Genomic DNA, 59,849 nt, shown 5'->3' with positions numbered 1-59,849 from the left:
TCGAAGAGGCTTTCAATCCTCACTTGACCAGCTGAGGAGGCGGTCCAGCCGAATTTAAGAAAAAAAAAATTGCACGGCTGTATATTAGGACGATAAAATGAATAGAAACAGATCGTCCTGCCATTAAATGTCAAATTTTCACTGAGGAGTGTACTCACTTTTGTTGCCCGCTGTTTCGATATTAACAGCAGGATGAGTTATGGTGTGGGAACGGTGCTCACCGATATGTAAGATGGACACTGGCTACTTTTTTTAATGTGGCAAAGTGCATCTGTAGAAGATTCTGTCAGTGAAATGCGTGGTGAAGAAAGGACACATTTACAGGACGACGTCACTACGGAGCCGCAGACGAGTGCCTTATGGGGACGATGAACACACAAAAGAATATTTCCTGGTCATGGCCTACGTATTTCTTCGACATAATTTGGTATTTTGTGGCCACATATTAAACCTTTTATACACACAAGAAATCTAGATTGTGGCCACAATGGAGCCCCCAGACCGTATATTTCCGCTTTTGTTGTTTTTAAAGAAAAGATCTTTCTTTTCTTTGCCGTCCTCCCGGTGTAATTACGTGTTTTTCTTGAGAATCTCATTAACTGCTGAAACGCTCCTGTGAGGACCTCGCGCCATTGTACATTTTTAATGAATCCACAACAATCACAGCTCACAAGTACAACATTCATTCTCCTGCTTATCTCTTTGAAGTGTTAATCGACAAGGGCAGGCATAATTCACCCCATAAAATCATAAAACATGTTATTGCCATCTTTTACAGCACTCCGAAAAGTACAATCGTATTTCAACACATATTTAAATGATTCTGAGCAGATTACATCGACCAAAATCTACTTTAAGTTAAAAAAAAAAAAAAAAAGTTTTGGAAGCTTAGCTTTAAAGCAGACGTGTAGATCTGACGTTAGAAATGAACGATTCGATTCGCTTCGATTCAATGGAATTACCATTCGATTCAATATGGTATGGGAGAATTTGAGAAGAGATGGCTCTCATAAAAGTCGATTCAATACATATCTTAATATATTTTAAAGTGGAAAGATCGATCTCTTATGGTGCAATTCCATGCGCAGACCATTTAAATCATAATCGGTTTTCCGATTCAGTTTTTTTTTTTCAATTCATCCCGAGAGACATGTCTGAAAAAAAGTTTTGGAAGCTTAGCTTTAAAGCAGACGAGTAGATCTGACTTTAGAAATGGAACGATTCGATTCGCTTCGATTCAATGGAAATACTATTCGATTCAATATGGTATGGGAGAATTTCAGAAGAGATGGCTCTCATAAATGTCGATTCAATAGATATCTTAATATATTTTAAAGTGGAAAGATCGATCTCTTATGGTGCAATTCCATGCGCAGACCATTTAAATCATAATCGGTTTTCCGATTCAGTTTATTTTTTTTTAAATTCATCCCGAGAGACATGTCTTACATTGTAGGGTGTTGCATCTAGGCAAGTGGGTACTACTTGCCAAACTGTGGAGCCCACAGAGTGGTGTGAAAAGAAACGATTTTCACTGCTGAAGGCAGCACTTCATACATTTGTTAGTTCATGTGTGGCGCATGCAGCAGACACACTGCCAAACAAAAATGCAAATGACAGAGACAATGGAATTGCTTGGCTTGAAAATTGCAGATGTTCACCCAGCCTATCTTCCGAGTCATAGGCGCAGAAGCTCAGTGTGACATTTCTGTTTCGAAGATGTTTTGACCATTTGGGATGGGTCTTAATTTCTCTTGGATAAAAATAGGCAGGAAGTTAAGTGGAAAGAGTTCAACTCACATCCACACGCAAATGAACCAAATTCCACTCCTGACTGGGCCACGCCCCCAACAGGTAGACATCCAAAACACGTGCAAACAGTCCGTACTATAATTCCACTTTATGAAACCAGTTTCCTTCATGATGTATTTTGTTGTGTTTTGAATGTGGTGGTTTTTTGGGGGTGACTCTGAACGGATTACTGGCCTTACAATTCATTTCAATGGGATCCCTTTGATTTGACTGTGAGTAAATGAAGAGCTTGATCAGGGAATGAATTCAAACGCTCTGTAATATTTTCTGAATGTTATATTCATTGTCCATTATACCGCGTTACTCACAATAGCTGCTCCGCTACAATGATAGTTGAATAACGTTTGCCCTGGACAGAAGCTTTTGTCTGACGTGCCGTTGTCCCGACTCCCCCAGAACCGTCTCGCTTCCACTTTGACAAGCCCGAGAATTACATCAGCATGTATCACCAAGAGGGCAGCGACACGCTCTACGTGGGCGGCCAGGCTGTCATCTACGTCCTCACTTTCAGCAACAGAGGCGTACGTGACGTGCAGGTATTTGTGGATTTATTTATGATTAATTCACTTTGACTCAGACAGGTCATCGCTCCACAATGTTGTGCTTACATTCTGGGGAGATAACCGCGATTTTGCGGTTCATCCTTTGCATCCGTAAGACGTGTATGAAGGATATCGAATACATACTCAAAAGGCTTTGATATCAAACAATTGTGAGCCACTCCAAGTATTGATGAAAATAGAGTGCTTTACTAACTCAGGAGCTCTCCCAATAGATTCCGGCGCCGTCAGACCAGACAGCCATCGACACCTGCAAGGCTAAGGCGGCGCCCCTCGAGGTAGAAGCGCTCTCTCGAGTCTGACTGTCCAACCAGCCTTCAAAGTGCATCTTCATCATCTGCAATCATCTTCACCACCATCATCATCATCACCACCTTTGTCGGTCCGAGCTTTGTGACACGTTTTACTCGCATGCTTTAATCACTGCCAAGATGGAAATCGATCAAGCTCGCAAATGATGTCATCAGTTGCTGGAATCCAGCGAACCCTGCCAAGGGGGATGTTGATATCAGTTTTTTTTTTTTTTGGGGGGGGGGGTTACTGATGGGGAGGGGGGGATTTTTGGGCAACTCACTGTCTTACAGAATTTTCAAGAAACAAATAGGGCAATCGATTAGGGCATTTACATGGAAAACATGTCTACTTACAAAATTTTCTAGACGCACAGAATCGAAGCTACAATAGTGGCTGCGGTTGCGTTATGCATCCACCAGATGGAGCTACCCTAAAGCAATTATACAATACAATACAGCTTTATTCATATCGAAGTTTCACAACCGCTGCAGCTGTAACAAAGCGCTTGACAGAAGATTTAAAATTCTACATCTAATTAATCAGAATATTGATCCATGTATAAGGCGCATCGGATTATAAGGCGCACGGTCGGCTTTTGAGAAAATGGAATGCTTTTAGGTGCGCCTTATCGTGCGAAATATATGGATGGATGATTGAATGGAACATAATCACAGCATAGTGATCCAATCCAGCCATCCCTCTGTGGATCTCGTCTCATGTTTGCACCCTCGCCTCTCTTCAGGCTCGTACTTCAGCCGTGGTTTCCTCGTCTCACTTTTGTCATCTGTTTACCTCGCAGCTGGAGTGCGACAACTTCATCACGGTCATTGAGAAAGTCAACGACACCTTCATCGTGTGCGGGACAAATGCTGGCAGTCCTCGCTGCTGGATGCTGGTGAGCGGTACACCAAACATGAATGCGAGCTAAACGTCCTGACCCACTTTTTGTGGTTGAAAAAAAAATGCACAATACATTTCCAAGTACGGCATCTTTTATGCCTTTTTGTGACTCTTCTGGTCTCTTTGTATTTTGGTTGCAACCTGATCAAACAAGGCGTGGTTATTTTAAATTAGGTTTTAAAGCCAGGGTAGGGGTTTCAGGTTAGGGTTGAAAAATACGTTTCATCGCCTTGGTTCATATTTCTAATAAGGGTCGATGTTTTAAATTAGGGTTTGAAGCCTGGGTTGATGTTGGGAGTTCGATTTTCAGGGTAAGAGTAAGGCTTAGGTGAAAGGCCGGCTTGAGGTGTCAAATAAGCAGGAGTGTTTCAGCTGAGTGTTTCAGACCTGAAGTAGGGCTTCAAGTGAGGGTATCAAAATATATTTTCGGTTACGGTATCAAAATATATTTTGGGTTACGGTTTCAAAATATATTTTCAAGTTACTTTTCCAAAATAGTGTTTCAAGCTTGATTTAGGGCTTGATGTTCAGGTTTCAGATTCGGAAACGTTGTCCTAATCTGATCATGTGATCATTAACCCATTCATGCACAAATCATGATAATCCGATAAACTGTCCACTATCGTACTGTAACCACTGTCCCTGAAAGGGTTAAAGCCGGCGTTCATGTTTCAAGTCTGGGTTGTGGTTTGAGTTTCGGGTTTGAATTCTACGATCCGGTCCTGAGTGTCAAACGTGTCTACGTGCAGGTTAACGACACAGTGCTGACCGACATCCAGGGTGTTGGGCAGATTGCTTCGCCCGCCGACATCTCCCCGCCGTACCCCTCGCAAAAGTCCATCAGCCTGCCCGCAGGTAAACCAGCGCGTGTGCGCCGGAGCAGCACCAAACGCCATCGGCAGCACAGTCACCCCGCGCGGCCTCGTGTAAAAATGTTGACATTCATCCACTGGAGCCAATAAAGCGCAGCTGTTCTTCGTCAGTCTCACCAAGTCAACACATTTTCGTTACTCGGTGCCCCAGGCGGATCATTTTCCACACATTAACTGAACAATGTTATGGAACAAGATTGAAACGATCTTTTTCCAGAGTATACCGTGAAGGTTTCTTTGTATACAACAGCGCAGAACGGTTTTAATTTAGCTATGTTTCGTCAAACTGCTTACGAAGGCAACAGCAGCTTGCGGCAACATGGCAGGTCAATTCGAAATATAGTGGACAAAATCCTGTTAGGAAAAGAAAGATACATTTAGACGGAGATTTTGTTTCGATGACATCGTTCGCCATGCTATTAATTCGGAACCAATCCAGGGTGGAGTTTTTTGGAGTTACAACATATTCCGCATACTTTTGGAACCCAGACGGCCACACGTTCAGTGTCGAAGAATGACACAGGCATTAACAATGACGCTGTGTGTTGTGTCACACCACTTCAATGACAAATAAAGTTCCTACTAGCGCACAGATGTTGGCTGAGTATTGTTGACGTAAAATTTGGGTTGACAAAGCCGGAGTTCCATTTCGCACCGCTGCCCTCGTTCCCTGCCGCCAGTCCCGAGATCCCACCGGCGTGAATATTTTAAGAGTAGCCAGAAGCTAGCGAGGCTAACCGCTATTCTCGTCCACCGACGCCTTATTTTTGTTCTTATGTATGTCGCCTCGTTGGCTGGACGTTTCGCAGCTCCACGGAGCGTTATAATCCGGTGACGTTAGCAGACGGACAAGTCCAAAGTTCTGGCCGATTGGAAAATGAGATGCTAAAAACAGATGAGAAGCAATTAGTTGATTTCGCGCCTTAACTTCAAGCGTGGAATGTTGAGGCAGAGTAGTAAAATCGATTTTGTTGATGATGTAACGATCGGCTGATTTAGATGTTACGGAGGTGAAAAAAAATGTCGTTATTCAGCAACATCAAGGGGACTGAACAACGAAGTGGCCCTCATGGAAGACATAAATCCGACTTGAGAGCCAGCGTGTGGACTGCGCGTCGGCGTGACCGCTTTGGAGCGCCTCATTTTCGCAGTGAGCGAAACACCCGTGATAATACGGCGGGATACATTCCAGAAACAGTCGCAATCATTTTTCTTGATCGTAGCAGTCGTATTTGATTGACAGTTGACAGGTCCGTGGGGCGAGTGAATTTTTGACGCATTCAGAGGACACACCCACAGCATTCCAGAGCTAAGACAAGAACTTTACTTTTCATGATTTTGAAACGTCATTTGACAACCATATATATCGTTTTTAAATGATCCAAATTTACCAGGGTTGGTAACAAGACTCTTGTCTGTCCTGTTTTTTTTACTCTGCAGGGATCTGAATGAGTTGATGTGGTAACCTTCGCTCTTAGACAACCTTTTCGGTCAAATTCAGTTCAATGTAACCTCTCGACATGAAAATGTATGAGATTTTTGTTGAATGACATCATCCAGTGCTTGCCACATACCGCAGAGCAGAGGTTGAGTTAATTAGGTCTTAATTATTCCATGTTTAACGACGATCGCTATGGAAACGAACCTGAAAAGGAGACTGACGTGTGTTGGTGGCTTTCAGCCTCCTGCTCCGTTTCGCCGCCACTTCATCTTTATTGCGTTGAGCCCTCGGGGCTCCTGCCTTGGCTCTGTGTTTAATGTTTTCTCCTCTGCATTCACGTCTTTCACTCAGTCATCCATCAGGCTCCATTTTGGCCTTTGCTTACCCGCTGCTGTCGATTCTCCTCAGATGGGAGTCTGTATTCAGCCATGTCGGCGGTGGGCGGTCACGTCGGCTCCATCCGCCGCACCTTTGGGCCCCAGAAGCTCCTAAAGACGGAGAACGTTTGGCTGCTGAGTTAAGTAGGAGGATTTGGCACGGAAACAAAGCGAATGTGGAAATCATGATGTTTAGGTTTCGGGTGGCGATGTTATCTCACATTGTGAGTCGCACAAAAAGAAAGTGATAATGTCGGCGTTGGGTTCTAGAGTTGGGGTTTCAAAATGCTATTCCAAGATTCTGCTAATGTTAGTTTTGAGATTTTAAAAAGGGTCAGGGTTTAAGACGGCATTTGGGTCTGAAACAAAGGTGACAGTTGCAAAGCACGGTTGGGATTTCAAGTTCAGGTTGAAGGCCTTGGAAAGAGTTTCAATGCCAGTGTTATGTTTTCGAACTGGTTTTAAAACCCAAACAGTTTCTGTTTTGGTTTCGGTCGGCGTCTCATGTTGACATCTCGCCACTCAGACCCTCAGTTTGCTGGAGCCGCCATCATCCCGTCTACCCTCAAGTATAAGGAGGAGATCTATTTCTTCTTCAGCGAGATCAACAAGACCGCCCGAGTGGACGAGGAGCCATACCGGGCCCGCATCGGCCGTATCTGCACGGTAAGGACACACAGATCCCAGCGCCCAATCAGACCCTCCGTCGCATGAGTCCTTTGGAATATTCTGGAATGAGGTTGTCAAAGCTTTTGGATCAAGAGGAAAAAAATGTTTCAAGGATCCCCCCCTCATGAGCCAAACTATCATGTATATTTCTACATGTCATAGGTCAGAATCTTTCAGAACCCAAGGTCAGACCAAAGACACAATTTGCCGAAGTAACAATTGCGATCTTATGAGACGAAATTCGTCACGAAAGTCATCATTTAGTGAACCCCGCACATTCCATAGGTGGACGAGGGCGGGATCAAGAACCTGCTGGCCGACTCGTGGACCACCTTCATGAAGGCGCGGGTCATGTGCGGTGCCGGAAACACTCAGCAGCAGTACAACAGCATGAAGCAGGCAGTGGTTCTGACCGCAGAGGACAAACGGGCCGGTGTCATGTATGGCCTCTTTTCCAACGCCTGGTGAGCTGCAATGCCAACTGACTCTCTGGCATGTTTGATCGTCTGTCAATCAGTCACTCTGTACCAGAACCGTAGAACCGTAATCCGTTCCGCCAATATAACTTGTGGGCCTTCATTTCCAGGGGCAGAACTGTGATCTGCGCCTACTCCATTGAAGACATCGACCAGGCCTTCTCCACGTCCAAGCTGAAAGGCTACAGCAACTCCTTCATTGGAAATCGACCCGGGATGGTAAGGACATGCGGTTGAACTACTCGCCCGGGGTCCAGTTCTCCTTCCGTTCCAGCTGGTCGTCATTCAGTCCTTTTTCTCGCAGTGCGGTAATCAGAATTGCTTGGCGGGAGGTTAAGGATTTATGCTTTTAAACCAAGGCTCGTGTTTCAAGTGACAGATTCATTGGGATTAAAGCCTGGGTTAGGATCAAATTATGGTTTACAATACAGTGGACCAGGGCGATTCATGGGGATCGAGACCAGGCCCAAGTACCAATAGCAAAAACCCAGCAAAGAATTTTTCCCATTATAATTGCAGTGACATGTTTTTCAATTCCAAACATTCTTGAAGAATCATTTTTTGAAATTCCGTGAATAGGGGAATCCCCAGTGACAAACCCTTGACGAACCGGGTGCCACCGTGTACTGAATATACAGTAAACGATTGAGTAGATAGTCGTTCTGATGAGGGCTATACATAATTGGCATCCTTCCACTCCGACCGGTTCTGAATCCGTCACTTCTCCTCACAGTGCGGTCGAAAGAATTCCTCGGCAGGAAATGACCTCAAAAACCTGGGCGTGATCCGATACCACCCGGAAATCGAGGACGTGATCCGGCCGGTGGGCGTCGCCCCGCTGGACCTGCCGACGGACGACCAAATCACACATACTGTTGCGGACATCGTCCTGGCTGTCAACGACGAGCACTACAGTGTCCTTTATCTCGGAACAGGTAAACTCGCTATTCTGCTAGTTGTTGACTTTTGGGAGAATAATAGTCTTCTCACACTGGTCCAAGTGTGAGCCAGTCAAAATGAGATCAGATTCTTTCATCTTTGACTGGAAAAGCAGCCACGGTGATCTGGCAAAACTGATCGTTGACGCTGATATTGAACTGCCATTTTTCGACAAAAAGCCAGTCAATTCTTGTCCCTGGAATGTGAATAAGGCAGCGCGAAGCCAAATGGAGACAAACTAAGCCCCGGGTCAAACACCAGCAACCAACTGCCAGTGCTACCAGCTGGGTGTGAAAGGTTATGTAGTAGCTGGCACTGATTCAAGATTGCTTTTTTTTGTTTGCAACAAGGAACAAAACAATCCCACTCAGGTTCGCGTACTGAAAACACCCATCCGTTTTCCAATACGCTTATCGTCACGAGGGTCGCAGGGCGTGCTGGAGCCCTGAACAGGTTGCCAGACAATCACAGGACACACATAGACGAATAACCATTCGTGCTCACAATCACACCCAGGGGACAATTGAGAGTGTTCCATTAGCCTGCCGTGCTTATTTTTATGGGAGGAAACCGGAGTACCCGGAGAAAACCCACATAAGCACGGGGAGAACATGCAAAAACTCCACACAGGAAAGTCAGAGCCGGAATCGAACCCTGCTCCTCTGCACCGTGAGGCCGACATGCTAACCAGTTGCCCACCGTGCCGCCCCATATTTACAACAACACAGACTAAATGTGGGAAGAACAGCCCAATTCTTTGAATTAATAAGTCATCTTTGCCCATGACATTGTTCATAAAGCTTCCACATATCAGTTGCGACCATGAGCGGTGAGATATTTGATTTCGATGCAATCAAACACGCACGCCGCCCAGCTGCCATCGCTCTGAGAAGGTCCTCCGAAAATTGCCGAGGGCCTGAGGGAGATCACCATGGCAACCATCATAAGTCTTGCGTGTGCACGACTCTCTCGCTGCGCTCGTGTTCACAGGAGATGTCACATCTATCGGCTTAGAGTCTCTGCAAACAAATTCACGGGGCCGTCAGTCCAACATGAGCGACTCGGTTGAAGCTAAAAATAGCAAAAGAGAAAACAATTGAGAGAGAGATGCGCAACGGCCTCTCACTGTCAGCGAAATGAAGTGCGGCAGCAACAGGAGGGGCACGGCCTGATGGCCGGAAAAAGAAAATAGAGCACAATGACGTCTGAAGAAGGATGAGAGCGCTGCCATCTCGACTCTCGGCATGGATGACATCGCTTGTGCCTTTTCACAGAGGCTCGCGAACAATTGCGTATACGAGGACGACTAGGCGGCAAATAAGAAATTGAACCAAAGCGGCAAGCAGCCACACCGTCAGAAACATGATCACAGTGGGAGACCATTTGTGTCCCTCAAGATTCAATCAACACTGATGGGGCTGATCCTTGGACTCCAAGGCAACTGCTTCTACCTTTTCCATGTCAAAAAACATCACGGTTGTACTTTCCACTCACAAAGCGTGAAGCCTCGTGCAAATCTTCATCTCGACTACCCTTTGGAGAGCTTCTTGACATCAATAGCCACGCACACAAAGAAAATGAAACAAAATCATTAGCACGGCTCCACATTATAGCCGGAAAAGGGAGAAGAATTCCACAGAATCGGCTCTCAACGGAAAAACTGGGAAGATTCTGAACCATATAAAAATGACTGATGCAGTCCAATTAATTTTGTCGCTAATTTTGGACATACTATCCAAGACTCGAATCACCACCAAAGCCCCCATCGCCCTGCTGTTGACATTTTTCAAGGCGCGTGAAGACGTTTGATGTGACCCAGGAACGTTTTTTGTTTTTTTTTGTAAGCACTTACGCCAAACACAGCTGATTCTTGCCGACTATGCGATTTCCGTCTTTATTAGTAGTCAAAATGCTCCCATGGCGCTCACCTAAATGAGCGGCCCGCATTTACAGGGTTATTAGTCATCCTAGCCAAGTTTCCCCCTCTTCTCCGGTCCGCTCTGCTCATGACGTTGGCTAGAAACTAGCATTAGCGGTTAGCCATAGTTTTGCTGATGAGTCTACCACCCTAAAGACAAGACATGATACCTTCACAGGTTTAAATTCCCAGTATAAGTCACACATAAAAAGGACCAAGCAGCTTTAAAGACGACTTATTATGAAGTAGTGACTTTGGGTATACAAATACTGATGTGTCTGAAACGCTTGTCCAAGCTAAACCCAAACACAACTTTTTGGCCTTTTCTCCAAAGTGTGCAAGCTTTCCAATAAAGATTGTTGTTGGACAAAAACGAATGTGTCCACTCAGCAGCTGAAGTTCTGCACTGTCACCCGTTTTCAACCTGCAGTGCCGCCTGCCTGCCTGCCTGCCCGCTGCTGCTGCTGCTGCCATGTTGGTGCTGATCCACTTTCTTGATAGCAGAGCTGGAAATAGACCATCTCATAGAATAAACCGGATGAAATGCGTCACGTTATCTTAGACAAAGGAGTTTTTTTTTGTTTTTTTTTTAAGTTTGAGGACAAGAAGTTCGGGCCGCAAAATAAGAACCGTGCTGGCGATGTGATGAAAGGCCTCATTGCACTACACAAATATTCCCTCTGGGATTATTTGTCAGACCGCTACAAATCTCCAAGACGAAAATCCATTGATATATATAAAAAAAAAAAAAAAAAACATCACCACTAATCTTTTTTTCTCGTCATCAGTGCCATCAGAAACTGGGTCACTTTCTGTCTCTGTGCTGGCATTTCAGGCAGGTTGAAGCCAAATCGGGTTCATCACAGATTTCCATTGCGGAGGTTTTACAGTAAACAAGCAAGTCCGAATTTAACCTTTTCATGCACGCTGCAACCTGATAACACGATAAAGTGTCCACTGCAGTGGCCGTTGTCCCTGAAAGGGTTAAGCTATAGAATTCGGTAAATTGTTGTTGTCGTTGCTTACACAGAGCAGAGAGAATAGATGCTATGTGCTATTCTTACATGGTTTGGTCGAACATTTAGGTGTGAACATATCAATTATCTTTTGACTTTTCTTTTGATTGGCGTGAGTGTTTGACAATGAACTTCAATTCACACTGACCAATACTGCCACAGCATTGATTTGGAGAACTGTGCGAGCGAAGGAGTCTTCTTTCTGTTTCCTTGAAGTGATGTTATATGACTTCTTCACAGCAAGAGAGTGAGGAGGAGGTGTGAAGGCAGGGGCGTCAAACTCATTTCTGTCGCGGGCCACGTTATAATGACCGATTGCCTTGGAGGGGCTGAAACTATATAAAGAAGTCAAGAAAAACGTTGTGGTTAAGTAACTCTAATGAGGGGTTTGGTAACAAGAAAATGCTGACAATATGTCACTGATTTATTACATGTGAAAATGTGAAATGTTGGTACAGATTTTAGCAAGCATCATGGAAGTTGTCATCTTTGATTTGCTTTCGCGGGCCACTTAAAATGATGTGGCGGACCACATATGGCCCCCAGGCCTTGTGTTTGACACCTTTGTGTTATGACATATTTTTAAAAGTACATATTAATAAATTTAGATGTGGTTTTATATATTTAAGGCTGTTTGAGCTGACAAACCATATAAGGAAAGACAAGTTCCTAATACGGTCTCTCAATATTCCACATTTTTACCAGCGATTTACACGTTTCATTGCCCAACCTGAAAAGATAAACTGACATTCCAATATGAGAAGCTCAGTTTCTTCCTTTTTTTGGTGTGGTTTCTTCATTTTGACCCAGCAGCCCTCCTACGAATGGAAGCGGTCCAAAGAATTCTGATTCTGTCCGCGCTTTGTCTTTGCCAACAGAACAAGGAAAAGTGCTTAAAGTTCTTCACAGCAGCGATGGGGTGTTTATCATCTCCCAGTATTCCATGTTTCGCAATGAGGGGCCTGTCCTCAACATGGCCATCAACCCCCAAAAGGTACGCAGAACACCACGGCGCTCTCATGTCTTGTGAATCAATAATTTATGCTCTGAATCGAGATGGATGAGGCCACTTGGTATTCCATTCTAGATTTCACAGAGCAACCATTAAAAACCAGGCGAAAAATTGAGCCGGGATGCCCGTCTGAAAACAAGGCGGCTCTTATCTTGATTGGAAAGCCAATTCAATCCCCAAAGCGATCGAATGCCGGTTGTAAAAGGAAGCTGCATATTTGCCGTAGGGTCACTTGTACGTTGCCACGGCGATGGAGGTCCAACGGCTGCCGCTGGCCGACTGCGGTCGCTATGGCGACACGTGCCGCGAGTGCATCCTCTCCCGGGACCCGTATTGCGGCTGGGACAAGGCAAGGAGGAGGTGCATCGCCATCCCGCCAGGATATAACGTCACGTCGGGGTATGTTAGGACAAGAGTATCACTCTATAACGAGTCGCAATGGTTGAATGGAATCTTCGCAAGAAGACACGTTCAGGTGCTGCCGCGCTTATGGTCAAGAAATGTTTTTTTTCCGACAGATTTTCGCTAGAGTTATGACTTGTTTTTAGCAAAGGCTGGGCAATTTGGCCTTCAAATAAAATCCTCCCCCAAATCAATTTCCAATTTGAAGTGACTCAAATCACTTCACATCCGTGCTCACACTCACACCTACGGACAATTTAGAGTGTTCCACTAACCTACCATGCATGTTTTTAGAAAGTGGGAGGAAACCGGAGCACCCAGAGAAAACCCACGCAGTCACGTGGAGAACATGCAAACACCACACAGGAAGGCCACAGCCGAAAATCGAACCCTCCAACTCTGCGCTTTGAGGCCGACACGCTAACCGGTCGACCACCGAGCCGCCCATCAGCATCTTGAATTAATTCATGAATATTTTAATGGCCAAACTGTTCAACAGAAAACAATGAGCAAACTGGATGGCTCGGCTAAACTGAAATAAATCAATAAAGCGGATGCATTTCCCAGCCCGAGAGCTTGCGTAACTCCATCAAAAACAGAAGATTGTGTCGGGGGTTGCTTCGGGAATATGAGTTCCAGAACTTTGTGGGACGGGTTGCTCAGTCCCTGTACATCCAGTGCCGGAGTTCTATTCGCATTGCCGGCGGAAAGTCAGGTTAGTCCGCATTGAGAATCGGACTCCTCCAAATTTTTAAACGTTCACTAAATGTCGAGTAGAATTCATCCAAATCAAATGAAGCTTTGACTCCACCAGTATTCCTCAACCCTATCGCGACCGTTTCTTCTGCTCTCCTTCTTCGAGTCCATATTTAAAATGTCCATGCAGCACTTTACGAGGGTTTTCCTGTTATGAAAGACAGCGATAAGCAAATTTTGGACGCAGTTGTATCATTTGCATGCTTTATTGGACTTCTAAAGTACACTTGCAGGCTCCTAATTGCTTGGCGAGAGTCTTTAAGAGCAATCTGTCCTCTGTGTCTTCTCTCCTAACAGGATGCTCATTCAGAATCTGGACCAATCCAACTCGTCGGTTTGCGGGGAGGCTGCTGGTGAGCCCTTGATCTGCCCTCAAATGCTCTCTGTATCTTAATTAAACCAGCGGTCCAAAGATGACTATCACTTAATTGAGCCGAGTGCGCAAAAAACCTGCAGGCGGGATCATTTCTTCCATGAAAGCCAACGTTCGAGTCCGCAATGCAACTATAACCTCCAAATGGTGGTGACAAGCATCGCCCTGCTCATATCCTAAGTTTCACGTCTATAAAGGAGACTCTTACAGTAACGACGCCGACTGTCGCTTCTCGTAAATCAGTTTTTAATCTTACTTCAAGTTTGTTGTGTTATTCTTATTTCACCGTTTTACAACAACATTTTATTGACGGCTTCCGGTCCTCCTGTTGTAAATTCGTGCAGTGCAGCCTCCGTGACTGGTGCAGTCTTTGGATTTATGCAGCCGAGACACTTTAATTGCTTTACAGGCTTTTTTTTTTTTCTTCTTCCTCAACTCAATGACTTTATTACGCCTGAAAAGCCTGTTCGGAGCAGGCTCAGCAATTAATGAGCTGCCCTTACAAATAGGACACCATTGTTTGAGCTGAAGGGAAAAATATTGCTTCTGTTTTCAGGTGATAAGTACGAACGATTTTAAAAAAAGCATTGAGTTGGCGGCGCGTAGGCGTTCAGCTGTCAGTCATATGAAATGTGTAGGTGGAGCTACCATTTATAAAGTATCAACGACATACTCTGCATTTGTTGGGATAGTTTAACCCTTTTCAGGGACAGCGGTTACTACCGTGGACGGCTTATCATGTTACCGGTTTGCAGGGTGCATGAAAGGGTTAAAACAACTCAACTGAAATGTATTTATAGAGCGTGTTCAAACAGCCATCAATGACCAGGTGTCTTAAGAACACGAGTGTGACATGTCAAAATATTCCAAGGACCTGGATTTACAGCACTTTTATGCCCTTTTGATTTTGAACACCGACATTTTCAAGATGGTGTGATTTTGAAAGATGCTTTATTTGTATTTATTTATTTATTTGTTTATGGGTGCGTAAGCAAACCTCACGAAGCAAGTACCATAGAGGGAGCTTTGAAGATTATTAGATTTGGATTCATGGATTACATTTTTGATTTAAAAAAAAAAAAAAAAAAAAAATCGGTAAAAAAGAAAAATGGCAACACGATCATGTGAAATGTTAAATTTACAAACTAAAAGCTGCTCATGCGTTCAATTGACATACAGTCATGAAAATAGAGACATTGGTTTGGGAATAATATCAAATTTTATCTATCTATCTATCTATAGATAGATAGATAGATAGATGACTTTATTTTTGACCTGATTAATCCCAAACCACGACTCGCTGAAAATTTAGTGGACACTCCATTTGAGTTGCTCAAACAGATTGATTTTTGAAAGGTCAAAACTCGAAACATTCTTATTCTCCCACCTCTGGTAATTTCACACTTCATGACTCATAGGTTAATCCATCGCAAGAAGTGAGCACAGTAGACCTTTTTCTCCAACTGTTCTCCAACAGCCCTCAAGCTGCGTCGCACCTCCCCCAGGCAAGTGTCGGTGCCGTCCAACACCTCCATCTTCCTGCCCTGCCCGGTGCGTTCCTTCCACGCCACCTACCGCTGGGAAAAGGACAACTGTGTCAAGAACTACCCTTGCCTCTTCTCCGGCGACTTCTGCGTCTTGGGGCCGGCAGTGGACACGCCCCTGAGGGAAGGCGTCTTCCGCTGCATGGCCACCGAGGACGGGTTCAAGGTGGAGGTCATCTCGTTCAAGGTGGTCAGCCACGGCCGGCTGTTGGCCGCCTCGCTGGCCTCGACCATGGGGCCGTCGCTGCTGCTCGCCATGGCCGCCCTTTGGCTTCATTAACCGCAGCTAGCGCTAACCACGTATCCTTAAATGACTCCCAGTTAGAGGATATGCGGGAGGTTTGGTTCACAAAGTATACCGGCGTGAGGTATCGCTTCAGATTGTGGTTCTCAAACCGGGGAATAATTTGCAATAAATTACGGCATATTGTATTTCAGGACGTACATCCATGTGGAAATCAATGTGTCACTAAAACAAACAACTAATTACTCCTCCTTACCATCGCTTTGGCCAAATAAAAGATAATAATATAATCCAATACTTTTTTTTTTCCAGACTACAGGGACCTTTTCTAGAATGAAATGAATAGTATTCCTGAAGTAAAAATTGTATCTTTTTTGAAATTCGCTTGTCAAAATATGTCTTACTGGAAATTTTCACACAGACAAAATGTCTCTCTTCTTGCAAAGATCGAAACATTTCTTTCTTGAAAATCTAAATTTATTCTCGTACTAATGCAACATTTTTTTTTTTAATCTGAATTTGTTTTTATATGATTCTAACTCATGTATGGATAACTTTTTACAATTCATATGACATGAACCAATAAATATGATTAGGATTATGCGGGGTCCTTGGGGAAAACTTGTGTCCCAGGACATCAAAACGTTTGGGAATCCCTGTCTTCAAAGCTTTTGGCCACATTGGAATCAGTACCAAAAAATAAAAAATGCAATCATTGGAATTTTTCTTCCATCTCCAAACTACCGTGAATGTCCCCCATAACAGTTCAGGCTAGCTAAGGTAGACCCGTGCTGTTCGTAGAGGAACGGCGGACAGAACCCTGCCGAAGGAAGTTCAAGTTACTTTTAAGACATGTAACACACACACACACACACACACACACACACACACGCACACACACACACACACACACACACACACACACACACACACAAAAGTAAAATGCGATTGACGCACCCTCCTAAAAATATTTATAATTGCCCATACATATTAATTGTTTAAACTGTAAATCTTAAAGCATTACCCTTAAAAAAAAAAAAAAAAAAAAAAGATGTGACGAAGACTCTCCGGTAACAACCCAGACTAAACTTAGCTCCTGCACAACATACAAAGATCTTCTCAGTCGAGATGTATCACCTCGGTGGATTCGTTTGAAAATAATGACGACTTTGAAATGATCTGAAAGTGATTTGCGATTATAGTTTAGGATAATATTTACGGTTAAAGCAATTAATATCCGCCGGTTATCAACCTTTTTGATTTTTTTATTTTTATTTTTTCACTACGTGGGTCTTGATTGTCATCCTGGGCGAACATCGGGGATGAGCGTGCATTAGGACCACTGATGACGACCACTCTTTGTGAACCATCCCTCCCGCACTGTAAAAGCTAAACATATCCAATGGGGTTGAAAACAAAAATCAATACCAGGCCGATTGTTATGACCGTTTCTTTCGATATTTTGACTTAGATTGTGCTTCTTTGTGGATATGTGAAGCTTTACTACTGCTCGTTCATCAGGCATCTTGCATCACTTCTTGCATCTCATTGGTAGTTTTGGAAAAGAAAAAAAAAAAAAAAGGAAAAGTCTGGTATTGAGATTTTCAAAGCCTTAATACTTCTGGGACATCAACTCCTAAGCACAATTTTGCAGTCCAAGCAATTGCTGGGACTCGGGCAACATCGCTGGGAGGAAGAATCATCTATGTATAGTTTGTTTGTTTTGACAGGAAGTAACGAGGATGAGTAAGAGCTCTTTGCCGACCACCACTGTGTCTCAGTACCTCCTCCTCAGAAAGGGGCGTTTTGGGTTTGGGTTTTTTTTCCTCGCATCTTTTTAACAAGATGCCATCAGCCATGACACCTTGTTCACAGCTTTGCCGTTTCTCTTCGGCCTTTCTTAAAAAGGTCAACGACATCGAGTGCAGCTACACCTTTGGAAAGTTAGCAGGACCAGGAAGGCTCAAATTAAGACTGCCCTTCAATCGGGGCTAATTTTTACAGTCCTTGGTAAAGGTCAGCGTGTTTGGTGCGGACCAAACGCAATTAGGTGGTCCTCGTAATAGTATGGATGATACTGACTGAAAGTCAATTTTTTCTGCTTTGACAAACCGTTGCAAATCAACATGTCTTGGCTTGTTTTCACATTGGGCTGGGCGATAGGGCCTGACAATAAAAATCTCCAATTTGTTTTCCCACAAAATTTTGATTTCTGACGTTAAATGATGTTTCCCTTTTTTTCCTTAAAGGGGAAGTCAACCCTTTTTTTTTTTTTTTTTTAACAATAATAACTCCTATGCAGCTCTACTAGTCTAAAGACAGCATTCAGATTCATTCTGTATATAAGTTAAGCAGTAAAATCCACTGGTTTTTTGTCCATCTCAGGGGTCTGCCATTTTGCTGCTACTTGCCGTCGACTGAAAATGACATCACAGTTGTTCAGGGCTCAGGTGTCGACCAATCATGGCTCAGTTTCAGAGAACAGGTGAACCTTGATTGGTCGTTACCCGAGTGACTGTGATGTCATTTCCACTTGACACGAAGTGACAAAATGGCCGCCCCCAGAGGTGGACAAAAACAGGAGGATTTTGCTGCTTAACTCCTATTTCTCTGGAACGTATTTTTTGTAAAGAAAGAAATTTGGGTTGACTTCCCCTTTGCAAAATCAGGATTTTAAAAAGTAGTCACAAGAGGGGGAAAAAATTGTAACTTGGCTATGCTCTTGTGAACTAGCCCCTCTCTGTTTGCGGCCAAGTTATTTGTTGCAAACCGTGCACTCAATCGAGGAACTTGAATTAAATCGATAAAATCTATGACTCGCCCAGCCACATCAAACTAAGATGACGTGTTCTGCTTCACCTAAATTGTGACCGACGGAGCGCAAAGACGTGATCAAGGTGTCGCAAGAGTCATTTTAACGCAGACCTCGTCAAAAGGGCAACATTTTTACCAGGAGATTTGAAAAAGGAAAAAAAAAAAAAGGCTTGTGTTTAGATTTGTGATGTTCTGTATTTTATTGCTGCCAGTGCTGATTTCTACCATTGCTGCCTCTTTATGTGAACATTTGTCTCGATGCTTTGGGTCTTTTAAACGCCATAGTTGGAATGTGATATGTATCTGTTAGTTTTTCTTACCGAGTTTCAAAGCTGTGATACAAACAAACTCGCTCGTCCCAGGACAGAAGCTTCACGTACGTTCGGCAGTAACCGGCTGACGAAGGGAAGCTCTAGTTTCACGTTTATCTTGGAAGAACATAAAGTCTGTGACTGAAGAGTCGTGTAGCGGATTAGAAAGTTCTCCAGAGTGCCAACAAATTATCCTGCAGTCGTGTCGGGCCATCCGCTGCGGCCCGGCTGTCATTAATAGCTAATTAGGAGCCAGCTCGCTGCGCTCTACATTTATTTGAGTTGACGAGCAGTGTGGATTGAGACAACGACGTTTCCTTTCTCGCACGCTGCTTGCGGATCGGATTAATTGCGGTTTGACAACACCAAAAGCATTTAAAAACAGTCAGAATAGGAAAAATATATATTTTTAAATTCTGCATTGAGCTGACATCATCTTTCCTGACTCTTGGTGCATGTAAATGACAACCGTGTTCATACAATCAGCTCACTACTGAAGAAATGTTGCGTTGAATTTCCTCTTTTTTTTTTTCTGACAATTGCATCAAAAAATAAAATCATCCGGTTTCAGATACATTTTTAAGTCGATGTATAGTCTCGTTTAAAAAATGCATGACAGCCAGATGATTTCATTTCATGCATCCACTTGATGAGATAAAATTGAGTAAATTCAGCAAAAACCTTTTTCAGTGTACAGACTTCAGGATGGGGGGGGGGGTGTGACTCATCAGACATGACTCGAGTCAAACCGAAAAACCCTATCAAGTGAATTCAGAGATCTGTTTACATTAAACACGTCAGGAGACAATTGCTACAAACGTGCAAAGACCAAGTAGTACTGAATTATCGGAACCTAGCGTTAAGCTCTTTCCAGCATTTTAGCGTTGAAGGTATTTTTTTTTTCGTCGGAGCTAAAATGGAGCCCCCGGTATGAGTTCCCCCTCACTCATGAGATGAGCGCTTGAACGCCTTTGAAAGTGGCTACGCTGCACAATTGCTAGTTACTTACCGATAGTTATTATTTGTTACATTTCTACCACTACAGTGTGCCGCTAGCTAGCTAGCTAGCTATGCCTACACGCCAAAAACGCATCTTCTCTGCACACCACAATTTATCGAACAGCTCTGTGTCATGATTTCAATTCCCAAACAGGGGAACAGCTAAAACACGTAGGCAGAGATGCGTGGGCCGAAGAAAGATGCTCGACAAAGGTTTACAAATCAAAGAGACTAATTAACATTTAACTTCACCCGTAATTCGAGAACCCACAGAAGACAGTTGAGCCCATTAACCTCGCAGTTTGGCTAATAGCTAGCTAGTCCAACATGAAATAGACTTCATCTTGGTTAGACAATACAAAGACTGGCTTGGGAGTTCGTTTTTTTAAAAAAATGATGCGATTATGAATGTTTTCTTAATAGATAACTCACAAGTACAGGTACTGACTGACCCAAGACATGGCTTGACTCATCGGAATTCGACTAGATTCTTGCCACAGTAACTTTAGAACTGCTTAAAACGCCAAGGTTAAGATTGCAGAGTTACTGAAGGCTTGCACGGACTGGATGGAACTTACTCCCACATCTGGAAGGTTTTCACTTCGACCGCTATGTTATCACCTGTGTCACGTTTCGAGCTGTCGACTAACTACACGTACAAAAACGAAGCATTTTGACACAAGCTCATTGATACGAAGCCTCGGGGCTCCTTCGCGGCATATCGCAACCGAACAACCAGGACGTCGTTGCGTCAGGACCCGCCTGTGGTTTAAATGCAAACTTTCAGTCAACAAACTGAACGGATCCACCACACTATCCATCTGTTGCTTTGGTTACTGCTGGCAGTCTGCGTCTGAATCCGATTCCAAGCATGTGAAGCGTGTCTTTAAATGGCCGCCTGAGTGGAACTCGTCGGCCGCTGACCCGCCATCTTTTGTCACGTGGCCTTCAGGGACGTGTTTATTGTGAACGAGGTGGCTCGCTGTCGTGTTGCACTGAGGTCTCAAGTGATGTACATGAAATGTGCCCGTCGTCATTGTGTCTTGTTTTTTTTTTTTTTGGGGTTAAATTCTTTCTACGGTTCTTATAATTATTCATGATATAATAAAAATGCTGTTATTTTTAAAAAGGTCATATCTGGTGCAATAGATATTCATGTAACAAATCCTTATTGACATGTGTTAACCAATAAAATGTGACGACAAAACAAACCGATACTGTCTTTATTTGACAACTGGGTGTCCATAGAACGTTGTGAATTCAATTCCCAATAAAAATGAGTCAACTTAAAGTGACTTTTGTTTTTTCCCATTCATTCAAATTTCATGTTTTCCATGACAACACACTGCCACTGTTGTGTTGACACACACACACACGCGCGCGCGCGCACACACACACACACACACACACACACACACACATACACACACACACACACACACACACACACACGATAATGCCGAGACCATCCATTCATTTATCCTCAGAAGGGTCGCGGGCGGTGCTGGAGCCTATTCCAGCCATCTTCGGGCAGTAGGCGGGGGACACCCTGAACCGGTTGCCAGCCAATCGCAGGGCACACAGAGACGAACAACCATCCACGCTCACACTCACACCGAGGGACAATTTAGAGTGTTCAATCAGCCTGCCATGCATGTTTTTGGAATGTGGGAGGAAACCGGAGTACCCAGAGAAAACCCACGCAGGCCCGGGGAGAACATGCAAACTACACACAGGGAGGCTGAAGCTGGAGGTCACCGCGCTAACCACGACACCCCCGGGCTGCCCAATGCCTAGACCAGTATATCCCAAATTTTATTGATCAAAGGCACATTTTGTAAATTAACCCTTCCAGGGACAGCGGTCACAGTGACATGTTATCGGGTTACAGGTTATCATTATTGGTGCATGAAAGGGTTAAAAAGTTATTTACTTTCTGCCATCGAGTAGAAAAGCGTTAAATCGTGTCTACCTGACACTATAGGTCACAGGCCAAGATAGTTGAACAGACATTTGTAGTACAGTACATTACATTTTCAGACCAATTAAGTGAAATATATAATAAAATCATACTTTGCATTTATAATACTATATATTATAATGATATAATATAATTTAAAAATGGCAATTGACATTTGCCCCACATACTTGCCTTTCTTGCCCAATTATCAGCAATTTAGAACATTTTGAAGTGCATGCAGGAAATGAATTCTATTGTAGAAAATTAGAGTAAATGGCAATGTTTTCGCAAGAGAAGATGGCGGCTAAAGTGAGAACTCACTGTGTGACATGTAACACCCCCCCCCCCCAAAAAAAAAAATGGTGGAAGGCTTTCAGCAGCTGCCTGCCACTATGCTTGAGGTGCCACATCACCATCTGCTGGCAAGAATCGGGTCAACCCAGCCGAATTTTGACAAATGAAGTTCAAGGTACTTTCAAAGCATGAGACACAGACTGATATTTCCTGCTTGGAGTTGGATCTGAATTCCCGGCAATGAAACTGAAACCACCAGTCCGAAGCGTTGCCTAGGACAAGACATGCTGGCTCATGGTCGCAAACACTTGAGAAAACTTTGAAACGCTGTGGTGCGTTTTGCATACCAACAAGTTGTCCACCTGCCTGCTGGCAAAATGTCTCATTTGTGGCCACTCTACCTGAAGAAGGAGACAATCTTTGGGGAAAAGTGGTGCCAGGACGTTGCTGTAAGAGGATGATAAGTAATGGCCTAAACCTCGTCTTCGGTTTAGAGAAACCCTTTCTGGTTTGACATAAATATCTTCTCTCACGCACCTTTTAAACTGGTACATGTAGTCCTCCCAGTCCAGAATTTCGACATTTTTTTTTCACAGGAATGTCTCTTCTTTTTGAAATAGGGAGAGGCTGCTCTCCGATGTTGTGCCATGTGTTTGTGTGGGGGAGTTACTTGAGCTCTCCGAGGTCGAGGTCGCCGAATTCCTTCATGCAATGTATTGCATGCCTAACAACATTGCTCAGTTTGCATCTGGGGATTTTCTTTGACAAATTGGCAGCAAAGTAAAAGACCACAATATTCTGCCGCCTGTTTTTTTTTTTTTTTACCCTTAGGCCCGCCCCTTTTTGTGACCAGCCTGAGGGGACAAAACAATCAGAGATAAATAGGGAGACTCTACAGGCCATAGCCAAAATTTTGAACTGACGAGGCCTTTTGGATTAAAAATTAAATCTCTTCAACAAAAATGAATAGTCCGCTTACCTATTTGTATTTGTTTGGGTTTTTTTTTGTGTGATTTAATTTTTATAGCCAGATTGTGCATTTAGTACTATTTATTTCATCACCAGACCTTGTCTGAAGTGAACAAGTCTGGAAGAAAATGCCAATGAAGGTCAGACGTCTCGGACCAGAGAACACACTGCCCTTTGGCGCTGCTTGTTAATGATCCACATCCAACCTTTCCTTCCTGTACCTGCCCCCCAAATTTTTATTCCTGAATTGAGAGCAAAATATTCATGAGGAAAGATGACAAGCGGACATGTTAAGGCAATTAAATCTTGTCCTCAAATCTCAATGTTTCCTCAAAAGTACACGCAGGCATCTCGCGGCCATATTGACGTTGCTGATCCTGATTTGAATGCCAATTGTGTGGCAGCTATTCACAAACAGCGACGCAAATGCGCAATATGATCACGAAGCTATTCAATAAACAAAGGTGTGGACAGAAGGATTACGCAAGTCGAGCAGTCGTGATTCAAAACTGATCAAGATGAGATGAGCTGGATATCAAAATAACAAAACAGGGCGTTGACTCAAATCATTGAAGGTGTGTGTGTGAAAAAGGAAGATTGGGCGAAAGGAAGAAAAAGTTGCGACTTCACACGACTTGCTATCGTTAACATTGATAGTTTTCATTACCATCTGCATTACTGGAGTGATGTTGAGCCAGTGTAGGCAATGTTGCCAACTAATCTTGGCTCTCTATTTGCCACATTTTTACTTCACTTCTATGGATATCGCGCCGCTTATTCTGGCGTGCACGACTTGGCAACCCGGCGGCAGTCAATTACAGACGTACCGATATACATGGAGCCGATCTAAAATTCTCTGTAAGCAGCGGAAATATACGTTGTTCTTCACAGAGGATAAAGAATATACACCTATTTTAATATTACGGTTTTTAAATATCCTCCAAACACACTGGCAATGTGTTTATTTATGACTTTGTGATACGTGTACTGTGTTTGATGCTTCATACAGCACTGCTCATGATTCACTTGGCTGTTCACATTCACAGTGGTATAAATTGTATGCACAATAACATGATATAGTATTCTGCTTGTGTACGTTTTCCATGCGACACACAATGCTGCGGACCATTCTTGCTGCTCGTCACGTAAATTAAGTGTCAATTTATTATGCTTCTATAGTTGCTTCTATAGTTGCCCCTGCACCGTTGGTCTGTTTTGGGTTCAATTGTAAAATGCTTTGAGATATGATGTATTGATTACATACATTGTACATTCCAATATACAATGCTTCAGACTGTGATTACTGCTCAAGATCACATCTGCACATACTGTGTAGCGTAGTAGTTATTTATGTGTCTCATTGGCTGATGCTGTAAATATGAACATAGATATTTATATCATACTTGCATGCTGTTACTTGTCACTGCGCTGCTGTCAAAACTGGAATTTCCCCATCGTGGAGCTGATCAAGGTTGATGTGAGCCTTTTTTATTCTGCCAATTGATCCATCCCTTTTCCCTCACCAACAAAAATTTTCACAGGGAAGGTTGGGAAGAATATTTTATTTTCCTCGTGGTTTTGTGATGAATGCAGTCAAAAATCAATTCGCTCCAAAATTAAAGCACATTTTGCACTACAAGGCCTTAGTTCCACTTTCAAGTCGTCTAAGTCAGCAGAGTGAAAGAAAACAAGTCATGGTTTGGAGGCCGTTCCACATTCCTGAACACCGCACACACAATACACACACACACACACACACACACACACACACACACACACACACACACACACACACACCACACACACAGACGAGGCAGAGTGAGCGCATAAGGGAGTTAGCTCGGGCCAATAGAAACAAACGGGTCGGACACACTGGCCCGATTCAAACGTGCCACGCTGAGGAAGAGGAAGAAGCCCCTGACCATTCTTCAGAGGAAGTGAGTTTCAAATGCTAAACATTTTGATCCACGGCAAACATTCTCATTCGCGTTGTTGTTGAATGGATGCTCGAGTGATTCAGAGTAGAGTTGCTCAACTGGTGGCTCCAAACCAAGAAGTGGCTCACGGATTGACCCCTTTTGGGTGAGTTTTGGGAGGGGTGATAGATAGCTGTGCGTTCCTATGACTACTTTATGTGCAATGTTTATTTTGGTATCTTAACTGCTGGTAAAAATAAATAAATCAAAAAAATAATTTTTAAAATCGTGTTTGTCGAAAAATGTACGGACAAAATTAAAAAAAAATAATATGGAGTTTAAGGGGAAAAAATAGCTCAAATTCTGCTTTGTAATTTGAAAGTTTACAGACAGTTAATGTGAAAGCCAGGAAGCTGAAATTGGGAAAATGACTTATGGACAGCCGATATAAGCAAAGAATAGAAAATATTTTTTTATATAATTTTAAAACCAGAACACAAAAAAAAACCCATAATACAACAGAACATAAAATAGAACAATATTTTGATGTGTACATTTTTCAATGGAATCCTTTTCAGTCTCAATGTAGATTTTTGGTACAAGTACAAAATGTGATGGCAGTATTCTGTTTCTAAACTATACTTGTCCAGTTTCGCGCCAGTTTATGCTAAATATAGTCAGAGAAGTAAAGGAATTCTGTGACCGGGTGAGTTCACAACCTTCAGTTGATCTTTGCGTGACATAGTTAGGCTTGGATTGAGCAACAAGTCAGCGCCCCCCCCCCCCCAAAAAAAAAAAAAAAAAAGCGGAGCTAAAGCTCGAGGCAAGACAAGTGCTGACTGGGCTTCTTTCAATCATCAGTCGCCATCGTAACAACATCGCAACAACGCTGTGTTGCAAGTTTACGTTTGCTAATCGATGGTGCTAAAAGATATTAGCAGCCAAAAAGCAACAGGTTGCTGTTTGTTACCACATGCTGCTTTATAAAAGGTTAGCTCGTGACTCACACCGCTGCTTGCGCAAGAAGACAACACACTACATTTTTTTTTTTTTTTGGGAGAGATTGTTATTAGAGTGGTTTATATGACACATGATACAAGTATATATCTACATTTGTGCGCCTTCAGTGACGAACCACATGGCAGGCAACACTGAGCCCAACAGGAACAAAAGCAGCGTAATTAAGAACATAGCTAAACTCCAGAAACAATCATCCCCTATAGAGTGGACAAAATATACGCTGTAAGCCCGTGAGTATGATTGTATGCTCTGTTTGGATGTGTGTTGCGGCTCTTGTGTGTTAAAGTACCGTAAGGTTGAGGCAAAGTTCCGTTAGCACATCTATGTCTTTTCATATTACATGTTAGCATGAAGATAGCAGATTTTTGTTCGACAAAAAATTAAATTAAATAGTTTTACAGTTGAGGAGCATCCCTCTGTGGCCATGGTCCCGGTAATATGTGTTATTAACCCTTTCATGCACCCTGTAACCTGATAACATGATAAACTGTCCACTGTAGTAACCACTGTCCCTGAAAGGGGAAATTCAGAATTTTCGCAATTTTCCGACATTACATGGCATATTTTTGAGTTTTTTAAACCCTGTGCGTCATAAAAAAAAAATACCGCCTATGTACGGATTGAGCCAGTCCGATTATCGCTATCGTTTTGGCAGCCGCTGAGTGCCGTTTGTGTTCTGTCACGAGATGCACACATCACTTGCTCACCTGGCTGGTCACTTTTTGTTGAAAGGGAGAAATCAAGTCTTTTTTTTTTCTTAATTGTAAAATGTTCCATGCAGCACCACAAGTCTAAATGGGGTATTCTGATTAATAAGTGCATTTGTGGCTCAGGTAATGACCAATCACGGAGCAATTTGTGAAGGTCACATGACCAAACAAAAAACAAACAAACAAAAAAACTGTTAATTCAATTAACTTTTGAAAAGTTCAAAAATGTAAGATCATAAAATGAACAGATTAACTGCACAGCTCAATTAGTTAGCGTAATGCCGTACCCGCTCGGGTCCAAAGTTTCCAACATGTGAATACATCGGTGCCTTTGTAACATATACTGCCCATGTAGGGATATTTTAGCGCAAGATGATAAATATTTCCAAACGTAGCTAATGTTGAGCAGCTACATGTTAGCACCTGTTAACTTTCATCACAGTCAACAGCCATCTGGACCTTTTCTCTGCATCATCTTAAGAGGTTTACCACGTTGTTGCCGCCACAACATCAACGCCACAAGGCGCCTCCGCCTTGAGAAGGAGCAGGGCATTTTGGCGGCCCCTGGTGGCATTACAGTAAAAGCACAAGTAGTTAAAATAGGTGTGTTCCTCTGTGATTTATTTTTGTCATTTTGTATGGAAAAACCTGCGGCTCGTCGAGGTTACAAATGTCGATGTAAGGATTGGCATTGGGTTCATTGGAAATAATCTCAGAAGCTTTTTTCTTTTTGTTTTTTTTAGCTGTCTTGACCTGGCATCTATCCACAGTGTGAAAAAAAAAAAACAATAGTTCACGTGACCTAGTTTCTTCGAGTCTCATTGAATGAGGTGCAGCAACATCAATGTGCCACTCAGATAAAGCCTGACCATTCTTTCTTCTGATAAATGACGTTAGAAGGCGTTCAACTTCCTCCATGTGATTCAGTCTTGCCGCGGCTGCTGTGCAGGTTAATAACAAACCAGGCCAAGGCCACAACATTGATTCATCTCCGGACAGGAAACACTTTTCCCCTTTAAAAGTATTAATATTTCACAAAACGTCGCTCCATTCCCGAATACTTTACATTCCCCTGTTAATCTTTTTTTTTTTTTTACACACTAACAACCAAAGCATTTCAAGCAAAGTAGAGACCAAGACTTGAGATTTGAATCATCGGATGAGCCTTTTACACGGCAACAGCTATAACAATTATAATTCCAAAAATAATCACTCACTGAACTCTTTCATGACATAATGAACCTTTCACAATATATATTAAGCTGGAACAGGCTAACCAAGGAGAGTACCAAGAGAATTTTTTTTAGCCTTACTGACAACACTTCATGAAGTACTTTTAAGATGACTGTCGACATTGCACCGTGTAGTTTAAAATATGAAGTCACTTGACCCTTACAAAAAGCATAATAAACTGACTTCAAGTAGTTTTTAAGAACAGTATTAAGATACACAACTGGATTCAATAAAGCGGAACCGACCAGGTGGAACACAATTTGTGAAGTTGCTTGATCACAGCTTTGTTGTGATTTCCAAAACAAAATATCCCATTGAGATTTTTTGGAATGATGGCGTTTACAGACCGCTGGCATCATAAAACCCACGGACATTGTTTGAAAGAACAGATTTGCAATTTTGATGCCCGTAATTAAAACATTAAAAACGTCTGAGCAGCAGGCTAAGTGGGTAAATATTGTGCAAATTGGGCACAGTGTGAAGTTGTCCAAAAATGTTCGACATCAAAACAGAAAGTCGCTCAAAAGAAACTGAATAAACAAGAGCTCAAATATAGCCGGCGGGCTATTTACATGTGAGGCAAGTTGCCATGGCAACTCACGGCGGGTTCAATTCTCAACCGAGAAAATACATAATAAAACATTAATTAGTCCAACAGAGACTGGTCCAAATTTTGCTTTCCAAATTTTTTTTTTGATCTGCATCACACTCTGGATGATGCTTTCGAGACATTTGGGGCCTGATTTACTTTGATACCAAATATGGAGCAAGCATTAAATTGCAAACAGATCGAGCACACAGATAGTGAGTGTTTTGCACATGACCTCCTACGCAACTGGCAGCAGGCGTAAGCGTGGTGGAGAACGCGTTATTTAGATAAGGCTCTTGCGCTTCTTGTCTTTGATAGTCTCCACTTATTTGTCAGAAGACCACAAACGCAAAATGAACTTCGAAGGGATGGAAGTGGAAGTGGCAAAAGAAATCCTGGATATTTCACCAAAACATTTCGAAGCCTTCAGAAGGCGAGTAAATCGGGACCTTAGCAAATCTTTTTGATGAGGTCATTAAATGCATATGCGCATCGATGGGCGTGTTTGCGCGCAGACAGACACATGCAAACATTTTATGGGAAAGCTGTAAAACTTCCTGCACGTGATTTCCGCCGACTCACAGGCCAGCAATATAAAGACAGTATGAGGAAATGTTTTGATAGAGTGTGTTTACACTCTTGAAGCGGGAACCTGAAGGTATGTGTGCGCGTGTCGATCAATGCAATTGCTTTGATTTTTCTTTTTTTTTTCCCATCAGGAGAAAAGTTTTAAGAAAAATATGGAACGGCGTACTTTTCTCCTTGTCCGACTGCTTCGTTTGTCACTTATTAAGTCAGCGTGTTATTAAACTGATTTGACGTGATCTTAAATACTATTAATGATGCAAATGATGATTACAGGAATATGAATATTCTGCATATAGAATTTTTTTTTTTAAATGGAGTCAAACAAAAATATATGAAAAGAGTAAAAAAAAATTTTTTTTTAAAAAGGGGGGGCCTCATTACTAAATATTGTGCATTTTTTTGGGGAGATTTTAATAGATGGCGGGTTAAGATGACTAACTGCAAAATAGTGTTGAAAAAGAATCAAAAGAGAAATGAAATGAAGCAAAAACAAAGGGGGACAAATAATGAAAGCTTTGAAATGAAGCAAAAACAAAGGGGGACAAACAATGAAAGCTTTGAAATGAAACAAAAACAAAGTGGAAAAAGCAATGAGATGATGCAAAGCCCTAAAGGACACTAAGGTGCGGTGAGTCATCATCGGAGTGGGCTGAGCAAACATTTAAGAAATTAAAAAAAAAAAAATCCCCTTCTCATAAACAACATATCCGAGCAACGCACAAGCTCAGACATTATGAAGGGAGACAAAGATAAGTAGTTGCTCATTTAACGGATAAATGAAAATGCTCAATGTGGCAATAATGTTGAGAGAAGGACGACTTTAGCGCCGAGTTTAAACAGCACTAAAATTCTTGACGCGGCTCATAAACACCGTTGTCAGGGCATGATTTCCTGTCGAGTGCACTTGTATTGTTATCAATGTTTTAGAATCGGCATTATGTTGTCAAAATCTTTTTTTTTTTGTTGTTTTTTTTTGCTGCTGGAGTGCTCGAGAAAGATTTCCACTTCATATCAACGCAACGGGTGATAAAGTAAATCATTCCCGTTGAACAGTTCCATTGCATCATCAATCAATTGCTCTGAGAGTCAACTTGGTGGTGCTGTATGAAAAGCTTTTTGAGGATTTATTCCATATCCTTGATAGCCAGTTTAAGGTCCATATACTAGTACGCTCTTTGTCCTCTCTCAAGAGACAGCTCTGCGCATTCGTAGAACGAGGGTCGACTACAAATGTGACACTGTCTTACTAGCAATTTTTTTTTTCCTACTAGTGACTTCCACGACTGTGACACATTTCTGCTCACTCGTAGGAGAACAACAAAGCAATGTTTCTCGTGAGGCAACACTGCACTAGTTGACATCGGCATGCTACAACTAGTAGTACCGGTACTTCTACTGAAGCGCTAGTTATTAACCCTTTCAGGGACAGTGGTTACTACAGTGGACAGCTTATCAGGTTATCGTTATTTGTTCATGAAAGGGTTAGCTCAGGGGTCGTCAAAATGACCAAGTTGGTATCAAAGATATTGATATCAGACATTGAGCTGTTCAGACGGATTTCCATAAAGCTAATATCCAACTTAACTCTTTCATTCCACAAGACGTACTTGTACGTCTTTTTAAAATTAGGCCCCGCCTACCAAGGACGTACTTGTACGTCTAAGTCTTTTTTTTTGCGTCATAGAGAGGAGAAGGGTCTGATGCAATCTGTGAATGAGATTAAGCCGTTTGCATTGTAAATAATGTAAAAAAAGCGACCAGTAGGTGGCAGTGGTGCCTCACGTGCTTGAAATGCACGTTTTTACATAAAGCTCTTTTTCTCCGTTTTTTGCCCAGGAATCGCCATTTTCGTGAAACTTCGCCATTTTACAATGCCGATTGCTGAAGAATAGAAAAATATATTTTTTTCCTGCTGAAAGAAGAGACTCCAAACTTTATTTTGGTAGGCTCCATGTTTATATGGCATTAGAACCAAATATACTGTGGGCCTTGCAAGATCAGTCAAAATCCAGTAAAACGCTGGGATTGAGGGGGTTGCTCCAGTGAAAATGGCTGGAATTGAATGAGTGAAGGACATGGTAGTTGACAAAAACTGGCACGAGTGGGAAAAAAAAAAAACCATAACTTGTTGGACTAGGTCTTGAGCACTTATAGTGTTTGTCTTAAGTAAATCGACCTAAAGCTGGATATTAATTATATCAAATAAATGCTCAGAGTGATTTTATATTGTGGCAGTTTGACTATTTTATATTTACCTTAAGGTTGGCCAAAAGCAGCACAGGTTGAAAAAAACAAAAAACGTCACAGTCGTTCTGCTAGTGCTTTGAATTGTCTAATTAGTGAGAACAAAGTGTGTGCTACTACTTTGTACGCTGACCTTAAGCCGTATATCAAGGACATTGACTGTCTTTTTTTTTTTTTCCACAGTTGCCGAGTAGTTAAAACAACCACAAAAGGCTTCATCCAACACAATCGCATTTTAAAGCGTTCAAGTTATGACTCAAGCATCATCATCAAATGTTACACAAAGGGCCCAACCTGTCCCAGCCTTCATTTCAAGATCTGAAAAATGTCTTGCTCATGAGCGTACCAGTAACAGGTGCAGGGACAGCTTCCCGCACCTGACGCTGAGAGCTGAATTATTATTTTTCAGATGAATGAATGAATGGTCTTTTTTGGACTGGAAAAAGTTCCAATTGTTGTAAGTATGAATGTCTTGCTTCTTTGCTTTGACAGGTGAGTCACAATGTTGTGGAGCTTCATCGTCCTCGGTGCCGTCTTCAATGCCGGGCACACGTCGCCAACCCAGAGACCATCGACCCGAAGCGGAGCCATGGAAGGGAGACCCTGTCGCTTCTCCAACGCGGGCCGCACGGCAGATTGCCTGGGCGGGCAACTGGAGAGTGTCCCGTGGAGATACTTCCCGTCCACACTGGAAGACATCGACCTGTCCTACAATAAACTCCAAGAAATCCATTCGGAGGACTTCCGACGTCTCCCTCGCCTCCGTGTGCTGAATCTGCAGTACAACAACATCTCGCGCATCGACGACGCTGCCTTCGGAAACAACAACCTGCTCGAGCATCTGAACATCTTCAACAACTCCCTGAAAGAGATTCCTGCCTCGGTTCTGACGTCTCTGCTGAACTTAAAGTATCTCTACATGTCCAACAATCTTTACACGCGTGCTACATTATCCGAGGGATTTTCTAGGCTGACTAAATTGAAGGTTCTGTCCTTGGGTGGCCCTCTGGTGGAGGGTCTAAAGAGGGAAGACTTTCGTCCACTGATGAAGATCAAGTTACAAGGTTTCGCTATCAAATGCTCCACCAATTTAAGTTACTATGAGCCTGGAAGTCTACGTATTGTCCAAACTGAACAGATGGGCTTCGACGTGGCCATCGACCAGCGGCCTGGCACTCTGCTTCACATGCTGCAAGACCTCGCCAACAAGAGCTTCAGTGCCCTCCAGTTCCGCAACCTCTTCGAGTTCACATACTACACGGGAGACGAGGACATCTTCCAGGGTTTAGGGGACATCACAGTCTACCAGTTAGTCTTCCACAGAGGAAAGTTCAATGAGAACCTCTTGAGGATGGCCCTGACCAACCTACAAGTCGCCCCTATAAAGAGGGTCCGGTTCCAGTACATCGACTTTGCACGCTCGCAAAAATTCACCGACAGCGGCGCCAAATCCAGCATCACCGACCTGAAGCTGGAAAAGCTGGATCTGTGGTAAGCCGTGCTGTTTAGGTTCAGGATAAAGTGGACTTACAAGTACCCCAACTTAGTTCAAGCTACGAGGTGCCACTCGTTCGCTGGTGGCTTTGTGACTAGTAAATCTCGACATGTTTAGCACATTTGATACATTTGGTTCAAAACTTGTACATGTGTGGCTCCTGATGTCTTTCAGGTACATCAGCAATCCCGACATACTGCGGTTTGACTGGCGCTTCACTTGGTTCAACAAGGTCAAGCAGCTGTCCATTGGTTACGTATACTTCAACTCTGTCCCTTGCGACGCCTGGGTGGAGATGAGTGGTGTGGAAATCCTGGACGTCTCCAACAACCGCCTACGGGATACCTACATATTCAACCAGCTGTGCGACTACCGGGGCTCCATGACCAGTCTTCACACCTTCAACATGAGCACCAACGAGCTGACCAGCTTGAAAGACTTGTCGGCACTGACCAGGCAGTTTCACCGGCTGCAAGTCTTGGATTTCAGTCACAACCAGCTGGGATCCGTCGAAAGCAGCCGGGGCTGCATCTGGCAAACGAACATCACCACAGTCATCGCTCACCACAACCAGTTTACCACAGAAGCCCTTGCTTGTCTGCCCACCACTGTCCACTTTTTGGACCTGTCCTCGTGTAACCTAGACCAGCTAAATGTCACATACTTCGAGAAGGCCATAAACCTGAAGGAGTTGCTTCTAAGCGACAACAAAATCAAGTTCATCCCATCCAGGTGGGAGAGTCCGTCGCTGTTCAGGCTGGCTTTGGACGGGAATTCCTTTGGTCTCATCAGCAAGGAATCTTTTCAGCACATGCCTGGACTCTCTCACCTGAGGGCTGGGAACAACCCCTACCACTGCACCTGTGAGCTTCACGCCTTTATTGAGGACACCAAAGGGCGGGTCAACCTAACGGACTGGCCCGAGAACTACAAGTGCTACCACCCAGAGCAATTCCTCAACACTGTCATATCCAAATACCTCCCAAGCGAGGTGGCATGCGACGTCAGACTGGTCATCATCATCAGCGTCGCCACCACCACGGCGGTCCTCCTCATCCTGATGCTCATCTGCTACATTTTCGACCTGCCGTGGTACACCAAGGCCACTTATCAGATCATTAGGGCCAAATACAGAGCACACAAGGAGCGAGCTGCCGGAGAAGCCGGCCCTTTCGCCTATCACGCCTTCATATCCTACAGCCACTGGGACGCCGACTGGGTGAGGGAGCAGCTGCTGCCATGTCTGGAGAACAACCGGAACCCTTACCGACTGTGCATTCACGAGAGGGACTTCATGCCAGGACGTTGGATCATCGACAACATCATCGAGAATATTGAAAGCAGTCACAAGGTAACGCAGTGCTGTTGTGCAAAGCCACCATTGGCTGTGGCGTCCCTCACTGTGTGATAATAGAAGAACTATTTTGGGGGGTAGTGGTCTTCTCTGTCTTCAAAGAAGTACCAGACATTTGAGACGATAGTGCGCTAAAAATATAACCATGACTTTTGGTGTTTAGAATATTAGGTAGCAGATTCGATTTGCTACCCCAATACAAACTCCTGAGATGAAATAAAAGGTCGCGCATCTCAGACGTCAAGTGGCCTTTTGTCAAGTTGGCACCATGCCTTGCAGTCCAGTTCAGCCTGATAACGTATGGTTTTAAAGTGATAAATAATGATTTGGCTTGCGCCTAAAGGTGCCAAAAATAGGAGGAAAAAAAAAGAAACAAAACGGAACCAAAGTGCAGTTCAATTTGGTGTTAATACATGGTTCTCACATGCTATGTGGAGTTCACAGAAAAGGAATGAGAAGCTAACACTGCGGTCAGTTTATCTTTCCATTTGGAAACAAAATTAGGGGAGCAACGTCGCCACCCAGGGGACAGTTTCATGACAGCCCTTTTGTAAGGAGCGTGACTCAAGAGGACATCCATCCATCCACATTATATCACGTGATAGAAAGCTATTTTCCTCATTAAGAAAACACATTGGAAATGTTGTTTTTTGGGGGGAGCTTAGAACAGATGAACGGCGCTTTGATTGCTTTCAATCGGGAAAGATGATTTGAGTGTTTTGACGTTACAAGCGTGGGCATGGAATGAATTTAGATGGTATCGCACGGCACCACTGTAATTTTAGAGGCAATATACCACAAAGCTTTCAAGGATTATAAACATTTTTTTTCCTCGTTTCTCTACGCAGGTCATATTTGTGCTGTCACGGCATTTTGTCAACAGCGAATGGTGCAACTACGAGCTGTACTTTGCTCAGCAGCGAGCCATGGGCAAAACGTTCAGCGACGTCATCCTGGTGGTGAAGGAACCCATCGATCCGGGTTCCTTGCCCAGTAAGTACTGCAAGCTGAAGAAGATGCTGAGCACCAAGACGTACCTGGAGTGGCCTCAACAGGCCAACCAGCAGGCTTTCTTCTGGGCCCAGTTGAGGAGCGTCTTGGGCAAACCCACCAGGCATAGCACCCGGAGTAGGAATTCCTCCATCGGGGGCCACTCGCTGAAGGAGCCTACGGGGCCGGAAATGGCCGATCCTGATGGAGGAGCGGAATACGTTAAAGATGAAATGTTCAATGGAAGACAAATCCCTGTGGTGGCGTGAGCCCCTTGGTAAACCAAAACGCCTGGACACAAAAGGGCCCACGTGAACACGATACTCGGATGCTGAAAAGGTTCGACCCCCGCTGTGCACTTGGTTGAAGCCGCCAGTATGGAAAGCTGTTTCAGCATTCATTCGATATCCTTAATTTCCAGCTGAAGTGCTGCATTTTAGCTACTATTTTAGTACTTCAGGAGGAGAACTGGTCACACGTAGTTGTCAAATAGTGCGTATTTTTGCATCACTAGTAATCTGTAGTTGTTCTACTTGTAGGCCAAAGTTGTACGGTGAATGATGACAAAGAGTACTAGTACTGCACATGGACCTTAAGCTGGATGTTAAGCAAGCTGTATATTTGAAATCATGAAAGTATAAATGCTCCAACGGCGTTATGATTCGGATGAAAACCATTAATCGCCCCGTCCTAGTCGAAGTACTGTTTACAAAATCATAGACGTCTTTATAAGTGTCAGTCGTTTAAGGATCCTGAACAGAAGCGCACTGCAGGCCTACCTTAACGAATAATTGTAAAATGCTGGACATTTTATTTTTTTTTTTTACTGTCTTCTTGAATAAAAAATGTGTATAAAACAATGTGGTGAGTTGTATGTCTAGCTCAAGGTCAAAAAAATCAAAAACAAAAAAAAATGCACCCCTAAAGACTTTGTACTACCTTGAAAAGCAATGCAGTTTGAAAAATAATATAGATTTTCTACCACATTGTCCAACACACTGATGGCTACATATTTGCATGCCAAAATTTACAGATGATAAATGTCCCTCAAAAACATCAAAGGTGATAAAATATTCTTTCAAATCCCTATGTTAAACTGAATCATATAGCTTTCTGTGATTGTGCCAAATTTAATAGAAACTGATCAATTTGCCCACTCATTTTTGGCCTAGTTGCTTGTGCTCTGGCCAGCATGAAGGCTCAGATTTTGACCTCTTAATTGGTTTTGCTATGTTTGAATGGCAAATGTTTAAATTTAACTCTGGGATTGCTTTATGTATTGGTATTAAGAAGTTGGCAAGAAATTGGCGCATTTTGACCTATTTTAAAATTCAACACTTTCTTCATGTTAGGAAAATTATACTTGCAGAACATATCGCCGGAATATGTGTTATTGCTGATCCCAAGTAAATGAATTAATATTTAAATACACAAACTGAACGTGTTGCCTAATGTACTGTGGTGGGCGGCACCAACCTTTAACCAGATGTGTCAAAAATATTTAAAAAGTTTAAGCTTTGGCCAAGGAACACTATGCCTATATTGCTATCGCCAACCATGGTTATCTTAATTAGCACCGAGGTGGAGCTAATAGTTAATCAATTTTTAAAGAAACTAGCAGTCGATAAATACTTGTACTTTCTATGTCTGATGTCTGATCGAAAGTTTCTTACTTTCCACGTAAGTCCTTATCTCCACGCTAGCTTCGTCTAGCAGTAGTCACTACTGAAATTGAGTGTACCGAAGGAAGCACAGCAGCAGCGTCTCCAGTGACATCAGAATAAATGTAACTGTCGACGTGTTTTTAAGTGGAAAAAGACGTTCCGAGGTCGTGAACTGAAAGTGTCCTCTCCCTTCCATTCATCTGCGCTGCTTCGCTGACGTGTCGTACCACAAACGGCCAAAGGGGTCGCCGTTGTCACTCCAAAGATTAATCAGGTTCCGGTGGAAAGAGTTCACAAGCGATGAGATGCCAGCTGGACGCCCTTCAGCTTGTTAACTTCGCGGTCAGGTGAGTTTGGATCTCTTTTTTTCTTCAGGTAAAATAATAGAATAACCCTTTTTTTATGGAATTTCAAAACACTTAGAGTGTTGTGAATTTGTTTCATTTGAGCTTGTGTTATTTGTTGGAGGTCACAGGATTGGCTTCTCTCTTAATTCTCCCAACTTCTTTAATACAAATTAACAAATTGGAATAGATTTCAACGCAGTCTAAACTTTAATAGAAACGTAAGCCTATTTCACATAGACATTTCCGAAAATAGCCACATTTAGAATCAAAGAAGATGTGTGCATTTATTTTACCTGTGCTGACACAAAGAGAAACAGCCTGGGATTATTACATCAAGTCCACACCAGTCTGGTGTGATGATAGAATTGCTTTCAACGCAACAGAGAGTGGGAAAAGTGAGTGTTGGGTGTTAACTTTTGAATCCCTTTTTTTTGCTCATGTCCTGGAGTACCGTGCTGACAAAATACAGGTGTGTTTGTTTTTTTGTCAGAGATTTTTTTTGAATGTCAAAGGTTGCACTGTTCCAAAAAAATGTTGGGTGAACTCAAAATTGCCGGGCACCAAACTTCGCAAACATTTTAAGTTGGCCGATTCAACGAAATGTTTTCAGTTTTCGGTTGAAAAAAAACTAAATACTCAAGCTACAGATTGACTGGAAAAAAAAAAATCTCAAGTTGACTAAAAGTAATTGTTCTTTACTTCCCACCACTGCTCTGCACCTTCATGAAATATGTAAGGAGCTGAAAGTGAATTGAAATCTTCCGGGGGTGTCCAGGCTGCTCAGCATGGGGTTCACTTTGCTGGTTTTCCATTCTATTATTCTGAGGTGATGTGACTCCTCACCACCGCCCCCTACGTTGTAGCGTCTCAGGTGTCACTCGGTGCCAACCAGTGGAGAAAATGTCTCTTAGGAAACCGCGTTGCTGTAAGAAGAATTGATACCACTATTTATATTCCTCTTTAGACAGTTTGAATCCTGAGATATTTGATAATACCATTACGTCTTGCAGTTGTGACGAATGGTTTTATTTTAGTATTGTTAAAAAAACACAGTTTTCTGAAAGATAGAACAGGAATCAGGCTGGCCCTGAATTGCGCAAATCCGCATATAATTGACAAATGCATTGATGTTATTTTGAGGCCTCAAAACATAAATAAATAAATAATAATAATCCGTATCGGTCAGGCCGTAGTTACAAACTGAAATTTATGGCAGGACACCTGAAGGACACCGTTGCTTATTTCTCTTTGCTCGACGTGCCCCGTTGCCCGAAGGCCTCGTGACTTGCTTCGGTTGGGGCGGGGCCCCAGGAACTTGCCAGACGGCCCAATGCTTACGCTTCCGTCACCAATCCGAGAAGACTTTCGTTTTCCATTTTTTTGTAGAGCACAATTTACAGTCACCCTGCAAAATAGATGATGAGTTCTTCTCATATGTCGATGGAATCAACCACCCTGCAAGTTCTGGCAGCAGGTTGTCTGTCAAGCACAGAGTTTCTTGAGTAACGGTCTTCTCTGCTCAGCTCTGGTCAAGGGGTTAGTGGGCAGTGATGTCATCCCTGTTAACCTAAAAGTACCTCTGCACGTCTTACATGGTTCTTACTCCACCTGCCTGGAAGGTGTCAGGCTGGCAAATTGGTATCTGTGGCATAGTATCGGAGCATTTACACCGGGACATTGGTATGCATGCATCACGAGTGAGAACAGAACCATCTGATTGGTTGCACTTTGGCACTGTCCATCAAAGCCCTGTTTTTCCTGTGCTGGTTTGCAGTGTGAAAGATAAGCAATACATTCAAGGTGGTATGGCGCCTGGATTGAAAGGAATGGTGGAAATCCAGGAAATAGGTGTGACGTTTAACACCTGGCTTAAGCTTGGAAAAAAAATTTCGCCATTGGACAATGGGACGCTGACGTCATGTAATTGTCTGATTCCAGGATGCTGTGTTGCTGTGCGAAAGCATGCAGTCGCGGTAATATTCCACTTCGTTGGATTCTGTGTGAAAGGTACCGACACGGGGTGGGGGAGTGAATGGCGGCTCGGCAATTTCTCAGCTTCAGAGGTAGTTTCAGAGGCTGGGTGGTGCCTGTGTGAAAGGGAATACAGTGAACCCGCATTTGTCTCCAAGGATGCGTTCCACATCCATCTGTGAAAATCTGCAATTGCGAGAGCTCTTAGAAATATTTTTTTAATATAACTGTAATTTTATCCCTCCCCCACTTTTTTTTCACCATTTTATTTATATTTAACACTAATACCCCCTTTTAAAATAAATGGATAAATAATTGAGCTTTTTTTTTTACTGCCCTCTGCTTTCAAAGCTCATTTTGTTGTGCACATGTAAAATGAGGCCATCATAAATTTATTTGCGATCACAGTCATAAGGGCGCTCTGAAGGAAATCACAACTACGATGTGGTCCTCCACAAAAATGACCTTGACACGCCCCTCTCTCGCGCTGTTCATTTGTCACCCCCAGACTGTAAAACTGTCCCACAAAACAAAAATAATTGAACAATGTGGCTCTCAACGCAAATGTTAAAACAAACCATTTTATTTAGTCTCGTGAAAGTATGCTAGGTTCATGCTAATGCTAGCCTCATGCTAATTTAGTAGAATCATAGATGTTGCGGTAATAACTGGAGTTAGATGGGGGCAGGATCTTCTCCCCGCCATTTTTGGGGCGGGGGGAGTATCAGAGGCAAAACGGAACTTGTGTGAAAGGCAAGCGCAGAAATTTTGGACAAGGGTGGGGAATTTAACATTTGACACTCACTTGGCAACAATTTTATGCTCTGCCCCAGACACTGGCGCTGATGTCATCTGTTATTGTGTGGAAAAAGACACAATGGATTTACAATAGCTGCTTCATTCTCATCTTTTAAAGATTCACATGTCCAGTTTGGGATGCAAGTTTGAAATTAAAATGGCATCTGCGGCTTGGCGATTGCGGTGACAGTTTGCTGTTCATCCTCTGCCGGTTTGTGCTCAATTGTGTGTTTGTGTGTTGCAGGTACCGAGCGTGTTGACAAAATGAGCCGTCAGCTAGAAAAGTCCATCGAAGGCCTCATCACCATTTTCCACTCGTACTCGTCCAAAGAAGGCGACAAGCACAAGCTGAGCAAAGCCGAGCTCAAGACGCTCCTGCAGGAGGAGCTCACAGACTTCATGGCTGTAAGACAATTTAGGGGTCGACTTTCCGACCAGCAACTCGACTTTCAGGAGTTTGTAGTTCTGGTGGCGGCGCTCACCGTGGCCTGTAATGAATTCTTTGAAGGCTCCTGCAAGAACTAAACGAAAAGAAGAAAATGTGAAGTTGTTTGTTTTCTGCATCATAATAAAGTTGTTAAAACTGTCCAAAGTCTGTTTTCCATGTCGTCGTGCTTCTCGTGAGCTAGATGGCATGAAAAGAACATGAGTAGAAAAGCAGGAGAATAAGATTTAGTTCTGCGACGATGTGTTTTTGATTTGAAGATTCTTGGTCAGTGCAACAACTGACCAGGAGATGGCGACAAAGACTAAAATGACTCGACTTCTCGTGAGCTAGATGGCATGAAAAGAACATGAGTAGAAAAGCAGGAGAATAAAATTTAGTAATGCGACGATGTGTTTTTGATTTGAAGAATCTTGGTCAGTGACGTTAACTGACCAGGAGATGGCGACAAAGACTAAGATGACTCGGAAGATTTTTGTACACACGCACACACAGTCCACAAAAAGCAAGAAGGTCCTTCCCATGTATTTCCCAACCAAGTATAGCAGGCAGATGATGTGCCAAGTCATGTGTTCCTTCGTCTCGCATGTTTGCCAACATGGCGACAGGCTCAGTCTCACATGGTAAACGCGACTGCATGGTGTCGACACGAACAGGAAATATGCTCCCGAGTTCAATATCCTGATGTTGCAAAGTGTGTGCGCTAAGACCAGCTACTAAAGACAAAGTTGATCAAAAAGTTGTTTCTGAACACAAAACGCTTATGTTGATTCCCACAAACATTTTAACAGAATTAAGCGCACGCGTGTCTTTGTGACATCACCAGACAACTAATTTAGCAACTAACCAGCCCCCATACTGAGTTTCTCTGACCTGGTGGCTCGGCTGGGTGAAGATCCAGAGTTACTTTCAAGGAGCGGATGTGCGACACAATGCGAACCAGTTCAAGTAGAATTTGGTTGGATGCAAAAAAATTGTAAAAAAAATAAAATCAAATCCACGAGGCAGACATGCAAACCACTAACACACCATGTTGCTGAATTTTCAAATTGTGAAAAGGTCCTGTCTCTTTTAAATTTTTGCTTTGTGTTCTCGCTATCATGACGATGTTGATGCTGTCTTTTTTTGCCAACAGCAATCAAATCTTTGACTTTGTAAAAAAATAAAAGCAAAAAAAACAACAAAAAAACTAACAAAGGAATATATGGCAAAACTAGCTGGGCCCACAGGGCTGCGGCCGTTATCAGACGATACTCCGCGTGAAAGAGAGTTATCAACGCATCCAAGTTATTTGCACAGTTTTCGCCTAGTCGTGAAAGATGGGATGCGGACAAGCGTGCGATAGCGCTCGGGTCAATGTTTACCTCGCGCCTTCCTTATCCTGGGGTCCCGTTTGCTCTCCACCCAAACGCAAATCTCCCTCGCAGGATGGCAAAAAAAAAAACGCACCAACTCCAAACACAGGTGAGGCTGCGTCAAAGTCCGCCACGTAGGAATGCGGCCGGCTGCTGTGGACCATTAACCTTCTCCTGAGGGGTGAAATGCTAATCCCGAACGTCAGACAACATTGACTTCTTATCGTAGATTTCAACCTCCTTCCTGTTTCCTCAGCCGGCAGCTGGAGTCCTTCACCGGGAGAACCCCAATCATTCCATCAAAATCATCAACGTGAGAGCCCCTTACACACATCGTCACGGTGGAATCGGCCTTTGCACTTCTATGTGTATTCTAAGCTAATCAAAACCTTGCGGCGTGAGTCATCATCACCGAAACATGGTGCAACTTTACAACTTCCACTATTAGCAAATCGTTGACATTAAGAGTACGACAGCAACGTACGATTCCGGCGAAGTGTCATGTCACACGAACGCCGTGACCTGGACGCACGTAAATTACATCCATCAAACGGCTTGCCAAAGTGTCAAACTTAGTTTGTTTGTAACAAACATGATGAGCTCAGTTTTTCGGCATTGACCAAGAGACAGCGAGCGCCCTCCAACTTATGACGAGAAACTGGACGTGGCGCACACAATCACAATGTGGTGTACAGAATTTTAAAAAGTGATTTGAACAAAAAGAGATGAAGAGATGAAATTTATTTACATTGATTAATGAAATGATTGATTGAGTGTGTGAATGAAACTGAGCAGCCACACTTCTCTGTCATCAGCACGACCGCTGCCTGGATGGGCCAACGCGAGGACAACCAAGCCCCTGAGGCTCCACAAAGTGTGTGCGTGTGTGTGTGTGTGTGTGTGTGTGTGTGTGTGTGTGTGTGTGTTTTCGAACCCATGCACTGTCAGTAGGGGTTGAGAGGCCTGACAGCCACCATCAGTCTTTGCCCACACACATACATGCACATACGGACATGCGCCCACACACACACACACACACACACACACACACACACACACACACACACACACACACACACACACACAGAGTATATGCGTTATCAGGCACCGAGGGGCATCCTAATGGGTGAACTGTGACCCCCAGAAAGCGGATCCGGGCAGGGGAAGTTGACGAGGGGACACGGAGGCTAAGCGGGCGCCACATTACGCCGCCTGTCACTCAAAGTCACACCCCCATATGCCCCGCCCATCAGCCCCATCTTCCTCCAAAAGTGTCAAATGAATCCAAGTCTCGTTTGAGAGCCTAAAATCAATAGCGTCATTGGAGATGTATTTCGACACACGGTGAAATTTTACACACACGCACACCCTCACAAACACACACAGGGGACAGTTGTAGATTAAACTGGAGCTGCGGAGTTCTTTCTTTCTCTTATTGGAAGCACAAGAGAACATGACAACTCATCAACGTCATCGTCATCCTCATTCCCAACTTTGCATCAAACAAACGTCACGTCAGAGTGCTACGTCGTTATGAAGCTCCTCTTGTTGTCATTGAAGATCATGTTATCTATGTAAACCTTGGCTTCTGCTTAGCAGGCCTTCGTGGTGCTGTGTGTTTTGGTGTGGTGGTGGATTGCATGGTAGTCATCTGTGGGTCGCAACGCTCCTACAAATTTGGTGAAACAAGCATATTTGAGAGTAAATAAGAAAACTTCAAAATAAAATGCTGTTACATGCCATATTTTTGGTTTTTTTCGTAGTTCATAGCAACATTTTGGAGATCCATGCATTTTCGGATAAATATACGTACGTGTGAAAAAATGTTGCATGTGCTTTTGGAATGAAACATAAAAATAAAAAGATACCCGTTTTGTGGATAAAAGCAAATAATATAGACAAAAAAGAAGGTTTTTTGGGGTGGTAAAAATAAAAAGTATATCTAAAAATATTAAGACAATTTTTTTGTAAAACACCAACATATCTATAACAATTATGTGATACATGGTTTTTCATCTCAAAAAGTACAAATATATTTCAGAAAAGTTCAGGTCGTTTTATTAAAATAAAAACCAAAAAAACATAAAAACTTGTCTATGCATGTATTTATGATCGTAATGCAAAAATATTTTGAAGAGATTTTTTTTTACATAGAAACAACAACTATTGACAAAATTTTAGATACATGCTTTACTTGTAAAAACTAAAATGATGTAAAAATTTTGAGATGTTTTTCAGATAAGACTAAAATAAAATCATTTGAATTTGCATGCTCATTTCTTGTGAAAACAAAACTCACCAAATTTTGGAGATAAATGCTCTATTGGATTTAAATACCAAAAAAAGATACAAAGGAACTCTAAAAATGTTTGTATTTTTTTTCAGAATTAAACAAAAAATTGCTGAGAGAAGGTTTTTATGGGATGAAAATGAAAACCTTTAAATTCGGAATTTTCCTCTTTTGTCATCTTCATCCTCAGCTTTGCCGTGTTCGGGGTTACCTGCTGGTCATCGGACAGCGCCGCTCTCATTCATCACGACACATCACAACACATCTCGTCTTTATTGGGATGGGAGGAAGTCGTTAAGGCCTGTGAGGCGACCCGGCCGTGACCCGGCCACCACGCCGTTAAAAAAACCCTGACAGAGGTCAGCGATAAAGAGGGCGGGGCCTCCTGCCACCTGCGGCCAATCGCCGTTGACCTCCACGCACTTTCAAGGTTTACTATGTGTTAGTAGAAAGTCTTTTTTTTTTGTCTCGTGTCACCGATATGGGATAGATGCTTTTGAAAGCGATCGGTGAATTTGGCAGGATATAGACTGTATGAAAGGGGTTAGTTAAAAAACCAGGACAGGCTTATGAAGTTTTAAACATTCAGTTTTCATGATGTTACTGTGATTGTCCATTATCCTGTTTTGGGGATCCAAAATAAATCCTGAAAAATGACTAACATGCTGCAATCGTAGCTGATTGACTATAACAAACACAAAAATTACCGTTGAAGAAAAATAAATGCGTTTTTTGTCGTTGTGATAGGTGACGCAGTTCTAATTTTAACCACTAGGCAGCGACACACTCTGTTACAGAGCCTGTGTTCTGGACGGGGATTTTCCTTCATTCACCCTGCGTCACATTGTCACTCAATTTCTTTTCTTCCTCTTCGTTTATGTAGTCCGACCTTGTCACTGTATTCGGAACACCTCGCTAACATCCAAAGACCGGAAGAAGTGCAAAAACGGAAAGACGATGAATAAACAAGGAGAAATGGAAGTTTTGTCTTCCAGCAGAATGGAAAGGGAGAAAGATGGTGAGAAAAGGAGGAAGTGAAGAGAATGAAGGTGGGGGAAAAAGGAGAGAGGCGGGAAAGAGAAATGGAAGAGCGACGCTGTGAGCATCTGTTTCCTGTCTGCTCAGCAGCTGCGCCGGGGAACAAACGACAAAAGAAGAACGAGAAGGAGAACAAGAAGAAGAGGAGGAAGTACCGGTGGGCCTGAGAACCGGCTCTCACACACACACACACACGCACACACACAAACGTACACACGCACGCACACGTACACTCGGGAGTAGAATTTGTGAGGAAGTGCGTTAGTGGGCGCGTTAGTGTGCGCGTGCACGTGCGCCTGCCTGTGTACGCCATCAGAAGTACTGACCGACATCTACAGGTTCAATTCTAGGAAGTGCGTTAGTGGGCGCGTTAGTGTGCGCGTGTACGCGTGCCTGTGTACGCCATCAAAAGTACTGACCTACATCTACAGGTTCAATTCCAATATTTGTTCAATGTAATTATTCTCTTCATTCTGTAGTGTGCCTCTTGTCTGCACTGCTTGCAGTACATATCAGTGCATGTTAGATTTTCTTTTTTAATCCAATCACATTTCAGCCTCTCTTTGTTACCATGTGAATTTTATCCGCTTTCAGAATCAGCTGTGCAGGCCCAATGGAACTTAGTCTTGGCTATTTGAGTGTTTCTTTTTGGCCCTCATGTCCTGATGTCAGCATTTTCTGATTGGTCAGTCTGAGCAAAACTGCTTGACGAGCAAAACACATTGGTAGCAATTTGCACACATGAATGTATTTACTAATTTGCATCTTTGGTGACTATGATGCATATAATGATTTTTTTTTAAAAAACATGTTTGTCATTTCATTAGATAAATGTTGATTGTGAACTTCATGATTGCACCCAAAAAGATTTCGAGGGCAGCCATGTTTTAAACCCACAAAGTCTGATTCTCTTAGTTAAAATTTTCAGTCAACTTCAACTTTAGTTTGATGTTTAGTTTGACAATGAACTTCAACTGATACTAGCGTTCCCCTCCCCCACCCCGTATTGTTACGTATTTGCCAAACTGTCAACTTTAGTTTGATGTTTAGTTTGACAATGAACTACTAGCGTTCCCCTCCCCCACCCCGTACTGTTACGTATTTGCCAAACTACTGCTTATTGTGAATTGAGTTGAGTTCACGGCACCCATACAAGTGCTTGTACGTCAAGTTTGTACTCGCAAGTCAAAGCAAAAAAATCTGTCATTGTAAACACTTAAGGCGTGTCACTCATATCTCAATGCACCGCAGCACAATTTGATCAAGATCTAATGAAGACTCAGTAAAAGTGTGTGGAAACAGACAGACAGCCCCGCCATCTGCATTTCCGCGTGTGTGTGTGTGTGTGTGTGTGTGTGTGTGTGTGTGTGTATGTATGTGTCAGTGCTCTGAGAATAACTCTGGAACAGGAAGTCTAAATCCAGCCCAGACCAGGAAGAAAAGTGTGTGAGAGGAACAAACAAATCAGGAAATCCTCCGTCCAACCCCCCTTTACATATCACACAGTTTCTCTCACACACACACACACACACACACACACACACACACACACACACACACACACACACACACGGGCGAGCGCTCACACACTCCCAAGAATCCTAAAACAGACAAACAATACACAAACATATGAAGAAATGAACAGCATACACACAGATTTAAAAGAAAAAATGCGCACAAACACAAAAAGCACACACTGGAAGAACAAACACCCAAAAAACAAACACATCAACCCCACACAGAGATTTACACAACACAGGCACACAAACAACAAACACACACACACACACACACACACACACACACAAAACACAATCGAAAAACATAAAAACACAAAAACACAACGCGCAACAGACAATGCAGACACACTAACAGCTACACACACACACACACACACACACACACACACACACACACACACACACACGCACACACACACGAACACACTTTTGTTAAAAGCAGTCACATGCTGTGTGTGTTGCTATCGGACATCTGTTGCTGATCATCCTCAAGACTTGCACGACTCCTTATTTCCCCATTTTTCGGACCATCGCTGGCATTTTTTTTTTCTTTTTCAGTCTAACATATGCCCACATTTTGGGAGAGACGGCAAGTGGGTAGACTCCAGAACGTAAACATCCCCATGCGGGAGAACCCCTTGTGTCGTCGTGTGCGGCGGCATGAATGATTTTCCACATGACCCGCGCCGACATTTTCACCTGACTGGCATCTGACATATGCGAAAAACTCAGTTTTCATCAGACTGAGCTCTCTTATGTGAATCGGTACAACATTTGTGCGTGAGTGATGCGATTTTGTTACACACAACATTTTCCCCTCACGGACGTCATATATGAAGCATTTTCTTTTCAGCGGACTGATGTCGGATACGGAACACTGCAACATTTTCACCTGAATAAAGAGTGATTGAGGTGTGACATGTGAAACAGCGTATGGTCAACTGAGTGATGTGTGATATGACAAGACTTCCGCATTTTTACATTGACTGGCATGTGATAAACAAAAGACGACATTTTCATCTGAGTAATGTGTGTTAGGTGAAACGCTACATTTTAACACTTTCAGGGACAGCGGTTACTTCAGAGGACAGCTTATCATATTATCAGGTTACCGGATGCATAAAAGGGTGAAGTTGGGTGATGTCTGATATGTGACAGGCTACAATATTTGATTGATATACGATGTGTGAAACACTAGATTTTCACCTGACTGGTGTCATAAGTGCTAGGCATTGTATTTAATTTATACTCTATGAGACACTTTTCCCCAACTAACACCCATATGTGAAAGGCTACACAGCATTTGCACTTGCTGTCTGATATGTGACGCACTACATTTTTATGTGATTGATGTCAATAATTTCACAAATTAAAACATGTGTTATATGGCCTGACGAGTGACGTGTGACATATCAAATGTGAAATGACATACTGTCACATTTTTACCCGGCTAGCATCCAATAGAAAAAAAAACAAAGATTTTTCATCTGACTGATGTGCATTATGTGAAACGCTACATTTTTGTCTATGACGTCACTTATTCCATCACTTTCAGACTGATATGAAATCAGTAATGTAACATTTTCCCCCAATTTACCACCGTTATGTGAAACACTACGTTTTAATTTGAGTGATGTCTGATATATGAAACGCTGCAATATTTGACTGATATATGATGCGTGAAAACACGAGATTTTCACCTGACTGACGTCATATACTTTCCATGTTATTTCTAATTTACACTTCACTTTCACGGAAATTAACATCCAAATGTGAAACGCTCCGGCATTTTCACTTGCTGTCTGAAATGTGATGCGCAACATTTTTACCTGACAGATGTCGATAACGACGCCCACTAAAACGGAACCAATATCTGTTATGTGAAACACTATACCATTGTCAAATGTGAGCACACATGAACGTGTTTTTACGTGTTTTCTGTGTGTGCGTGTGTGTGTGTGTGTGTATGTGTGTGTGTGTGTGTGTGTGTCATTGTGCAGTAGCGCAGGTGCTGGATTCATGGATGAAAACAAGCCACTGTCGGAAAAAACCCAAGGAAGGATATGGCACTTGTACGCACAAAAGAATGGATACATTGTGTTGTGCCGTGTTGCGCGTGTGTGTCGCACAGTTCTCACACTACACGAGAAAGTCAAAAGCTCACAATGTTGGGAAATGATTGGTCACCTCATTTCCACGGCAGAAACACACACATACACACACACACACACAGCAGGTTCAGTTTGCTTACACGGCACACACGTCGGACAAGGGGCCCAACCTTTTTTGATCAAAATCTACTTTTCGATCAACCAACCTCTGCAATCGACCCGTTACCGCACACGAGCGCATACGCACGCACATACACGCCATGATGAGCAACAGCCACGACCGTTTTAAAATGCTTCTCGTGGCATTCCAGATTCCCATTCTTTGCCCATGCCCTCGGTGAATTGTCCTGAACGAGAATAATAATAACAATAAAAGATATCGCACAACATCTCTGATCGCAAGCTGCAATTCTAGACTGTTGACCGCGAACAACTTCCGGTGATGCAGGTCACGCGATCCCGTAGTTTAAAGGTGACCTGCTTTTTTATTTAATTTATTTTTTAAATATTTTTTTGTGAAAGTGAGACTGATACGATGCTCAGGGCGCAGTGTCCATGAACACAAAAATATATCATCGTAATAACATGCACACAGACACACAAATGTTTGGGGTTGGGTTTTTTTTCCCCCCTCGACACCCCTCGGGATGGACTTGGGAGCTACCAGTCGATTGCGATCGACATATTGGCACCCCTTATATATGAGAAACAACAACATGGGACCTTGAGAGGGGCCGTAAAAATGATGAACGGGGCCATGATGTCATTTTGAAGATGAATTAAAATAAAATTACAATCCATGAGAAACTCGTACTTTCACACATGGCAGTCCAGCGCATACGCCCACTCACTCGCGTGCGCGCGGCAGTGTGTGCGTGCGTGTGTGTGTGTGTGTGTGTGTGTGTGTATCTAAGAAACAGTCCTATAAATAACAGAAGAGGAGACAGTCACTTAACGGCTCTGGTGTGGTTTTCATGTTTTGTCGCTGCGAGATCCTGCAGACACACAAACATCCTCACATTAATTACCTCCTACGTGCTCCTCAACAACTGACAATCTTTTTGGGTTGTTACACCGTCCGCTTTTTTTTTTTTCCCGCACCTGAGCGCATCACCAACATCGTTACACTTTCATCTTGACTTCAAAACAAACTCTTGAGAAGTTAACCTGGACGGCCCCCAGGGCCGAGGCAGGCGGGCAGGGAGTCGGAGAGGGCGGGGCGACGGTCCCCATCGCGACCAGGAAGCATTGTTGTGTTTTCTGATCCCGGTGTTTGTGAGCATAAACAGGAAATATGCATATTGAAAAGCCAAAAATTGAGTTTAAAGCGACAGTGTGCGTGTGCATGTGTAATAGTGGGTCACATATCACAAAGTCAACTGGCAATGCAGTAGTGCTTGAAATATCAGACATCAGTCAGGTCAAAATGTTGTCGTACGTTGCATATCGGGTCAGTTCAAAATCACTGGCTCACTCTGTAGTTATCTGTCCCTCTAAAATGTTGTAGTGTTTCACATATCAGTCATGTCAGGTAAAAAATAATGATGTAGCGTGTCGCATATCAAACGAATGAAAATCAGTAGTGTTTAACATATCAGAAGCCAAATGTGAGTCAGGTGAACAGGTTGTAGTGTTAATTCAAATTTCGTGTTGTTTATACCCAGAAAAAAAAAAAAACATCTAAGTTGGCGCACTCATAAATCAGGAAATATCCGTAATGTCATTTACGCGAGTCACAAGTGGACGGCGCTCAGCAGGCAGCTCACATGTCCGACCGACCAATTGTTGGTTTCACGCTCCCGTTCGGCATTTAGCGCAGTTGCGAAGAAGAAAGTTGTGTGTGCTTTGATATCATTGTTTGTCACGGTAACCGTGGTTAACACTCTTATGCTAGTTCAAATTGTGAATTGATAGATAGATAGATAGATAGATCTCAGCAAAAGTGTTGCTTTGTTTACAGTGGCACTGGCACTAGTCAAATAATTGCAAAAGCAGTTGTTGGTCAACTTCCTGTGTGTGTGTGTGTGTGTGTGTGTGTGTGTGTGTGTGTGTGTGTGCGTGCGCGCTATGTGGCGTCACGCCGCATCTTGTGGTCACATGACCAAAGTCCTGCTGCTCTCATGTTGTTTTCTCTCCTGACTTCCTGTCTGATTTTCACGTCTGCCCTACTTCCTGTTTGCTGTGACTTTCCCTTCTCGCCCTGAGGACGATGGTCAGAGATGGTAACGCATGATGATGCTCACTTGCGCTTAAAAGGGTTAAGGCTAAATATTTTACATATATGGATTGAATGGATGAGCATTTTTTCTTGTTTGCATCATGTAACAAAAACATTGTGGAGTTGGGTCAATGGGATTTCATTTTATTTCAATGGGGAATGTTGATTTGCTGTACAGGAATCCCCCTTCCCTTGTAGGGGTTACATTTCAGATCTTTGAGAAAAAAAATTGTAATTGCGTTATTTTTCAAAATCGTACAAACAGTGTTGTATGAGTTCACTTCTCAATGTCAAACATACTTTGGAGATGAACAGCGAGCCAAACTCTTGAGTCTGGATGATTCAATGACTTCTTGAAATGTTATCAACAAATGACTCAGATTGAAACAGCAAAGAGCACTTAATACCATAAATACAACATCAGAAACGGTGATATAAACATCGAGTAAATAGCTAGCATGAAATCAACAGCCTAGTTTATGAAGTCCTGTTGTGTTTTCTATTTGGTTAGTTTTTTTTCAAACTAACAAACTGAACTTCATCTAACATCATACATCAATACAATCAAAACAAAGCCAGGCTGAATTACTTCCTGTTTTCATTCGTCTTCTAAAGTTGAATTTTACTTGGTCCAAAAAATATATAGCTTGACCCCTAATGGTCAACTGTGGAATTACACACAAAAATATATATACTGTACATACTTGCGACGTTGTAGCTGCAAGATAATAGTCAGGTCATTTGTGTGTGTGTGTGTGTGTGTGTGTGTGTGTGTGTGTGTGTGTGTGTGTGTGTGTTATCCGCTGGTGTGAGTGCAAAGGAAGCTGATCAGTCAGCGCTGAAGGTAAACTGTATTTAAAGTCTCCCTGAGCCCTTTAGTCAGGATGCTTTGATGATTGCGTGTGCACGGGCGTGTGTGAGTGTGTGTTTGTCACATGACAAGAGAGGCAAATTGTGTGTTTGTGTGTCCACCAGCTTCGGGACCGATGCCGACATAAAAGTCTAGCAAGAGAAAAAAAAAATTGGAGAAGTTGAGTTGGGAGCTGTCAAGATTTGATTCGAAAAAGTGACTTTTGGAATTGGAGGGAAAGTCACACGAGAAGTGGTCCAAGTGTGATGTCACAGTGATGTCAAAACAGTTTGTTTGGTCCAACCATGTTAGATTTTGAATTTCTTTGCCGTTGGATAGTCTTTGACGATTTTTTTTTTTTTTCAAAATCCAGACCTGGAAACAGCTTTCATGTAATTTGGTGTCCGATATCTACCAGAAGTAAACCCACAAAAAAGTCTCAACAAGCCACGGCCCAATTCTTTTGTTCCATTTTAACCTCATTCGGCTAAGTTACACGCAATATATTTTACAAACAGTTCTGCTCCCAACGCCAGGTTCACTTGGCAACAGGAAATTTAGTCAACGTGTCTATCATAAGCAGAACCACAAAAAATGTGCCATGATCGTAGACAAAGGCAGTCAGCCATTTGGGTTTGAAGAAGCCATTTTTAGCCTCAGTTGGCGATGGAACGGCCAAGTGTCATTTAAAAATATTTCAGCCCCCCAAAGTCAGTTTCACTGAGCAACATGAAGTTTGGTAGATTTGTCCATCATGAGCACACTGAAAAAAAGTTTTTGTTGAACTGACTTCATCAAGTGGTTGCACGAAATAAAATCCTTTGGATCCAGATTTTCACGTTTTTTTAAGTCACTTGGAGCCATGGCCGAAAAATCATTTTGGCAATTTCCAAGAATCATCAAAAACAAGCTTGTTCTCGAACTTGTTGTAGAACTTCTGGCTCCCAGATTTGAAACACATACCGGTACTTTTTTTTGTGAGTCCTTTAATCCTTTCATGCACCATGTAACCTAATAACATGGTAAGCTGTCCTTGAAAGGGTTAAGGATGAACTACTAAAGAAGCACCGATACAAGATCAATGGAAAAAGCCAAAATGCAAAACTGGTGAGATGTTTTCATTGTGTGTAAGGGGTGATGAGTCACCTTAAAAAATAGGCTATATGGAACAAGTTATCTAACAACTGACAATGGGTCCTCTGTCTGGCACATCTCCCAACTTTTGTGCACCCTGTTACATAATAATAACAATTGCTGCAATTTTTATGTATTTGTGTCACGTACAGGTAGCCTCTGACATACGTCACCCCTTTGAGGAATTGTTATCATGCGAACATGAAATCGCATGCACCCATCCGCCCAAACACCCACACACATCTTTCATTTGTCGGCTGTTGAATCAATTCCCTTTTATTGAAAACAAGTCAAGCATTGTGAAATCGGGATTCATTTCAGTGCTTTTGGTGATACCAAAACTTAAAAACGCCATAGAATCAACAAAGACCATGGAAAGAATGATTTGTGAATGCCAAATCAGAATCCATTTGTCCCGTATGACAAATATGCGCTTCCACCAGTAGGCGTCAGTAAAGCGATGTAATTAATTCCCATTCATTTTCGTTGTCCCTGAGCCAAGTCAAACGAGGATTAAAAAAAAAAACGCGTTGCATCAAGTCGACTATTGCCCCGTCTCGAACGCCGCCCGCAACCTCGCCTCACCTTTTGGCCGCCAAAGCAGCTGCCAAAGCCTGTTAGCCAACTTTAACGTTGCTGGGCGCTAATCACGTTTAATTCAGCCACCATTAGTCAAGCGTGGCGCCGCAGGTTGACTCACCCTCAGGCGGATAACAATTGAAAACCGCCTCGCCCCACTCAGGGATGAATGACAACCTCAGAAATCCCAAATTAGTGTGATAAGGATATGAAGTTTCAGATGTGACTTTAATTGTCTCAACGGGCCTATTATGCTGAAAACAATTGTCACCGCCCAAAGTCACAGGTAAACTTAGGGAAACACAATTTCAAAAATATTTCTGTTTCCACTCTCTCGCTGTTGAGAAATAAAAGACTTATTACATAACCTCACTAAGTGGAAACAAAAATAAAACTCGCTCGCACAGTTTTCCAAACATGAGGCAAAGCATGCTTTTTTTTTCCGAACTTGTTTATTGTTTTCGACAGTTGATCTTTGTGTGTGTGTGTGTGTGTGTGTGTGTGTGTGTGTGTTTGTGTGTGTGTGTGTGTGTGTGTGTAAAAATGACACATAAACTTGCAGCTTATATGCGAAGACTGTTGAACTAAACCATATCATTTCATGTAAGTGAAAGTTAGCTAGCTTAATGCTATCATGTAAAGCTTTATGGAAAGACGGTCCTTGCCTTGCACTTGTAGTACTGTGCTGAGATGTCAACTAGTGCACTGTTTTGCTTCACTGTTAACTTGTAGATGTCCTGTTAGCGTTCATAAATGTCATACATTTGTGGTGGTGGTGGGGAGGGGGGGGATTTACTAGTACAATAGTCAATTCTACTAGTGCTGTGATTGGACATGGGGCTCCCAAATGTGCTCGATGTAACAACTGCTCATCTTCATTTTCGTGCCAGGACAAATGCTACGCCTCATTGGGTGGACCGAGCACTTTTTTTTTTTTTTTTTTTTTTACACATCACTCGAGATTAGACAGTGTCTAAATTGGGGCGCAGGTGGTGTAACACAATTTTGGTGGATTTGATTGAGGTGCGGGCTGACAGATTTTGCACTCCACTACTGTGTGGTGGATGCCATAGTATTCTATTCATAAATATGACATCAGCGCATGCATTAAACTCTGAATCGTTGTAGAAATCAATACATTGAATGCATTGTTATTGTTATTCTTCTTCTTCCGATTATTATTATTCCTCCTCCTCCTCCTCCTCCTCCTCCTGGGCAATCGGCCCCCATCAGGGACTTGCCCCCTTCCATGCGCAGTAGCACAGGAAGTATTTGTTTCAGACGCAGCACAAGTGTTGCATTGCTAAAACGGCGACAAAACGGACCTTTGCATCCCAAGGAGTTGAGAAAAGAAGAAAGGATCATCGTAATAAAAATGAAAGATGGAGGAAGCGAAATAAAAGACATGATGCAAGAAATCGATGTAAGTGAAAGTAAATTGCTACAGTGAAAAGTCCCCTGTTGTGAAAAATTTCTTGCTGCAATCATGATTTCGTGATAGAGGAGTTTTACTGTACAGACCGCACGCTCACCTTTGAATTGAAAGACAACGAGAGGAGCCGCTTCCGTCGGCCGGGAATCAAGTCGGCTGCTCCCACAATGGCGCAAATGTCCATTTCTAACTGCATCTTCTACGAAAATACCAAAACAAAGAAAACTCCACCCATGTGCACAGTTACACTTTGCGCTTGACTTGTGCTGGGCATGAAAATTGGGCCTAAAGAGTTGGATTGGGACATGGATCTTAAGCAGCAGATTGAGGGTATCGAATAAATGCTCAAACAACTTTGTAGAGGGCCTCTGGGACACTTGTGAGAGACCTCAAAAAGGGATAGAACGTGTGATCAAAGTGCAAAATGGCGGGAGAAAGGCCCATCCCGAAGACATGAACTGGGCTGGCGTCCGTGCCGGCGACTTTGGTGTCCCGCGAGGACAGAAAGCCTCAGTGATGTTGTCTTTCATTTTGGGAAACAATGGCGGTTTGAGTGCCTGTTTTCACTCTCTGACATTTCATCTCGGCGCTTTCATTTGGGAGCAGCTCGCACGAGACAAACATTCCTCATTTTGTCGTCTTAATGCAAACAAGACGTTACAATGTCAGCGTGACACGCGCCTGCCTCGGCCGCTCGTAAACTTCAAATGCGTTTCCTGGCTCGTTAGGAGGTGACTCGGCGACTGCTCCCGCCTGTCAGTCAAATTGGAGACGTTGCGTAATAATCGCATCCATAGAAACGACGTTGGGGACGTCGCTGTTATACGACTCTGGACGATGTCAACGCTTGCGACTATTTAAAAAGGTTGCCGGTTTGTCGCTTTCACGTGGGGCTGTCTCAACGACCACAACCTGCTGACTCAGCCGACTGCCGTCCATATTTGGGAAGGGGTGCGAGTGGCGGAAAGTCCCCGCGATGCATCCACGCCGTTACTTCCACATGTCCGAGCTCTCTGACTCAAAGTGTCGCATCACGCCGCGCAGGCAACTGTCAGGTGACAGACACCTGATGGACAGCTAGCTCTGTAGCCTTAGCCGCTTTTTTTAAGTGATCTTCATGTCGGTGACTTATGTGCAGAGCATCAGATGAGCTGTGGGAAATAATCCAATCTCACTATACTGGTCAGCAAATTGCTCAACATGTATTTTTTCAATTAGAGAACCAATTAAAACCTTTCTAGGTTGAATTTTTGATTCCGAATTTGCATTCTCGAGCACGTCAGATTTTCATCATGATAAAAATTGGCTGTTGACCAGTGTTATGTGGATGTTGGATTTTAGTTTTTTTCTTGTCCAATCAGATTTCTGCCTCGATGTGTTGCAGATGAACAACCGTCCGCACTCACACTCACACCTAGAGACAATTTTAGAGTGTTCAATCAGCCTGCCATGCATATTTTTGGAATGTGGGAGGAAACCGGAGCACCCGGAGAAAGGGTGGAGAGAAAGAAGCCGGAGCTGGAAGTGAACCCGGTACCTCTGTACTGTGAGGTCGACGCGCGAACCACTGGACCACCGGGCCGCCTGTAAAATAATTGTCGCAATCTGCACACATGACCACATTACAATACAAAACATTTATTTGCCCCGTCTCCGGTGTGTATTTTAATTGTTTACCTTTTGTCATCTTGGTCGATTGAGTCAACATGGACCGTGAACTTTTTGGGCCGCTGAAGTGTGTCATGAGTCCGATTGAGGTTTGATCAACATGACATCTGTTATTTGTGCGTCACGTTGGATCAACAATAATTGCGGCACGAGGGTTCTTGTGTGTCCGTGCGCGCGTGTGGTTGTCTTGACTGTTGTGAGTGATGGTCACATGACATGAGTGTGGTCTGTCTCTCTGTCTCCGTCTTTGTCTGTCATGAAACAAGAGTTTGGTTCCGCTCTTGGTCTTTAATTTGCGTCTCGCTGATTCTTTCCAGCCCCGATCAGTTTTTCCTGCCGCCCATGATCCGAGCCCCCCAAGTATGAGCCTGCCCCTGCCCCACGCCAACGTTCTCAACAATATGAAAGAGCGGAGGGTTGTTTTTGAAGCGGGTCACATGGTGCTGTTTCACTCCCCCTGAGTCACCAATGAGGAAGATGTTGAACAGCAGATGAGGTCGTCAGCGTCAAAAATCCATCCAACCAACACGCATGTTTTAGGTATGTTTACCGATAGAAAACCCAAGCGAGCATCCAAGCCAGAGTTTCCATCCGAACCTCAGAACTGTCACGCTAACGTGCTAACCACTCGCCCATCGTGCTAGCTGACACAATATTCCCTCAAATTTTGATCATTGCAAAACAACTCTTCACTCGATGTCAAATTCGGACACACTTTTTGATCTGACATTTGAACCTTCCCATTTAGCGATAGTTTGTCCCCGCGTTGGCGTCTCTCTGGGTGGTCCCGCAGCCCCCTCTTCACCCTCCAGTGGTGTGAGGGTGCTATCAAGAGATGAGGGGGCGGTGGGTAAAGGTGGTGAGAAGTGTGTGTGAGTGCGTGTGTGTGTGTGTGTGTGTCTGTGTGTGTGTGTGTGTATGTGTGTTGAGGGTTGTTCGGGGGTCCCTCCCTTAACTCCCACCCTTTCACACTTCCTGCCTGCTTGTTCCGGACCTGTGAGGAACAAACTGCCTACACATCAGATGCCCACAGTGAGGACCCCTCTTGGGCAACATGCAAGTCCGACACACACACACACACACACACACACACACACACACAAAAAGTGCCTGCGTGCGCATAATGGCGAGCTGGTTGGAGACGACCTCCGAGACGTCCTGTCCTCCATTAGCCGTCTTCTTGTGTTGTCTGGCAGCCATTTGACATCAATGACGGCCTTCAAAGAGCTGCTAACCCTCAAATGTGCCCACCGCAACCGTCTGGGACTGGGGGGGGCAGAAAGTGGCGGCCCATTGGTGTCCAGCATGTGCGCTGAGGCCAATTTCCAGTCCCTGTGATTTTGAAAATATCGGAGGAGGCAAGAATGATCAGATGTGTGTTTGTGCTGGGCATGATCAAGTGTCAACATTCTGCCTTGTAAAAGCTTCCTAATTAGAAGAGCATTGCTAACTAGCTTAGCGACCTGGTGACAGAAGGGCCTTGTCAGATAACTGGCTCGGGTCCAAAAGAGCCCTGGGAAAGTCCTGCTGTGTTTCATCATGCCGCCGCTGACGAGCGTCGCGCACGCAGATTAACTCTGAAAATGACTCCGATGAGTCACACTGACCCGACGTACGTCGCTAATCTGCGTTGATTATTTCCCAATCCGGCGCTCTGCAAACACACATGGATAAACGCACACAACCGCGGACGTCACGGCACACACACACACACACACACACACACACACACACACACACACACACACACACACACACAAACACACACACACAGCAGCTGTAGGAACCTTTCCCAATTTGTTTGGCACAGATTAGCCAAAGCTAACCTAGCGCAGTGACCCTCCACGGGAGGATTAGGACATTAGCTCAATTAGCAGCTAGGCTAGCTGTGCTTGAACTGCGCCTGTGATTCATAATGTGAGGATCAATAAAGCAGCACATACTGTTTAGCGTAGCGTTAGCACAGTATGTTAGTGGTTTGCGCATCTGCCTGCCTCAATGTTGTGAGGTTCTGCATTCGAGTCTCGGCACGGGAGTCTTCCTACATGCCGAAAAAAAATGTTAGCATGTTAACTTCAGTCCATACGTTGGTGTGAATGTATGCAAATGCTCGTTGCGCCCTTTTGCCGCGACTCACAGCAAAATTTGGCTCCGATAGAAGCGTTGACAGTAACAACAAAAAGAAGAGCGACATGCCAGCGTGACTCACCAAAATCTTTTGCCGCAAACTTCTGCTTTTTTGTGTGGAGAGAAAACGTCAAAAAATACAAACCGAAGGTTATTCCAGTTTGTCTGTGGGACGAATAACGTCACCCGCAAAAAGCACTTCCTCCTTTTTCGCACGCGAAAGGCGGCAAGCGGGCCCACTTCCCGACGCCGCTCACGGCGTTTTCGTAAGTCTGTTTCAACCTACCACCAAACAACAAAACATGAAAAAAAAACAACAAACCCAACAAACTTATTTATTTATTAGTTGTTGATGTGGTTTTTGATTTATTTGTGACAGGGTGTTTTACTTTGTTTTTTTTCTTGTTTTTTGACTTGGTTCTTGATTTTCTCAATTAGTTTTTTGAAGACTTCTCACTTGGTTTTCACCAATAAAAATGGCTTTTCATATTCATTTTATTTTATATGACTATTTATGACAGCTTTTCTACATATGGTTGTTGACATGGGTTTTGACTTTTTGGTTCATTTGTTTATTAGAAGTTTTGGCTGTTGTTTTTTTTCACTTGCTGTTGATTGTTGATGTGATCTTTGATTCTTGACGTGTTTTGAGTTTTTATTTAGCGTTTTTTTTTTTTTGTCATTTTAAAACTTGTTTTTAACTAGGATGTTGATTTGGGGATTTTTTTCAGTGTTTTTTGACTGTTTTTCTTTCGGGTTAATGAATACAGTTTGGGACTTTTCACTGTTTTGTTTTGTTTTTAATTTGTTTTTTATTTGTTCTTGGTAGGTGTGGTTTTTGACGAGGATTTTGAGTTCTTGGTTCTTGTTTATTTTTCCTCTTTTAACTTTTTTACTTGTTCTTTGGGGGCATTTTCAAACACGAAATGTTGATTTTACTGCTTCTTGACTATTTTTGTCTACTTCTTCACAACAGATTTGAACATTTTTTCAAAATTATTGACTTGTTTTTGATCGAGTGGTTTTTGGATTGGTTTACAAGGATTTTGCCTTGTTTTTAAAACTTGTATTGTATCTTGACTGTTTTTTGCATGTTTTTTTTTTGGGGGGGGGCTATTTATTTAATTTTAACCCTTTCATGCACCAATAATGAAAACCTGTAACCTGATAACCTGATAAGCTGTCCACTGTAGTGTGTATATATATATATA

At 43.1% G+C, this 59,849-nt stretch overlaps 3 protein-coding genes and 1 long non-coding RNA gene across 10 annotated transcripts in view; 3 read left to right on the top strand and 1 right to left on the bottom strand.

Moving 5' to 3' along the window:
- Positions 1–6,279, bottom strand: part of LOC109512210 (uncharacterized) — a 41,690-nt gene extending 35,411 nt beyond the window's left edge. Inside the window, exon 1 of the long non-coding RNA XR_002167478.1 lies at positions 6,265–6,279. This is a non-coding gene — a long non-coding RNA (uncharacterized LOC109512210). The remainder of the gene's footprint in view (positions 1–6,264) is intronic.
- Positions 1–15,877, top strand: part of LOC109512205 (semaphorin-7A) — a 17,005-nt gene extending 1,128 nt beyond the window's left edge. Inside the window, exons 2-14 of the mRNA XM_019863771.1 lie at positions 2,209–2,348; positions 2,588–2,650; positions 3,466–3,561; positions 4,316–4,421; positions 6,288–6,395; positions 6,783–6,922; positions 7,211–7,389; positions 7,512–7,620; positions 8,135–8,336; positions 12,153–12,268; positions 12,513–12,685; positions 13,742–13,797; positions 15,295–15,877. Of these exons, the coding sequence (XP_019719330.1) occupies positions 2,209–2,348; positions 2,588–2,650; positions 3,466–3,561; positions 4,316–4,421; positions 6,288–6,395; positions 6,783–6,922; positions 7,211–7,389; positions 7,512–7,620; positions 8,135–8,336; positions 12,153–12,268; positions 12,513–12,685; positions 13,742–13,797; positions 15,295–15,641 (1,835 nt within the window). The 3' untranslated portion in view covers positions 15,642–15,877. The remainder of the gene's footprint in view (positions 1–2,208; positions 2,349–2,587; positions 2,651–3,465; positions 3,562–4,315; positions 4,422–6,287; positions 6,396–6,782; positions 6,923–7,210; positions 7,390–7,511; positions 7,621–8,134; positions 8,337–12,152; positions 12,269–12,512; positions 12,686–13,741; positions 13,798–15,294) is intronic.
- An 8,865-nt stretch (positions 15,878–24,742) lies between these two features.
- Positions 24,743–35,467, top strand: tlr18 (toll-like receptor 18). 4 transcript variants are annotated; one of them, XM_019863767.1, is made up of 4 exons: positions 24,743–24,889; positions 31,745–32,743; positions 32,922–34,098; positions 34,950–35,467. In XM_019863767.1, exons 2-4 carry the CDS (start codon positions 31,755–31,757, stop codon positions 35,358–35,360), a joined length of 2,577 nt encoding a protein of 858 aa, XP_019719326.1. In that variant the 5' UTR covers positions 24,743–24,889; positions 31,745–31,754; the 3' UTR covers positions 35,361–35,467. The 4 variants fall into 4 exon arrangements, with proteins under 4 accessions (XP_019719326.1, XP_019719328.1, XP_019719329.1 ...); XM_019863769.1 differs by lacking the exon at positions 24,743–24,889 and adding an exon at positions 24,931–25,034; XM_019863770.1 differs by lacking the exon at positions 24,743–24,889 and adding an exon at positions 25,996–26,110.
- Positions 35,468–36,957: 1,490 nt separating this feature from the next.
- Positions 36,958–40,459, top strand: LOC109512209 (protein S100-A1-like). 4 transcript variants are annotated; one of them, XM_019863777.1, is made up of 3 exons: positions 36,958–37,102; positions 39,041–39,075; positions 40,116–40,459. In XM_019863777.1, exons 1-3 carry the CDS (start codon positions 37,056–37,058, stop codon positions 40,394–40,396), a joined length of 363 nt encoding a protein of 120 aa, XP_019719336.1. In that variant the 5' UTR covers positions 36,958–37,055; the 3' UTR covers positions 40,397–40,459. The 4 variants fall into 4 exon arrangements, with proteins under 4 accessions (XP_019719336.1, XP_019719338.1, XP_019719337.1 ...); XM_019863778.1 differs by having other exon boundaries at positions 37,033–37,102; positions 39,041–39,109; XM_019863776.1 differs by lacking the exon at positions 36,958–37,102 and adding an exon at positions 38,928–38,950 and having other exon boundaries at positions 39,041–39,109.
- The last annotated feature ends 19,390 nt before the right edge of the window (positions 40,460–59,849 follow it).

Source organism: Hippocampus comes, unplaced genomic scaffold, assembly GCF_001891065.2.
Source record: "Hippocampus comes isolate QL1 unplaced genomic scaffold, H_comes_QL1_v1.1 scaffold249, whole genome shotgun sequence".
Taxonomy (NCBI): domain Eukaryota; kingdom Metazoa; phylum Chordata; class Actinopteri; order Syngnathiformes; family Syngnathidae; genus Hippocampus; species Hippocampus comes.
This window is presented reverse-complemented; position numbering and strand designations above follow the sequence as displayed.

Excerpts from the sequence above, each read along its gene's own strand:
- tlr18 (XM_019863767.1), top strand. The coding sequence starts at position 31,755 with ATGTTGTGGAGCTTCATCGTCCTCGGTGCCGTCTTCAATGCCGGGCAC. Across the intron at positions 32,744-32,921 it reads CTGGAAAAGCTGGATCTGTG|GTACATCAGCAATCCCGACA; the intron begins GTAAGCCGTGCT and ends GATGTCTTTCAG. Across the intron at positions 34,099-34,949 it reads ATATTGAAAGCAGTCACAAG|GTCATATTTGTGCTGTCACG; the intron begins GTAACGCAGTGC and ends TTCTCTACGCAG.
- LOC109512209 (XM_019863776.1), top strand. The coding sequence starts at position 38,929 with ATGGTGGAAATCCAGGAAATAG. Across the intron at positions 38,951-39,040 it reads GGTGGAAATCCAGGAAATAG|GATGCTGTGTTGCTGTGCGA; the intron begins GTGTGACGTTTA and ends GTCTGATTCCAG. Across the intron at positions 39,110-40,115 it reads CGTTGGATTCTGTGTGAAAG|GTACCGAGCGTGTTGACAAA; the intron begins GTACCGACACGG and ends TGTGTGTTGCAG.